The following is a 72,089-nucleotide window of genomic DNA, read 5'->3' as shown; positions in this document are numbered from 1 at the left end:
GGAGAGAGACAAGACGATTCTTAGCTGAGCAAGATACCGGACTCAATCCCAGGACCCTGAGATCCAATTATATTCTTCTGTGCTTTTTTTTTTCTTTTTCTTTTTTTTAAAGATCTTATATATTTGAGAGAGAGAGAGAGGGAGAGAGAGCATGAGCAGGGGGAGAGGGAGAGGAAGAGGGACAAGCAGATTCTTAGCTGATTGATGGAGGACTTGATCCCAGGACCCTGAGATCATGACCTGGGCCAAAGGCAGATGCTTAAATGACTGAGCCATGCAAGTGCCTCTCTTCTGTGCTTTTCTATATTTGCCAGCTTGGGAATTTCAGTTGAAGACACAATTTCTGATGTACAGTTCTGCCAGCTGGGCACATGTGAGGCTTGGACTGAGGAGCAAGTTGAGCAGGAAGAGTCAGCACAGATGCGGGGTCTGTATGGCCAGTGTCACAACCACCCTGGCATCTAGAGAGGTCAACATTCTGATGGTGGCTTCCTGACCCCCAAGATACTCGTTAGGGGAATTATTCCTGGATCCAGCAGCTGTGACACTGGCTCCTGGGTCTTGGGTTGTGCAACGAGATATGATCCCAGAAGCAGTAGTTATAACCCTGGCTTCCTGAGCCCCAAAGAGCCTTATTGTTAGAGAGGTACCCTTGATGAGCTGGTTCTGAGGGATTCTTCTAGAATCATTCCTTATCATTCCATGCCTAGAACTTACTTCTCCAGACCTTCTAATGATTTAATAAGCATTTGATTCCCTGCTTCAAATACCTTTTTATTTTTAAATAAAAAGAAAACTAGAACAGCATTAGCTTTTGTTACTTACAGCTGAGCCCTGACTGGCACACTGCAGTGGCTTCATCTCTGAAGACACCAAAGGCTCCATTTGCACAATCCTTCCTGACCTTTTCAGGCTCTAACTTCCAACAGCCTCCCCAACACCTCTCTTTGGACCATCTGCCATTACCAAATGGTGTCCCTGCCTGTTGGTTTCCTATTCCCAATCCAACCTATATACTGTGGTCAGATTTATCTTCTTAAAAGCAAAGTGTTGGGGTGCCTGGGGGAGCTCAGTTGGTTAAGAGTCTGACTCTTGATTTCGGCTCAAATCATGGTCTCAGGGTCATGGGATAGAGACCTGCATTGGGCTTTGTGCTCAGCAAAGAGTCTGCTTGAGATTCTCTCTCTCTCTATCTCTCTCTCACTGCCCTTTCCCCTTTGTGCTCCCTCTTTCCCTCCTGCTCTCTTTCTCAAAAATAAACAAATAAATCTTAAAAAAAAAAAAAGACAAAAAGTTAATTGCATACCTTGTGATTTCTAGTTTTAAATTGGTGGACAGAGCACTGGGTATTATATAAGACTCATGAATCACTGGCCTTTACCTCTGAAACCAATAATACATTATATGTTAATTAGCTGACTTTAAATTTAAAAAAGAAAAAAGAAAAAATGAAGGCCTATAGCTACAAAAAGAATAAATTGGTGGACAGAGATATTGTTTCTCCTTTCTCCACTTGGGGATTACTCTCAAAGCAAGAAGGATTATGTGGAAAGACATGAAAGCTCCAGTTCTGATGAAACCAGGGGATATCTGTAACCCTGAGCCATAATAGAGAACAGCCGAATGCTGTGAAGATCAGATAAGGTGAAGGAAAGTACAAAGGATGCTCACAGCTACAGATCTCAAGAGAATATGGTCAAACATGTTTCTCCCAAGTCCTTGGCACATCCAGAGGGCAAATGCAGTGAGCCCCCTTATTTGGAGCAATGGGTATAGCTCTGTGGATTGATGACAGGAGTTTCCCTGGACCCAGTTTCGCCCGGAAAAGAAGCAGAGAAGACAGGACCAAATGAGAAATTCACACAGACAAATTATAAATCCAGGAAGCAGCCTACAGGGGAAGCATGGTAGGCAAAACAGAGCCCAGTGCTTTTTGCCTGAGCAAGTTGAAGGATAGAATGACATTTCCCAGGATATGGAAGGGTAGAGATGAAAATTCACTGGGTAAGGTCAAAGGACAATAGGAGGTGAGGAAGTACAACATGGGTTTTCTATAAAGGGGGGCAGAGCAATGGGGTAGCAGCTGCAGAAAGAGGGGGTTGAGGAGTGTGAGGATTAATTTTATGTGCCAACTTGGCTGGGTCATGATGTGCCCAGATGTTTGGTTAAACAGTACTACTGGGTGTGTTTGTGTATTTCTGAATGGGATTAGCACTTGCATTCATAGGCAGAGTAAATGCAATTGCCCTCAGTGTGGGTGGGCATCATCTAACCTGTTGAGGGCCCAGATAGAACAAAAAGGTGGAAGAAGGGGGACTTTGTTTTCTCAGCCTGACTGAGTTGAGACGTTGGTCTTCTTCTTCCTCGAACTGGGACATCATCAGTGTTGCCAGTTCTCAGGCCTCCAAACTCAGACTAGAACTCAGAACATTTGGTTCTCCAGGTTCATGGGTTTTGGGACTTGGTTTGGAACCAAGCTTGCAGATGGCAGACTGTGGGACCTCTCAGCTTCCATAGTTGAATGAGCCAACTCCTCATAATAAATCTCTTAACATATTTTTTGAAATATACAAGAACTTTATTTTTAAAACTTTTACACTGGTAATCAGTAAAGAGGAATCTTCTTTAATATGATCTTCTCTTCCACATTTGAAAAGTATCTCATCTTTGTTAAAATTTCCTTGGATTTTTCAAAATCATCACATTCAAAAGCTCTGCTCACATTGTCAGTCATTTCTTTCTGTTTATGAATATGATACATTGATTGAATCTGTTTCTCTTGAGTACCCTGACTAATACAAGGAGCACAAGCATGCTAATGTGCTGATGGTAATTACTAGAAGAGAGATACTGATAAGGTGGGAGAAAGGGGAGACAAATGTGAGAGCAGTATTCTTGTGGAGGTGAGACAGGAGGGGTCCACTGGACAGGAGAAGGACTAGACTTATTTTATTTTTATTTTTCTAAAGATTTTATTTATTTATTTGACAGAGATCACAAGTAGGCAGGGTCGGGGGGGAAGCAGGCTCTCCACCAAGCAGAGAGCCCAATGCAGGGCTGGATCCCAGGACCCCGAGATCATGACCTGAGCCGAAGGCAGAGGCTTTAACCCACTGAGCCACCCAGGCACCCCAGGATTAGACTTTTAATAAGCATATGTGTTTTTGGTAACAGAAAAGAACACACTACACAGGAGTAAATCTGGCAGGTTCACATATGTGGTAGAGGAGCATGTTGGAGTTCTCTTCTCATTGCTTCTACTTTTTCCAAGTAACAGAAGGTGTTATTATCAGCTGAGAGGAAAAGTGGGGAAGGACATGTGGGAGGTTTGAGGGGAATGGAGAAAATGCACAACTATTGTCTAGGACAGAGGGAGCAGGAAGGAGCAAAGGAAAAATTATTAGTATGCTGTTGGGTATTCCTAAAGGGCCCATTTGAATTTAATGGTCACAAGGCCAAAGCAAACCCAGGCAAAGTGTGTGTGTGCATGTGAGCATATCTTATGAACACACATGTGTATCTTATGAATGTGTTCACTTGCTTGGATAGGAAGAATTACACCAAGATTCTTTTTTCCCCAGGCTAATAATATCTTGAAGTTAGAGGAAAAAAAAGCAAAGTATTTGAAGATGTGTGTAAGGGAACATAAAACCTGAGTTGGATAAGCAGAGTGATAAGGTTATGAAATGGGGTGTAGTAACGTGGTGGCAGAACCAGGCTATTCAAGGTCCTTGTTGGATCAAATAATCCTTGCTATTGGGAAACTAGAAAGAATGAGCTAGACACATCAAAAGAGGTAGGGCTTAGGATGCCCGAAACAGCTGAGGACAGAGTGCAATCAGGAGGAATGGTACGAGCGCATGTGGTAGTAAGAGTGAGAGCCTAAGTTAGGTGGAGAATGAGATCATTGAAATAGAAGAAACAAAGAAACTTAGAGAATGTGGTATTGGGAGGATCTTACATAAAGATACTGAAATAAATTGGAATAGTAGTGGAGGGAGTTGCCGTGATGCAGTTGCTAAAATCTTTGAGAGATCAGGGGGATTGATCCACGTTCCTGGAGACAAATGCGGGAAGGGCTGTGGTAGTGAGGGATATAACCGATGGGAGAAGCATCAAAGCCAAGGTTTTTCAGGCAGAAAGGAGTGAAAATTGTCCAAAAATAAAACAAAAAAACAGAAAAGCAGTGATGAGTAGGGGCAAATACCACACCTCCAGGTTCAGTGGTGCAGTGGAATTTGGGGGAAATTGACCAGCTCTGGAAAGCTCTGTAGGAGATGACTTGTCCTTCATTAGGGCCAGGCTTCACTTAGAGAAGGAATGTGAAGGAATAATTCAGAGAAGATGTGAGAATATAAGGGATTTTGCTGATAATGGACTATGAATTCCAGAGGGCAGAGAAGAGAGTTTTCCAGAAGTGAGGCAAGGTAGGTGAGTGGTTGAATTAAAGAGTTTACATTGTCATATGGGATTGAGAATCCAAATGAGAAGTGCCATCCCGAGAGTCTTACAGTTCTGGTGGTTCTGACAAAGAAATAATACAGGTGTGATAAGGTTGGTCTTGAGTATTTCCTGGGCAATTTGTGTTGGTGGCATTGTGGGTGTCTTCCTTGTATGTGATGTGGGTTGGTTGAAGGTTTGTGTGCCTGTAAAGATCAAGCCCATCTCTGGGACTTCATCACTTTCTAGAAAGTATTAATATAAAGCACATTCTAAAGAAGCTGTTTTATCACTATGTTAAAAAAAAAACCCTTGTAAAATTGGTCTAAAGTGGACATAAAAGAGGTCAGGGGAAATATGGTAAAACAACAAAAAAGTTTAAATGTGAGCTGGCAAAAAAAAAAAAGTGAGCTGACAGCACTCAGGAAAAGAAAAAGAAAAATGAAATCATCCCAAGAATGAAGGTTTTGTACAAGAAAAGGCACATAAATAAAGAGTACACATTGCTGAAAATATAATGAGGGACGTGGAAGAGAGATTGAGAAAAGCAAGTTAAATGAAATGTCCCCAGACAGAGGACAACAATAGATTAGAAAGAAAACAACAGCGCTGGAAGGTGGATAGAGATACAACATACACATAACGGATGGTCTGCTTTTTTTTAGTTTCCTTTTAACACAGTGAGAAACTACATCTTTTTAAATAGTTGGATGGAAAAATAATCAAAATGTAATTCATGAAAAGTTTCTGGAAATTACATGTCCGCGTGCATGTGCGTGCACACACACACACACACACACACACACACATGCTCACACACACCCTGGAGATATTGGCCTAGAATAATCAACCCTGAAATAATTTGGCCACCAAATTTTAGAGGTCAAGAATCAATACTTGGGGCAACCAGGAAAAGTGTCACGTCATTTGAGAGACCTTGGTCTTCCCCATGGCAGTTTTCAGAGCAAGAAAGCAAGGGAGCAATAGTTATAAAACCCATTAGGAAAAGATGTGATAAAATAATTTTTTTCTACAGAGCTGGATTGTTGTTTGTGGGTCAAGGCAGAAAACTGACAGTGTGGAGCTTGCTCTCGCTTAGGAGGCATTTCCCCGAAGTCCCACCACTGGAAGAAGCTACTGGACGATGGCCTTCAGGATAGCATGAGGCATCACAGAAATAGGGCACGCGATGCATGGGGAATTCATCTAACTGCAGAACTAGAGGCTAAAGTGAACTTGAGCGTTGTGGTTGTAGCACAGAACCTTGTAAGCTTTCACAAGGTAGAAATTGTTTCATTAGCAAAAGTTGGGGGAAGAGGGCAGAATGGTGGAAGGTGATGTTTCGTAGGCTGCCTTTGGAAGTTTTCATAGCCAGAGGTCAAAAGGTATTATTCAAAGCTGATAAATCAGGTAACAGAAATCTACTCAAAGATACGACAATTAACTAAAACTGGTGAGAAAAAGCATGTGCAGGAGGAAGAGAAGATACACTCTGTCCTAGTTCCTACTAAGGAGTTGATAGATGCTGGTCCAAGAAAGAGAACTCCATATCATACATAGTTACAAAGACACCTGTTAGAACCATAACAAAAATGAAACTTCAAAAGAGCCGTGGAAAAATACGCCTGCACATTTCAAAAAAAAAAAAAAAAAATGAAAAAAAGAAATCCGACTCTTTGGTGAAGGATTTAAAAATCTTCAGTGAGGAATACAAAGAATAATATTAAATAGGATTATTTGGCGATCGGGGCAGTGCTGGTCCTGTTCTTACTGTTTCTTTCCCGGTGGAAAGTTTGCTCCACGCCTCCTGACCTCTCTCTCCGCTCCTTTAGACACCCTGCCCCAAGGGAGGTGACGGGATTTATCTATTTGGTAAATTTAGAAGCAAATGGATCATGCTCCTCTCAGCTCTGACTGGCTTCTCCTTGGGAGTGAGCTGCCCTTAGGGTAAATGAGTTCTAAGCTGCGCCTTGAAGCAGTGTGTCTTATCTTGGTATAGGGCCCCAGGCCTCTCTGGGCAGGTTTTTCTGGGTATGAGAAGCTGTCTTTTCAATTCTGGAGTTCAGTCTTAGCCAACAAATAGAACTCACATAACCCAACCTAGTCTTAATTGACAATAAAAGCAATATTTTGGCTTGATATTCTTATCTCTCGAAGCACTCTTTTCTATAGAGTATGGGAGGGGACGCCATTTACTGGACCCTCACAGGGAGGGTCCAAAAAGACCTCAACAATGATGATTTGGGGATTTTGAGGGGCCCAACTCGATGAACCAATATTTGTAGCGCACTGAGAACGATGTCGGACGCTGTTGTGGGTACTTTATAATTGCAGGGAAACGAGTAAGTGGCGGATTTTAGCACCTCAGAGGGAAACGACAGCTAGTCAGTCTCTGGTGTGGCAGAAAGCAAGAACACGGAAGTGCAAGGACTGTAGACGAGTCATTCTTCCATCTGTGCACGGAGCAAAGAGACAGGGGTTCTGCAGAGGAAAAGAATGATCCAGATACTGCAGAGGTCGGTGGAGATGAGAGCCCTGGAGCCAGAGAGCTGTGGACTGGCCGCCATCTTGCTTCCTGTTGGCTTCCCAGTTACTGGCTCCAGACCCTTGTGGTGCCCAGAGGTGCTCTGTTCCCTTGGCTTCTGTAACTCACCCACGCATCCTCCTAATAAACAACTCTCCCCACCCCCCCCGGCCCCCCCCCCCACATACTTCTATTTTTGCTGTACAGGCTCCTTTGAAGTGGGATGTTTTTACCTTCAGCCCCGAGACTCTTGACTAACACATGAGCTGCCAAGGTCCGGAACAGCTGGAGGAAGCTTTCTAAGTTCACGGAATTTTGGAGAATTTTGAGTCTGGGCACACAGCCAGAATACTCCACGGGAAGAGCAAGGGCACTTTCCTGGCAGGGAAACGACCACTGGGTCTTCCTCAGCTGACTGTGGTGGGTGGGTCTGGCATCCCGCGGCCACCCCTGTGGTGGCAGACTCTCCATCAGGCTTGGAGAGAAGCCACAGGCAGCCAGGATATTAAGCAAAAATGCAAGGGCTAATCCAAAGCAGTTAAAATCCCCAACTTCCCAGCTTGTGAATCACCACCAAAGTGCAGAGCTCCTGAATGCTAACGAGTTGGCTACTACATTGGTTCGGCGGTGTAGTTCTCTGAATTCTACTAGCCTCGCAGATGGAGTCCGAAAGATAAAATAACAGCCCGTTCCATTCTGATTCTAGTTCTCGTTTGCCGGCGGCCTGCTTTCCCAGAAGCACGGGGTGACTGATTGGTCACCGTGGACGTCTGTGGGTTTCAACTACGAGGTGTGGCAGGTATATATTATGGGATGGAGGTAACTAGGAAGCCAGCACTGGGATGGGAGGCACATTCACCATCACACAGGAGGGGATGGTCAATGACTCCAGTGAATAAACAGATCCAAACCCTTGATGGATAAAGTTTGGGTGGAGCTTTCCACCCGCAGTGGGGTCTGGACCACGGCAGAGGATACCGCCAATAATTGGGTGAATACAGAACGAAGTCTGTGGAACCTCTCCTATTACTCTTATGTTACACATTTCTCTCTTTGGTAGCATTTAGCACGATGCTGTTTCCACTTACGGAAGTATTTATTTGGTCAATGCCTGTATTCCCAACCAGACAAGCGGGAGGATGAAGGGGGAGTGTTTACATTGGTTCATGATTTTTTCCCAAGTGCCCAGCACAGGGTCTGCGTATTGTTTGATCTTAATAAACATTGGCTGGATGAATAAACAACGTCTTGATTTGCAAAGTGTAAGCTTGGCAAATACTGGGCTCAGAAGGCCTAGTGTTTAATTTGGATGGAGGTCGATGTCCCTGCCCATGGCCATTTGAGTGATTTCTTGGCAAAACCCTGAGTTTTCTCTGTTCTCCCCTGCCCAGATGCTAAGGGACTGGCACCTTAGCCCTGGGCCTGTTGTCACTCTCTGGCTTGGAATGAAAGAGTTGATCTTTATCAAATCAGGATCTGCCAAAGCTAGATGTATCCATCCCAGCTGTCTGTCACTGCACAAGAGACTTGCTATGTAGACCCATAGCAATGCAATTTATAGCAGGGATAGTGCCCACATCACCTGCGGGTACTCACCTCTGTGGACCTTACCCTTTGCTGTCACACTTGTATGGTCAACCAGGTCTTTTCCTTGAACTTCTGCGGTGAAGCTGGAGAGGGTCTGGGAAGGCTGGGCTCCGGCCGCTCCCTGCATTGCCCGAGCATAGCGGCGGGACCTGTCTCCTTAGAGCCTGGGCTGAGATTTCTGCTGTAGCAGGATGGGCTTCTCTGCCTTCCTCACTGCCATTGTCGTCTCATTCTTCCCTCCTGATCCAGAATGGTCTTCTTTGCGTGGTGTGACATACTCAGTTCACGCTTGGAAATGACCCACATCAGCACGGAAGAGGCCGTCTGTCTTGCTGACTTCTGGGTGCTCCTGGAGAGAAGAATCAGCGCTGACTGCTCAGCGACTTGCTTTCCCTGGAACTCCATTGGCAAGTGGCAAAAGCTTAATTTAACACAGTGTAGGAAAGAAAAAAAGGGTTTTATTAACCTGGGTGACTGGGGTGTCCCAGTGGTGAAGGAAGCACTTGGGCCTGCCTGGATCCAGGCACTTGGAAAAATTTCACGAGGAATCAGTCTTTCTCTCTTGGCTCTGCTTTCTTCTAGAAAGGCTTCGTCCTCAGGCAGGCTTTCTACATGGGGCGGACAACATGGCTGCTGGTAGTCTGAGGCTGACATGACTAAGTGGCTGGATTTATCAGATAAGAATATAGGAGGCTCAGTGAGATGTGAATTTCCGATAAAGAACTAATACATTTAAAAATATTGTCTGTTACATGCATAAGTATAGACATGGAATGTTTGGGATATACTTATACTTAAAAATGTATTAAGCATTCTGTATGTTATCTGGCAACCTTAAGGTATTGTCCTCATAGCCGGTAGCTTCAGAGGAAAAAGCAGGACTCCCTCTCATACAGTCTATTCTTTTTGTTTTTTTTTAAGATTTTACTTATTTATTTGACAGACAGAGATCACAAGTAGGCAGAGAGGCAGGCAGAGAGAGAGGAGGAAGCAGGCTCCCCACTGAGCAGAGAGCCCGATGCGGGGCTTGATCCCAGGACCCTGAGATCATGACGAACTGAAGGCAGAGGCTTAACCCACAGAGCCACCCAGGTACCCTACAAGTCTATTCTTAAAATGGTTCTGACTGGCCAGCCTAGGGCGTATACTCACCCCTGTGGTTGATAAGTTGGGTCTTTGTAATGAAAGATCCCATGGGGAGAGGCCATTGTCCACCAGGTAGTATTTGTTAAAGACTATTTTGTGCCAGGCCTCATTCTAGGTGCCAAAGATCCAGCTGTGAACAAGACAGAGGCACCCTGGCTGTAAGGAGCTTGGTTTCCCCAATATGGGCAGGAAGGCAATGAATACGTACACTTCTGAGTAAACAGGATAACTTCACGTGGTGATGAGCGTTATGGAGAAGATAAAACAGAGTACCGTGGTGGGAAGTGTCTGGCACTGTTGTGGGTTGGAGTATGCACCAAAGACTGTTGAAATCCTAACCCCCATTACCTATGAATGTGCCCTTCTTTGGAAATAGAGTCATTGCAGACGTCATCAAGTTTAGATGAGGGCCTACTGTGCTAAGGTGGGCCCTCATCCAATGACCAGTGTCCTTACGATCAAAATGTGGACACAGACCCAGAGAAGGCAAGGCCATGTGGGATGGAGACAGACACTGGAGTGATGTATCTATAAGCTGAGGAACACCAAGGATTTCTGGCAACTACTCAAAGCCAGGAGAGAGAGGCATGGCACAGATTCTGCCCTAGAGCTTTCAGGGAGACATGGTGCCTGGCATCACCTCGATTCAGACGTTTAGTTTTTAGATCTGTGAGAGAATGCATTTCTGTTGTTTTAAGTCACCCTCTGTGGGCGTGGATTTTGGCATCCCCAGAAACTAATGTAGGGCAGAGGTTCGGCTGAGCCTCTTCTCAGGGATGACTTCTGCGAGGAAGTGGCATTGGGGTTGAGGCCTGAGGGGTGAAGAGAGACAGCTGGGAGGACCTCTAGAGCAGGGCAGGTACAGGAGAGGAGTCAGAAGGTGCATGTCAGGGTCCTGGGGCAGGAGCGAAAGGGAAGGGGAATGGAGGGTGGGGGTAGGGCACCTCAGAAGGCCTGGAAGCTCCCTCAGGGCTGGTGGGCTGGGAACGGCGCAAGCTGGGTTTGCCGCCTAGCTCTGCCACTTCCTTACTGGGTGATCCTGGTTCTTAACCTCTTAGAATGCAGATTGGAGTTTCTTCAAACACAAAATATCCATGCAAATGCTTTTGAATCTGAGAGCTAGCTCCCAGGCCTTCTTGGTTTGTTATTTCTGTGACCTTGGGTTTTCTGTGAAATTTTATTCCTCTTCTAAAGCCACATAGACTTTCATTGCCTGTGATTATCATTTGCAACCTATCTTGACCATACCTCCTAAATGGTTTTTGCCTTATAGACTGGTGTTCTGCCCAAGTTCCCTTGGCCTCCAACCATATCCTTGTCCATTCCTGTTTTTGCTTTTACTGCCTCCTCCTCTTTTTTTTTTTTTTAAGGATTTTATTTATTTATTTGAGAGAGAGAGAAAAAGAGAGAGCATGAGAGTGGGGAGGGTCAGAAGGAGAAGCAGACACCCCACTGAGCAGGGAGCCTATGGTGGGACTTGATCCCAGGACTCCAGGATCATGGCCTGAGCCAAAGGCAGCAGCCAAACCAACTGAGCCACCCAGGCACCCTTTCTGCCTCCTTCTGGATATGGATAGCTCACGGCCCCAAGCCGAGCTCCATGAATGAGCAAGGACAGTGCCCGAGTCATTTTGAGCTGGGTGGAAGTTAGTCTTGAGCAAACAGATTCACACTGAGACATCCATTCTCTCTCTTAGGACTAGGTAGCCAGCAAGCGCACGGAGGCTAGGGTTGGATCTTCCGTATAGGGGTGAGAAATATCACTGACCTTGATTCATGAGGTTGATCTCATGACCTTGTCCCGTAAGCATCACATTGCAATCAACTGGCCCAGAATCATGGAGACATCTCTTCTCTGATACTGAATAAAAATGACTTTTCCTTAATCTAGTCATTCTCAAACTTACGTGAGCATCAGAGTCATTGCGAGGGCTTGTTATGGCCCGAAGAGGGGTTGTTCCACCCCCTCAGAATTTCTGATTTATTTGGTCTTGGGTGGGGCCCGAGAATTTGCATCTCTAAGTTCCCAGGTGGTGTTGAGCTGCTGGTCTGGAGACCAGAGTTCCCACTGCCTGGAACTAACATGTAGAGCTGAGTGCCAGAAAGCCACCAGGCACACAGGGAGTTAGGGAGAGAGCCTCTGGGAAGATGAGGCTCAGTCAGTCAGAAAGCGAGTCCCAGTGGGGAAATCAATGCACCCAGGTCCTCTAGAAGCTTCCATTATGGAAGACAGAATGGAAGAACTAAGAAAGGGTGTGTGGAGGAGATAACATTTGGACTGAAGAGGTGTGGGGGTGGGGGAAAGAAGGGGAAAGACATTTTGAGGGCTAAGATCAGAGTGGGTGAAGATGGCTTGGAGGCAGGGAAGCGTGAGGGACCAGTGGCCAGGCCTGTGGTTTGGTTAGAACACATTCTGACCACAAGCCACAGCAAGACACATTTTACACTGTAGGATACTCAGTAGGATGAACCCTTCCTATGATGCTTATGCCTGTATACATTTATATTTATCTGCACCAGACCTTCTCGAAAGTTGTCCTTATGTATTAAGTGCGCCCTGGAATTTCTTTCCTATTCCACACAGTTGTACAGTATATGGAGGCAGTATTGCATAGTGGTTAAGGACATGGCCTCTGACACCACAGCTGCCTGGGTTCAAGCCTGCCTTAATCCCCTAGGGCAACTTATTTGACCTCATTGTTTCCAGCGTCCTCATCTGTAAAACAAGGATGGCGCCGGTGCCTCCGCCATAGGGTCATTGGAAGAAGTCTGTGAGTCTCTGCAGAGTATTTAGAACAGAGCCTGCTATAGAGGAAAAGTCATGGAAGTGTTTGCTCTTTTGCTATAAAGCACATTAAAAATGCTGGTCACAATACACTCAATTGATTTCAGGACCTCCTTAATGAGCCGCCGCGGGTGGCTTGAAGAACTATACACTAGAGGTACAGAAGCGTGGGTAAAGCAGAAGGGTAGGTACGGGGCCCTGGATCCTTAGCAGGGAGGCTCTCTAACACCAGAGCAAGGACTCTAGACTTCGGTCATTGGGCAACTGGGAACTCTTCTAATCATTTTATTGGGACAGTGCTGTGATCACGGCTGCATGGAGAAGCGTGAATCTGGCTAGAATGTGGAAGCCATCTTGGGGGGAATGGAGTGGAGATAGTCCGCAACCCCTGGAGACCCCCACGAGGCAGAGCAGTGGGAATGAGGAGGGGGAGGAGCATGAGTCCTAGAGCCACACCGTAAGCCTTTATCACCAAGGCTGAATTGCTGCTTTGGGTTGGCTAGTGGACTAGAGCTCTGCCCACTTGAAGCCAGCATTTGAAGATCCATATCTCCCTTGTCACCCCAACTGAGAGAAGCTGGAATGGGGGTAGTTAGCTTCCTCTGAAGATGTAAATGAAATGGGAAGGAATTCTGATGCAAAAAAAAAGAGAGTTCTTCATAGCCCAGTGAGGGTTAATCTTGGGTCCACTCCTCAGCAGGTCCTTGGGTCTGGCAGCATTATTCAACTGAGATAAAATTCCTCAAAGGCCCAGGAAAGCAACTGATTTCTCTCTGGAAGTTGAAGAATAATCCTCAAAGATTAAAGCAGCATCTGTGACCAAACCTCCACAAAACATCTTAAGCCTGAATTCAAGTTGCTAATTAGATCCTTGTTTATAATGTTAGATTCTTTCAGAGGCTTAGTGGGGGGTAGGGAACATTTGTGGGGAGGGGGGTTGCTACATAAGAAAGCTGGTAATTAATCTTCTCCAAGGCTTAATCATATCCTGACAATTTAAATGTTGGTATGAGTCTCAAGTTGGTCTTCTTGGGGAGCCTGTGATTGGGACAGGAGGGAGCAAAGCCTGAATTCAGGCAGAGGACATGTAATGCATTGACACCTGCTCATTCTTCACTCTGGATAACCATAAGTAGCAAAGACTGAATGCTTACTATGGGCCTGATTCTGTTCTACTTTCTTGTATTACGTGACTTATGGCTCACAAAAGCCTGTGAAATATATTCTATCATCCCATTCCATATGAAGCATGAGGAAACAGGTGTTCATGGTGGATGGGGTTTTCCCCAGGTCACAGAGCACTCACCTGGTGACCTGGGATTCAGATCTAGGTACTAAGGCCACATAAACTGATTCTACTCTGACTCTTGTGCAGGTGGGCTTTGACTTTGAGTGGCTCCCCTCCAGATCCTTGATTTCTGAGGTCCCCTACTACTTGCTCACTTTAGCTTGTAGGTGGAAGAGTGATGGTTCTGTATCTGGAGGTGACAAAACCACTCCAAGACAGAGCTCCAGGTCAGCCCCCTGGAGCCTCATCAGCTTTTTTGAGAATAAGGACACAGGGAATGTCTTCCAACATGGTTGCATCCAGTAGGTTGGAGGCATATCCTTTCAGGATGAGTCCCAGAAAATGGAAGTTGGCAAGATTGAATGTGGATTTAGAAGATGGATAATTCCATATTCCAAGTCTCCATGGACAATTTTTGGAAATTGAGTGGATGGTTGGAAGTTTAATGAATGCAAACTAGACAAAGTCATAGGCTCATAGAAGCCCCTCCAGACCTAGAAAATCTCATTCATTCATTCATTCGCCATTCATATATCCAACACATATTTATTTATCCTTTACCATGTGCTGGGCACTACCAGACACTATGGAAATATCGATGAGTAAGACTTAATTCTTGCTCTCTGGTGATTAATCTAGAGGGGAGAGAGACACTGTAAAAATAAAAAGTGAATAAATACAAAAATTACAAATTGTGCCAAAAGCAACAGAGTGTCACATTTCTTTTTTTTTTTTTTTAAGATTTTATTTATTTATTTGTCAGAGAGAGAGTGAGCACAGGCAGACAGAGTGGCAGAGGGAGAAGCAGGCTCCCTGCAGAGCAAGGAGCCCGATGCAGGACTCGATCCCAGGACGCCGGGATCATGACCTGAGCCGAAGGCAGCCGCCCAACCAACTGAGCCACCCAGGCATCCCAGAGTGTCACATTTCATTTTTAATAATGGTGTCCTGTTTTTGTGGCTTTGTAAAGAATAAGGTGGTTCATATTATATTTTCCATTAAGTTTTCTAATGTTTTTAGTCACGTGTTTTTGAATAAAAATGTTTTCAAAATGTTGACTTGGTGTGTATGAGGATAAGTTTCCAGAAGGAGCCCCAGTGGCTTATGATCCCAATCTTATGTCAGGCCTGGTCACTCAGTGGATAATGATGATATGAGGACCTTCTAGGGGGAAGCACCTGCAGCCCGGCCTAGCTCTCCAGTCCCACTGGGATACTGCATGTGGCAGCCAGGTTCTGAGAACATAAATATGGACAAAATCAGAATGAGAAGTATTTTGTGTCTCTGCCTGCCAAGGTTTCTTCTCTTTGACATTTCTCATGTATCTCACATTTTCTCATGAAAGCCCTGTGACACTGGCATAGTTTCCCATCAAGGGCCTTGGGTTTTAGCGAGGTGAAGGACTTTGCAGAAGTTGCCCAGCTAGCAAGTGGTGGTGCCAGGCTATTAAAAAATCCAGATCTTCCTGACTGGAAAAATCAAATGCTTACAGATTTATGTCTTCAGCAGAGAAGAAAATATAGAAGAGCATGGAATGAAATCACCCTGAATTTTGAGTTTGGAGAGCACTATCCAGATGCTAGGTGATTTTGTGCCGTGAATGCCAGGAATATCATCTACATTGTGTTTTCTGCTTGATAGTGTCTTTCTCATTTTATAATCTTTTTACATCTCATTGAAGTGTATTGCGTTGTACCCCAGATCTCTATATCATTCCTTCCCCTACCATTCTATCACTTCCCATTCCTTGCACTCCGTCCGACCACCCATCCATCCACCCATCCATCCACCCATCCATCCATCCATTCATCCGTGCATCCATCCATCATGCATCCATGCATCTACCCATCCTTCCATCCATCCAAACCCAACTCATTTTATCCCATCCCTTTCTGTTCTTTTCCATTCCATTCTTTCCCATCCCATCCTGTTCCTCTTCCCACCCTTTTCCATTCTGTTCCGCACCACTGGACCCCATCTCAATGCATTCCAAACAATATGACTGAATTAGGAAGAACCATGACAAATGGAAAGACTGCAAGGCAGAGAGCCAGAAAAGGAACATTCTAGTCCCTGTCCCTGTAGTACCATTGAATTATGGTAGACCTTAAGAAACTGACTTCTCCTCTCCACATTCCTCAGTTCTGTATCTGAAATGTGAGAGATTTTGGTTAGATCTCTGTTTGCAGTCCTGAGTGTGTTAGAGCCACTTGGGGGGAACTTTAAAGACATGCAGAACTTGTCCCTTCTCACCTCCTCACACAACCCCTAGCTATTTGGATTTAATCAGTATGAGGTGGGTCCCGGACTTTGGGTTTGTTTGTTTATTTATTTATTTATTAAAGATTTTATTTACTTATTTAGAGTGCAAGCAGAGGCAGAGGGAGAGAGAATCCTCAAGCAGACTCCATGCTGAGCACAGGGCTCCATCCCATAACCCTGAGCCAAAATCAAGGGTCAATCATGTAATCAACTGAGCCACTCAGGCGCCCCTGGTTTTGGGGCTTTTTAAAAACCATCCAAAATGAATCTAATCTACAGCCAAGGTTGAGAATCACAGGGCTGGAAGTTCACAAAGGTTTCATTACTATCTATTCAATGTACATTTATTGTGCACTAACTGTATAACTGGTATTATACTAGGAATGAGTTGTATTTAGAATTGAATCTACAAAGATCTGGTCCACAAAATGTTTTTGTCTAGTGGCCAAAGGTAAAAAAAAAAAAAAAAAGGAAATGTGGTGTGGAATTACAAGTTCTGGATGTGACGCAGGTAACATGTAATTAAGAGGATATAAAATGTGTAATTTTCAAGTCTCTAGTTTTGTTCTGTGTGTCTTTGGGTAAGCCATTTACTATCTCTGGGCTTTTTCATCTTCAAAGGAGAAATGATATTATTCCTCCAAATAAACCTTGGGTTAGCTAGAATATAATGTAGCCGGCCTTACCTCGACTTGGGAGACTTGAAATTTAACAGATGTCTGGGTGGTACTGACAGCTCTCTGAGAAACTGTGAACAAGTCACATTATTTAAGAAGTCTTTGTGTTCCAGTTTCCTCAGATGTTGTCCTCATCTGGGCACCGAGTCTTTTGCAACACACTGGCATCTTGTAGGAGACAGGTTTCCATGGTCCCTCTGTTCTGCTGGGTGTGCTGAAGACGGGATCCTTTGGTTCTGTGAGGCCATCTTACTATAGCTGGAATGATGGACATGGTGTTTAGATCATGGGTAAGCTCCATTGTTTCAACTGTAAGGAGAGTTTACGGCAGTCCTCAACAGTCGATCCATAGGGACCAATTCAAGTAAGTGTTTTTAAAGTTTATGTTTTTAAGACTGAAGTCTATTTATTAGAGAAGTCATAAGTAGCTGGTTCCCTTTCATCTCCAATCCTCGGTTCCACGGCATGGTATTCACATGGGTTAGGATGTCTGTCTAGATAAGAGCATGGCTAGAGGTTCTTGTGATCATAATGAGTATTCTAGGACAGTGGCTTACACAGGGGGAGAACAGAGTCAAGTCATGTCCAGCTCACCTTGTGAACAAGTAATGTATGAGTCTCACCTGTGAGCATATCCAACCCCTGTTTTCTTTTTGCATCTTTTGTCAGATGTGATGGGGAATTGCTTCTGACCCACCCTTCTGTCCTGAATTTGCCCTATCAGAAATGAGGACTGACTTACTTTAGTCCTTTTTAATCTGTTTATTTTGCAATAGTTTCAAAAAAAGTTGCAAGAATGGTACAAAGAAAACTTTTATACCCTTCATTTGGGTTTCCAAATTATCAATAGGCTTTGTCATTTTATAACTATACTTATGTCTCTCTCTATCTGTGTACTTATGGGCTTTATCATTCTGTATCATTATGTATATAAGTAGGTGTCTATTTCTGAATAATTTGAGAGCAAGTTGCAAGCTTTATGCTCTTGCTCCTTTACCCTAAATATGTCAAAGTGTATTTCCCAAAAACAGACATTCTCTTATATAATCAGAGTATAATGATCAAAATCAGGAAATTAATATTGATTTAGTAATATCATCTAATCTATAGAACTTACTCAAATTTCATCAGTAGTCCTCATAATGACTTTTATAGTTAAAAAAAGAAGTTTGCTGTTCTAGAATCCCATCTAGAATCCCATGGTGTATTCAGTTATTGCTATCTTTGTGGTGTCTTTTAATTTGGAAAAGTTACTCACTCTCTGCAGCTCATGACTTTGTTATTATGGAAGAGAACAGGCCAGTTGTTAGTCGAATATCCCTCAATTTGAGTTTGTCTGATGTTTTCTCATGGTCAGGTTATGAATTTTTGGCAGGAATATCACAGAACTGGTGCTGTGTCCTTCCCTGTGTGTTGTGTTGGGAGGTAGATGAGGTAGATTTATCCCATTGCGGGAGGGAGATTTCATTCTTAATGATTCAAACCCATTCTCCTGCCCCGCCCCAGCACAACATATAGCAACAGCAGAACTGTATGCAACTTTGCAATTAGCCATCGCTAATATTTCCAAACTCACTTTGGCTTTCTTAAGAGATGTTGTCCATCCCCCAGCATAGCTTGATGCTTACTGTGTTCTCTACCTTCCGATGAGAGTTCATCACAGCCAGACTTGTAAGAGATCTGGTTCTCCGGCTCTGACTGCCTGATAAGGAGATGGCGAGGCTCACACGAGACCATAAAGGGGAAAATGGTTTGTAAACTCCACAGAGTGACAGACACCTGAGGGGCCCTGCTCGTGATGTGGATTATTTTATCAGATTTCACCAGGAACAAGGGTTTCAGGTGGGAGCTTGGTGGGAGGGCCCGCTGAGAACTGTCCAGGGTCCTGAGCTCCAGGGAAGAATCACTTTTATTTCCTTTCTCAGATTCATTGCTCCTGTTTCCTTCTGCCTCTGATGCTAGAACCTCCTGGTCTTCAAGAGTCCTGGGAGTTTGTCCTCGCTTCACCCCCACCCACCCCGGAGGCGTGGCTGAGTCAGCAAGTTTTCCAACCTTGCCGTTTGCACCGGTGTCCAGGTTGTTAAGATACATGCCTGCACTCTGTGTTGCTGTCCTCCTACAAGTGCCAGAGGGCACGAAATATTAACTTCTGCTGGAGAATTTGCTAGTAATTCCAACACTTCGTTAAAAAAATTCATTCACAGAAACCTGACAAGACTTTTGCAGCTTTTTCCAGCTTATCAACTTGGTTCAAATATCTTAGAGGTTATTTTACCTTTGCTCACCCTGTATTTCCAGGATGGTTTAAAAATAGATCTTCCCCTGATTAAAAAGAAATCCATCCTCATGGCAGAAAATTTGGAAAGACCAGAAAAGTATAAAGAAGAAAATAATTTCTTACATTTTAGTTCCCTGAAGCATCTACTCCTAGCTTTTTTGGATATGATTCAAGTCTTTCTTTTCTTTCTTTCTTTCTTTTTTTTTTTTTTTCCCTTGCTGGATTTTTACAGAATTCGACTCTAGTATTTACAATTCTGAATGTGCCTTTTCTTCACAATGAACGAACTCTGCGCCCACTTCAGGGTCCCATTCCATTCTCTGCTCATCTGTGAAATTACCTGCTGGCCCTAAGCACGTGGGAGAAGCAGCAACCTTGCCCCCCTTCTTCCTCACACCGCCTCAGACTAAGCAGGTTTATAAATCATACAGTGGAAGCCTTACTCACTTTGGGGTGAGATATCTCCATCTTAGAGCTCCTGACGCCTTCTTACTAGATGTGTGATGCCCGGCAGAGTCTCCTCGTAGTTCCGGGGCTCAGTGTCTTTTATAGTGAAATAAGGGTAATGGTATCTACCTGGTTGCATAGATCAAAAGATAAGATGCATGTAGCTTACTCCACATGTAGTATACACTCATTTAATTGTAGTTCAAGAACCTTCCTTAGCCATCCTGGTCCACTCAGTTTGTGTGGCCAAGGCAGAGCTGACTTCACCCCTGGTCTCAGGGCTGGGTATAAAACCTTGTAAGCATGGCCCTTCAGCATGTAGGATCCCGTTTCCCACAGTGGTGAGTTGAGGATGGGTACTACAGACTGAATGTTGGGGTCCCCATCAAGTTATAGGCTGAGACCCTAACTCCCAGTGTGATGGGCCTTTGGGAGGTAATTAAGTTTAAAGATTTTATTTACTTGTTTTTGAGAGAGGGAGTGCATGCGCACATGTGAACTGGCAGGTGGTGGAGGGGGGGAGAGGGAAAAACAGACTCCCTGCTGAGCAGGGAGCCTGATGTGGGACTCAATCCCAGGACCCTGGGATCATGACCAGAGCCCAAGGCAGACACTTAATCGACTGAGCCACCAGGTGCCCCAGGAGGTAATTAAGTTTAGATGAGGACATGAAGATGGGGACCCCATACTGAGATTAGTGTCCTTATAAGAAGAGGAAGAGAGACTAGAGTTCTCTTTCTCTCCCTGTCTCGTGAGGACACAGAGAAAGGCAGCAGTCTGAAAGCCAGAGGGCTCTAACCAGATGCCACCATGCTGGCACCTAGATCTTGAACTTCCAGCCTCCCAAACTGTGAGAAAGGGATGTCTCTGGTTTGAGAGCCCCCAGTCTGTGGTATTCTGTTACAGCAGCCCAAGCAGATGAAGATGATGGGCATGTGACCTAATCTGGGCATCAGTGAGATGCAATTATAGAACTTCAGTCATGATTTCTGGAAAGAAGCTCTCTTTTCACTTCATTTGAAGCTGGGACCATACAAACACCAGCCCATAGGAACTTCTGCCCTCTATCTCTACCCTCCCACCCGAGAAGGCTGAAAATTATGCCTATAAGATGGGAAACACAGTTGAGGTACAGAGAGATGGGTTTCTGTCCACTTTGACCAACTGGATCCAACCTTGCTTAAAGCTGGAATGCCCTACTTTTTTTTTTTTTTTTTTGCATGAGCCATAAATGGTTTACCACATCCTCCCATGCCCCCTTTTGAAAGGTAGTTTGAGTTGAGTTCTCTCACTTGCAATCAAAAGACACTTGACCAAGATATGTTTCTGGCCTCTGCTTTTCCAAAATTGAAGATCCTGTTAGTCCCTTCTTCAGAGCAGACTTACCTGTGTTAAGAGTTGTCCATTCAGAAGCCCATAAGGGCCAAGTCGTTCCTATTCACTGAGGGCACCTTGCAGCCTGGACCTGAAGGTACATCATCGCAAATGGGGGAGAAGCATACAGGTGCTTGGTGAATCATAATACAAGTTAACTCGAGCTGCCCTGGGTGGCTTGGTCTGCTGGCTGGCGTGAGCAAAAGTTAATGTTCAATACGCAGCTTGACTACTTCTTCTTTTTTTAATTTACTCCTACTTACTATGGAAGCAGTCTTTGAACTCATCAACTCTCCCCTCTCCCCATTTTTTTCCTCTTTCCTAGGTAACCCAGCTACCGGTGCACACCTTTTCTGCTTCACTTTTAAATCTTATTCTCTTATAATTACAATAGACATGCTCAGAAAAATAATGAGACTGTCACTTCGCTTGTTCTGATAAAACCCTATGATGATATATTTTTTTCCAATCAGAGCCTTGTTTTTAAGCTACCCAGTCCCTTCCTATTTGAGGCTGACTAATTATACTGAAGTTACTTTTCATAGAGTACTACTGTATGTATATAGTCTTCTTCTTAAGAATTCATTTCATATCTTACAAAGAGGACTTGTTTTTGTTTCTTAATGTGCAATTGATACAGTTGTATCACTTCATTTTTCGTTATGGACATAATGTACTTAAACATGTAACTGAACAAAATAGAAGGGATTTAAGATCTAGACCTGTAGCTGTTTAAGTATAAGGCTTTTGGAGGGTGGATGTTATTAGTTGCCTTAAAGGAGATTGTTGTTATTAGTTCAGCTGCCGAAGGATGCCATCACCCCAGAGGGGGTGTGAGGTGACCCGATATTCCCAGCTCCCTTCAGGATGTGGGATACTGGATGTTGCTTGGCCATTTGCTTTGAGTCTGAGTAGCTCATTCTGGGTCAACAGTAAAAGTTCCATTTGCTCTTCTGCTACTCTTATTACCTTAACCTAATTAAAAATTATATAAGTTGATAAAATGTGCATGTAGAAGGAAATAGAGCAGTGTTTCCATAAAAACTAAATTAAATTAGTTGAAAAAGGCCTTGAAAAGCCAAGTCATTTAAAAATGCTGTTCAGATGTGTGCAAGAACAGAGCTAGTGGCTGGAGAACTGTAGTCAAAATAGAGACGGGTCCTCCACTCGGACTGCTTCATGGGGTCTCGACATTCTCCTCCTGTTTGAAAGGATTGGAAACTGGACATTGATACAGAAAGGAGGTTCGTACAAGAGGATTGGCATTTCCAATTTGCAAGCTTCTACGGAAAGAAAGATGTGCGTCTTATGGCAAAAGGCAAACAAAGGGGCGTTGATATGTTTTAGGTTGAAACAAAATCTTTCAGGTGTGCCTCTTGCATTTTTAAAAGTTTCTCTTCTTTCAACTCACTGGTTTGAATTATTCTGGATAACAAGTCTTCTGTAGCAGCCCATGGCACCAGCTGCCAGCCTCCAGATGCCCTTGCAGACAATCTCCCAGCCGGTGAAGAATGTCAAGCAGATTCCTGCCTTTCTCCCAGGACCCCTCCCCTCGTCTTCTCTTCTCCCCGCTGTTTCCACACTGTCGTTCTTCCCCAGCAATTGTCAAGCTCCCAGGCTCCTTTTGCATCCAGGGATCCTCGCATCTGTTTCTGCTACTGAGTAGAGGGATGTGGAAAGCCATGATGGTGAAGTGGGGTTGGGAAAAGATGGGCGAGTCATCTGCCCTTTGTCTCCCTTGATGTTTTACCTCCCATTTTTGTTCAGTAGCCTGAAGTAGTAAAGAAGGAAGGAAGGAAGGAAGGAAGGAGGAGATGAATGGAGGGAGGGAGGGAAGGAAAGGTGAAGGGAGGGAGGGAGGAAGGAAAAAGGAAAGAGGGAGGGAGGGAAGGAAGAAGGGAAAGAAATAATCAGATACCTTGTCCTGTATGGGTCAATATTGTATCAATAACCCTCAGCCAGGCTGCATATAAGATCCCATTTCTTACACCACCATAATTTTTAATCTATTAAGGGTGCCTGGGTCTATTTCTTGCTCTACATAGACATTTTCTATTAAATTTGAAAGCACTTTGCCCAATTATGGCTTTGGAGTCATTAGGTTTTATTTTCCTATAGAGGGAACAAGGAGACAGAGAGTCCTACTATCCAGTCCTACTTACCGAGTCCTCTAATCACATTTGTGCATGTATGGATGTGTATGGGTGTACGTAGATATGTGTCTGTCTGTATACCAATCTTCTATGAAATGGAGTGTCTGACACACACTGAATGCCCCATAAATGCTTGTTTTTATTATCAATGATCTCTGCTGATGCAGTCAGTTGATACCGATCATATCGTTGCTAAAATCGCTGTTGTCAACTATACTTACAACAGTGTTGTCAATCGATTGATAACTGGTAACGTTCTATTGCTGATAGTTTGGTCCAATTTGTTACTAGGGTTGTGTGGTTTTGTCTTTTGGCCAACTTCAACTTCTGGTGCCTTCCTTCCCTTTAATCTGTGTTTTTCCTACCCTGGTCCCTAAGTCCAGGCCAGCTCTGATCTCTGATCTCCATGAATTCCTGTTTCTCCTAGCCTTGGATCCCCGAGAAAGTTCTACTCCTCTGCTTTGGCCTGCATCTGGACAAAAAATAACACAAGCATGCCTGTTCTCTCTGCCCCTTCCTCCACTCTTCTACCCTCTAGACTGACAAGAATCTTTTTTTTTTTTTGAAGATTTTATTTTTTTTTATGACAGAGATACCGAGAGAGGGAACACAAGCAGGGGGAACAGCAGAGGGAGAGGGAGAGGGAGAAGCAGGCTCTCTGCTGAACAGGGAGCCCAATATGGGGCTCGATCCCAGGACCCTGGGATCACAACCTGAGCCAAAGGCAGATGCTTAACGACTGAGTGACCCAGGCGCCTCCTGACAAGAATCTTTTGAGACAGTCTAAAATGTCACAACTTCAAAAAATAAAAAAGGCAACCCATCTATCTGTGACAAGTATCAACCCTTGGGTCCACCTGGGGTGGCCGTTGGGCCATGGCTGGGAGTTGCAAGGATATTTCTGACAATAGAAAGTTGTCAGCGCTTCTTGCCCACCACGCTGGCTTCTTCTGCAGCCCAGAACACCCATGTCTTGGCTCACTGAGGCGTTTTCCATCTGCTTCTCTACTGGACCGTCTTGGTCTTTCTAAGGCTGCCCTCCTTTGTCAGAAGGTTTGCAGACTTTACTGAGCAGAGATGGTGGTGCATGTGTCCAGATTTGGAGGCACCTGCTGGCAGGACCAGCCCTCACTAGGACATGCTTAGTCAGAGGCTCTCTCCATTCCTGGGAGCATGATGTGTTGGATCCTGAAACCCTCACTCTCAATGACGGAAAGGAGAAGGTTCCACACCTATGGGTGCAGTGTCAGTGATTTAAAGTGGCTCCCTGGTTCTCGTGTGCTCTGGGCCCTGCCTACTGCTCAGTCTTCAGGTCTTAAGACCCTACATGCATATACCCTGCCTCGGGTCCCTGCCCCTGCATTACATTCCAGCAGCAGTGAGTTACTTGGAGTCCCAGTATAAGCCTCACTGTCTCTTAATGTCCTCCCTTCACCTGGAAAATGCTCCTCTTCTCTACCTTGCCTTTGCACCCTTTCCCCAGCCTCCTTGGCCAGAAACGCCTAATTACCCTTCTGGCCTCAGTTGAGACGTTGATTTTCACAGAAACCCTTCCCTGTTCCCCAGACACGGGTGTCCCGCTTCGCTGAAAACACCTTTCTCAGTATGACAGAGTATTTGTCTTTTCACTTACTGGTCTCTCTCATTAGAGGATCATTTCCAACAAATTAAGAAGCACGTTTATCATTGTGTCCCCGTTGCACCGGGTAGGAGCCCGATACAGATTCACAGAAGTCACGTGGATGGACGAGAGGTTACAACTAAGCCTAGTGCAGAATAAGCCAGAATAAGCCAACTAGGCTTATTCTGGTCACCCCAAGTGAGAGCCAACCCAGAGGGGCCAGCCCCGCTCTGCTGAGTGGAGGAGGACTTTCCAGATCGGGCCAGAGGCCCCTTTCAGCTCCAACAAACCTGTTCGTCGGGGAAAGACTCCATCCGCACGGCCAGCTCACCCATTCCAGAAAGTCATCTGCAGGAAGTCAGAGACCAAGCGCCTTAGCAGCGAGTGACCGGCGCCTGGATTTAGCACAATGAGGGGAGAGGGAGAGAAACAGACCTCATCACTACAAGGGTATTAGGCTTTGAGACAGCAAATTTTAGGGAATTAAGAAATCTAATCAGCCTGGTGCACTAAGAGGGAATCTGCAAACTCCCGCGTGAGGAAAGAAGCCCAAGTATCCTGAGGGAGATCCTAATTAAAGCACAGCCTATTACAATTCCTCTGAAAAAGGAAAATGAAAGGACTAAGAAACATCTGCTGTGGATTCATGAAGGACTGCTCAAGGATGCAGAGTGGGAGCGAAAGAAATTCTTGATGGCGCTGAAGAGGCACAGCGTACGTCTGTTCTCCATTGGGCAGAGCTGGTGAGGGATGGGGCCAGGGACACAGAGGCGGTGGTCTAGGATGGTTTGGGCCAATGGGGCAAAACGGGAAAGACCACGGTTTGGTGGGCATGAAAGGGGAAGGCCCTGCTCTCTGTGCAGGCAAGAAGGGCGGAATGACCTGCTCCAGCTCTCCAAGTTGCTGGGCAACCAGTGAGCTGGAGCTAAGCCCCGCCCTCTAGCGGGAGGGGATGTGCCTGACACCCACTTCCCAAGGTCTCCCCCTGCTGGGCATCTGGTCATCCCAGGGCTCCTCTAAACATGGCTGCTAGGCTCAGTCGGCTCGGTATCTGAGTCTAAAATGTTTATTTGCTTCTGTGAGGCCACTCTCAAACTCACCACCCCATAAAAAGGCAGAGCAACAGATGGGGATCCCTTCCCTAGAGCCCAGACCCACAGGATGTCCAGCTGTGCCCAGGTCTCAGCACCTCTGGCTGCAGGATGCTAAGATTACAGGAGAGCCATGCATCAGGGGATACCCTGGGGTTTGCCCCAGGCCCTGTCCCTAATGTATCTCCAAAGAGAAGAAGTTCAGACCTCACTCGAGTAAGTGTTCAGATAGCCTCAGTGTAACCTTGGGATGGCTGAACTGGAGGAGAATGCATCAGAGGGAGAGAAATACGCAAAAACCCAGGGGGGGCGCCTAGGTGGCTCAGTGGGTTAAGCCTCTACCTTCGGCTCAGGTCATGGTCCCAGGGTTCTGGGATCAAGCCCCACGTCGCTCAGCGGCAAGCCTGCTTCCCCCTCTCTCTCTGCCTACTTGTGATCTCTTTCTCTCTGTCAAATAAATAAATAAATCTTAAAAAAAAAAAAAGTAAAAACCCAAGATTTAAACCACAATTTCAGGCAAATAGGGATTTGGAGAGAATTTTCAAAGGGTGGGACAGGACACCTATACGACTGAAATGCAGAGAAGGTTGTAGACCATGGTCTGATCTGCATCAGGGCAGAATTTTTGAAGGTCAGCCAGAGCTAGGAAAGCTCTCTGGGAGTGAAGGACAGGACAGGAAAATTCTAAAACCCTTGGAGAGAGACAACTTCTCAGAGAGCGGCATCAAGGGAGATGGACAGAGCTTACCACAGTGGTATAGTTACATCTCCAGCTGTCCCGGTAATCTGGTGTATAACAAACTACCCCAAAACATGGTGGCCTGGAACAACCGACATTTCCTGGTGGTATCCAGTGATGTCACTGCTCAGGAATTCAGACAGGGCTCGGTTGGATGATTCTTCTGCTGCACATGGCATCTGCCAGAGTCACTCGTGGTGTTCAGCTGGTGGTGGCCATGCTGTAGGATCGGATATGGCTTGTTCACACCTCTGGTGCCTTGATGATGAAGGTGGGAAGGATGGCCTTAAGTCAGGTCACTCTCTTTCTCTATGTAGTCTAGTGGCTGCCTCTCCAAATTTCTCTCTTGCAGAGCTATCAGACTTTGTAGCTAGCTCTCAGGGCTACCAGACACTGTTCCAGGAGGCCCACACAGAAGCTGTAGTGTCTTAGGTCATAGCCTCGGGTGTCCCCCATGCCACTTCTATCACACCCCATTAATCAAGGGAGTCCTTAAGACTGGTATGGATTCAAGGGGAGGGGACTTGCTTGAGGATTCACTTCCAGAGCAAATATTTACAGACTGCCCAGACTGTGCCAGGCCTTTGCTAGCTACTACAGGTGGTGGCAGAAGTGAATCACTCATATTCCAAACCTGGGGAAGTTCATGTCCACATGGTGAGATAAAAGCTGGCAAAGGCAGGAACTCAGTGACAGAAGGCCATAGAAAAAAGGTAGCCTCGCTCAGAGAGTGGAAAACTGTGGCCTGTGGGCCAAGTCCAAACTGTTACTTGTTTTTATAAATAAAGTCATAGTTGAGCACAGTCATACTCATTTACTTTCATGCTGTCTGTGGCTGTGGTGAGTAATGACAAGAGAAATCACGTGATCTGCAAAGCCTAAAATATTTACTCTCTGGTCTTTAAAAAAATTTTTTTAAAAGATTTTTTGTATATTTGAGAGCGAGAGAGCATGAGCAGTAGGGAGGGGCAGGGAGAGGGAAAAGCCAACTCTGCAATGAGCACGGAGGTCAAACCAGGACTCGATCCCAGGACCCTGAGATCATGACCTGAGCCGAAGGCAGCTGCTAAATTGAGCCACCCAGGCACCCCTACACTCTTGTCTCAACAGAAAATGTTTGCTGATTCCTGAGCTAACTTAAGAAGTATGGCTGAATGCTAGGAATCAGAAATTCAAATTTGGGGCAGTTGTTCAGAATCCTTAATTATGTTTGAATACTGAGCCTTGATTTTCCTCTTAGCTTCATTTTCAAATATATTTTTTACTTATTGAGGTTTTGATTTGTATTTCCCTGATGGCTAGTGATGTTGAACATTTTTTCATGTGTCTGTTATCAATTTACCTGTCTTTGGAGAATTGTCTGTTCATGTCTTCTGCTCATTTCTTCACTGGATTATTTGTTTTCTGGGTGTTGAGTTTGATAAGTTCTTTATAGATCTTGGATATCAGCCCTTTATCCAATATGTCATTTGCAAATATCTTCTCCCATTCTGTGGATTGCCTCTGAGTTTTGTTGACTGCTTCCTTTGCTGTGCAAAAGCTTTTTATCTTGATGAAGTCCCAAAAGTTCATTTTTGGTTGTTATCAGGGAAATACAAATCAAAACCACAACAAGATAGCACCTTAAACCATTTAGAATGGCCAAAATTTAAAAGACAGGACACAACAAGTGTTAGCAAGGATGTGGAAAAGGGGGAAGCCTCTTACCCTGTTGGTGGGAATGCAAGCTGGTGCAGCCACATTGGAAACTAGTATGGAGGTTCCTCAAAGTGTTAGAAATAGAGTTACCCTACAACCCAGAAATTGCACTATTAGTTATTTACCCCAAAGATACAGATGTAGTAAAAAGAAGGGCCAAATGAACTCCAACATTCATAGCAGTAATGTCCATAATAGCCAAACTATGGAAGGAACTGAGATGCCCTTCAACAGATGAATGGATAAAGAAGATGTGGTACATATGTACAATGGAACATTACTCAGTCATTGGAAAGGACGACTACCCTCCATTTGCATCAACATGGATGGGACTGGAGGGAATTATGCTAAGTGAAATAAGTCAAGCAGAGAAAGACAATTATCATATGGTTTCATTCATATGTGGAATGTAAGGAATAGAGCAGAAGACCACAGAGGAAGGGAGGGAAAACTGAATGGGAAGAGATCAGAGAGGGAGACAAACCATGAAAGACTCTGGATTCTGTGAAACAAACTGAGGGTTACAGAAGGGAGGGGGTGGGGAATAGGGTAACCAGGTGATGAGTGTTTAGGAGGGCATGTGTTGTGATGAGCACTGGTTGTTGCATACAACTAGTGAATTGTTGAAGACTACAACAAAAACTTAGGATGTATTATAAGCTGACTAACTGAACATAATAAAAAAAATATATTTTATTTTTCTTATTTTTCATATGATGTATATTCTGTAAAATTTCATTTATCTAGAAACTTCTATATGCAAACTCTGTATTAGGTCTTCGTGGAGAAATCAAATATAGATATAACTATAATACAAAGCAGAAGACAAGGCAGGAATGTGGGAAAGGAACAAGGTTGAGAACAACCATATGCCAGGCTTCAGGTGTACTATTTTGTTTAAATGCCACAATAACCTTATGAAATAGCTATTAACAGACCATTTTATAAATGTGGAATTTAAGGCTCAGAGAAATAAAAGCACCTCCTTAACCAAGGTTAGTTGGTAGGTGGTAGAATTGAAATTCAATTACAGATTCATCATGCCAGCCATCCACTGAGGTTTTATTTACTTATTTTCTGTTACTATATTTTCCATTTCCACAGTTTGTATTTGGTTCTTTTTCAGATCTGTGCATAATAGATTTCATAGTTACTGTGAATTAAAAATTTTATAGTAAATTATTTTAGTAAATTACTAAAAATTTCAGTTACTGTATTATTGATGCTCTTCCTTCCTTCTTCTCTTTGAATATTTTAAACGTACTTAAGTTGAAATCCACATCCCCAATCTGTCCTGGGCTCCAAAATTGTCAGAAATCTGAGCAAAGTGTGATAAATACACTGAGAGCTAGAAAGACAACTGGACTTCCCGCAACCTGAGTTCTATGTCTGCGGAATAGTGGCTTTTTTTTTTTGTTTATTATTATTATCCTTGGTTCTTCTGTAGAGTGTGACTCAGACATTTGCTCAATTGGCTGGATCTCATTAACATTTATTCTTCTTGTAGTTTGCAATTTTTTTTTACTACAAGCTTGTCTTCCGTGGCATCTGTTTTACTTCATGAATCTTATGTGTCCTGATTTACACAAACATCCCATTAAGTATTTTACCATTTACCTATTTTACCATTGGTCTACCAGAGGACCGACAGAATTGACCTGTTCTGGACCAACCTTTTTGTACACTTCCCAGTTTGGGGTTCCGACAGCACATGGACAGTGTGAATTTGGGTGCTGTGCCCATGGCAAGGATTGGAGCTTCCATTACTCAGTGCCAACTTTCTCATCCTCTAGCTCAGGTAATCAGCAGGTTTTATTGGTCTTCTCCAAGCAGTGGAAAGGAGTAAAGGTCATGTGTTTTATTTTTGTTCGTTTTTGATTTCCACATACCAATCGATTTTATCTCCTTCTGTGCCATCTTTTGAATTGAGATATTTTAAATTGTATTTTTATGACTATACATGTTAGTGTTAGCTATTTTGATTCTTTTTATGCTTATCCTAGACGTTCAACATGTACACTTGACTTAAAATAGCCCCAAATTTATCTTTATCGTCTTCCTGAAAAGGATCATAGGATCTTTTTGTGCTATTTACCCTCCAATAATAAAATGATGTTCACTTTTTAGTCCTTCTTAAACCTCACAAATAGGCCATTTGATTGATTTATATATTCCTAGGTTGTATCGATTCACACTTGTTGATTTTTTTCCCCTCACTCTCCCTCCTTCAATCTCAGACTTCTTTTCAAGCTCATTTTTCTTCTGTTAAAAATACATACTTTATGAAGTTCTCTTGGTAGTAAATAATTTTTTTTTGTTTCTGTCTACAAATGTCTTTATTTCACTATTGTTCTGGAAAAAATGGTTTCTTTGAATACATATATTCGAGACTGACAAGGATTTTCTTCCATTACTTTATAATATTGCTCTATTGACTTCTGGCTTCCATTTTTGTGGATGAGAAGTCAGCTTACAGTCACTAGCCCCTTTGATAGTAATGTGCATTTTTTTTTTCTGGGGTTAGTTAGTTTGAGTGCACCTATGAAACTGTGCCTTTCAGTGATTCTGAAAATTTCTCACAGTAATCTTCATAAGCCTTCAATCTCCCTAGTCTTTCTGTCAGCACCTTGTGGACACCAGTTGGTTTTTTGTTATGTAAGGGCCTGGTTGGCCAGAGGGAGCCATTTAGTTGTGGGCTTGGGTTGACCCTGCCCCTCCCGAGGAACTTGCTTGCAGGTCCCGGATATGGGGGCAGGCCAGGCCTGATGGAGACATCCAATCAGTGGAGCGCGCATATATTTGCTATGGTGAGTTGGAATTCAATTGGCCACTCATATTGCTGACCGAGCATGACTGTGCAGTTTTCCCTGTGTGTTGCAATCTCATTGGCCACCTGTGTATGGGCCGGGCTCAATGACCTCTATAAAGGTTAGTCTGTGAGGCAGGGTAGTGAGTAGTGATAGTCGTCAGGAGCATCGGGGGTCGTCAGGAGCAGCATAGTCGGGAGCGTCGTGGTCCTCGGGAGCGTCATGAGCTTTGCTGGGGAGAGGCCTCGCAGGGGAGGGGCCTCACCGAGAGGGGGAATCGTCGGGTAAGGGGGAATCATTGGGGTCGGTGTCCTGGTTGTTGTCACCTCTTTGTAAGAGGCGGCCCCGACTGGTCGGTTTGATTTTCGATGCTTGGCAAGAAATAAAGCTTTGCTTGACTTTCGCTTTGTGTGGGTCTTGTTCCTTTGATCACGGACCCTAACAGTTAGACCTTGTTGCTCTATCCTTTGTGAGTCCTTTTTTATATTTCTTGTCTCCTGCCTTTCTTGACTACAATCTTGGAAATTAATTAAACCTATTTTCCAGTTCAGCAAGACTTTCCTCATCTCTATATAATCTGCCACTTAATCTATTCATAGAGTTTCTAATATTCATGTTTTCATTTATTATTCTCAAAAGTTCTTGATTATTTTTCAATATTTCCTGCTCAGCTTTGGTAATTATTTTAGGTGGAGGGGTGGAACTTGGTCTTTTGTACTTTCAATACCCTATTTTATTTCTTTAAATATATTATTCAAACTTATTTTTATTTTATGTCGATTTCAACACTGAGAGTCTTTATGAGTCTAGTTCTTCAGTTTGTTGTTTTATTGGTGTTCATGATTTGAATCTTAATCATAGTGACTTGAGTCTACGTATTATGTAATTTGTTACTGTCAGTGCATATTCCCTGGAAAATCATTCCTCGGGGCCTCTCAGAAGAGGATTCGACTTATATTCTGCTAGGAACCAGGGGCACCACAACTTTGGACTACTTTCAGCTATGTTTTTAGTTTGGGTTATTTTTTTGGACGATGTATCAGACATGAATTCTAGACCCAAACTCCTGTGCTGATAGGCTTATATGTCAAGATGCTTGAGGAGGCTTTAATCTGCTTTACCCAAAGATAAACAAATATTCTAACCTTGCTTTCTGGAGAACACATTTTTTTTTTTCAAATTATTTTTCCAAAATCCCTTTTGAAAGTGTTGTCTTTAGAAAGGGTTCCAGGTAAAACTCCCATCACCCCTCCCCCAACTGCAAGTCCTATGTTTTGTCTACTGTCCCCTAGGTGCATGGATTGTTATAAACCCAAGTTTTTGCTTGCCAAGAATTGACAGATAGTCCTAGGGAAAGCAATACTTTCTTTTCTGGACCCTCTTTCTTTATTTTCTTATCATTTCTAACTCCTGGAGAGTTAGATCATTTTTTTATACTTTAGTCAGGGTTTTTATGAATTCTGTGCCAGGAAGGTTTCTCTGGTCACCCAGGAACAGAGATGTCAGTCCCTGTTCCTGGGTAGATATCAAAACCCAAGGCCCTGATCCTAAGTCTCATGTTTTGTTGCAATACCAATTTGGATATTGACCTCAGTCCCTGCTCACTTCTTGGCTTTACATTCACTCTTTTTGGCAGCTGGGAACCATCCCTATTGCTTTCAAATGCCGCTGTATTTTTGGCTTTCTTCTTCTTATTTTTATCCAGGAATTCTGTATGAGAGGCCAGGAAGCATAGTAGTTAAGAGCAGAGCATCTCACACTGGACTACCAGGCCATCCTGGCTTTACTGCCCTCCAGCTGTGAAAACTTGGACAAGTAGCTTAACCACTCTGTGCACCAGATCTCCTCAGTGATAAGAGTAGACAGCACTGTGCTTACTGCATAGAGTTTCTGTGGGGGTTCAGTGAGTCAGTCTACATAAAGCACTTGGAACAGTCCCTGGCATGTTATTTGTGCTGCATAATTGTTGATGAGTGTCAGTAGGATGTGTTTGGACCAGGAGCCTGTCTTCCTGCTTCGTTCAGGTTTTCCCAAACCAACCTAACTTCTTCCAAAGCCTCTGTTCTTTCCCTCCCATGGTGATGTCTACCCAGGGCTGGGAGAAGAGCTGTGTGAGTTTGGTGGGACAGAACTGAGACCTGCTTGCTAAATGGGGGATATAAAGTGGAGAGACGCTTGGTTGTTAATTAATAAAACAAAATACCCCTTCATATAATTAGGAGAATAAAATTGAAAACAAGGGCCTGGGTAGGTTTGGAAGTATTTTTGTGATGCACCCTTTACTTGGGTAATAAAAGTTGGTCTTTTCTTTTCTTTTTTTTTTTTTAAGTTCTTATTTATTTATTTGACAGGCAGAGATCACAAGTAGGCAGAGAGGCAGGCAGAGAGAGGAGGAAGCAGGCTCCCTGCCAGGCAGAGTCCCTGACACAGGGCTCGATCCCAGGACCCTGGGATCATGACCTGAGCCAAAGGCAGAGGCTTTAACCTACTGAGCCACCCAGGTGCCCCAAAAGTTGGTCTTCTTGTTTGTGGAAGGGTGGATCTATAGGGAAGATTTAATTGCCCACAAAATTTAAGTTAATTTAAGCTGGAGGAAGAACAAAATCTGAGGAGCTCAGCACGGTGCACAGTGCCTCATATATCACATCAGCGAAAACTTGCTAATCAGAAATTAAACACCATTGGAACCTATTACTCTTTTCTAGGGACCAGATAGATTTTTTTCTAGACTCAGATTCTTGCAGTTAACTAGAAGAACATAGGCGAAGTTAGATGAACTGTCTTGTAAAATTTGCCGGAGTATAGAAAGGAACTCCGCTACTTAGTTTGCCAGTGTTTACCATACAGGAAATGTAAACTAAGTAGCAGACAACAAAGGTGTCCAGTGGGGACACAGCTCTTATGGAGGGCCACCAGGGAAGCATTCGGTAACGCTCTATTTTAGACTTTTATTTAATTATCTGGAAGAGAGATTCAGTAGTGCTATTGGGACTTGCACGTGTGTTTCACCAGGAAGGATGGCACAGTGGCACAGAAGAGGAATGGAACCAAAGGGACGAAAGCCATTGGTGTGAGTGACAGTAAACCAGGGCGAGGAAGTGGGCAGCTCCCTTCTACCAGCTGTGGTCGGTATGCAACCCTTAATGGATGAACACACAGTGAGGTAGTCTTGCTTCTTCAAGATGTCTGATCTACCATTTGGTCCCAGCTCTTTGACCAGACTTCCATCCTGTTTCCATGGTAGCTGCATCACTCATGCTTAAAAGAGAATTGCCTAGTGTTTAAGAGTGAGTCAGACAGACTGGGTTTAATGTCAATTTTCAGGAGTGTCATTTTGGATAAATTGTAACCTCTGTGATTGTCTCATCTCTACAGTCATGACGATCATGGCTGGGGTGAGGTGGAGGTGAGTGAGAAGCTAATGGGTGAAGTTTAAAGAGGCACTCGTGCTCTGGGTTACTTTGGTGCAAGGATGCCACTGGCTTATCCCTGAGAATGAGTGCCTCCTTCAGGTTTTAGCCCTAGGCACCCTACTTTCTCATCTCAGTTCCCCAGCTCTGGTGATGATTGTATCTATGTCACAGGACTGCAGTGAGAATAAAAAAAAAAAAATCGCATGTACAAAGTAATTAACAGAGTGCTTGATACATGGGAAGTATGAACATTTAGGTCCCTTCCTTTCCTAGCTCCATTGTGCCAGTCTCACCAGACTCTGGGAAAGTGACCCTCGGAATTTGTTAGAAATTAGCAAGACAGGAAACAACGTGTGTTGGAGAGGATGTGGAGAAAGGGGAACCCTCTTACACTGTTGGTGGGAATGCAAACTGGTGCAGCCACTTTGGAGAACAGTGTGGAGATTCTTCAGGAAATTAAAAATAGAGATTCCCTATGACCCTGCAATTGCACTATTGGGTATTTACCCCAAAGATACAGATGTAGAGAAAAGAAGGGCCATCTGTACCCCAATGTTTATAGCAGCAATGGCCACGGTCGCCAAACTGTGGAAAGAACCAAGATGCCCTTCAACAGATGAATGGATAAGGAAGATGTGGTCCATATACACTATGGAGTATTAGTCCATCAGAAAGGACGAATACCCAACTTTTGTAGCAACATGGACAGGACTGGAAGAGATTATGCTGAGTGAAATAAGTCAAGCAGAGAGAGTCAAGTATCATATGGTTTCACTTATTTGTGGAGCATAACAAATAATATAGAGGACAAGGGGAGATGGAGAGGAGAAGGGAGTTGAGGGAAATTGGAGGGGGAGGTGAACCATGAGAGACTACAGACTCTGAAAAACAACCTGGGGGTTTTGAAGGGTCGGGGTGGGAGGGTGGGGGAACCAGGTGGTGGGTATTAGGGAGGGCACAGATTGCATGGAGCACTGGGTGTGGTGAAAAAACAACGAATACTGTTATGCTGAAAATAAATAAAAAAATAAAAAAATAAAAATATGGAAAAAAAAATTTCAAGTCTTATGAAGGGAAAAAAAGAAAAACATCCTAGAGAAAAGAGATGCCTGTCCTTCTGAAAGCAAAGAGGGAAACAGGCTCATAACATGAGCCTCTGAGTAACTGACATTTGTAAACAAGAATATTCACTGTTGGACATAGAAATGGGATATTTTATTGTATGTTTTTAACTAGTCATAACTACTTACGGCAAACACCGACTGCTCCTGCCTGGTAGCCATTCCCCTCCTTCTTCCTTCTGAAAGAGACCACATCTCAAACACGCTGAAGATTATAGGTGTTCACTTCCTCCAACTCCCTTGCAGCTATAGTAGGAGCATATGAACCTATTTTAGGGTGTTTCTGGGGAGAAGTTCCTTCCCAAATAAGAAAGATGCCTCCTGGTCCCACAGCCACCAGCAGGGAAGGAGGGGAAATGAAGATGAGAAGGTTTGGCCCAGTTGTGGGCCCACCTGAGTCTTCCCTCTTATTTCCCTTGGAATGCAGGGTTGGTGATTACACTGTCAAAAAGCATCAGAGGACACCCCTCGGCAATGACACTGAACAAGCACTGGGGAGGTAGTCTGTCAGAGAAACGCATGCTGGAAGCAGTCGTGGACACCTGCATATGGATGGTGAGAGATGGTGAAAATTAACCACACCATGCCTTCATTTGAAGGTGTGAGGTGGACAACGAGAAGAAGTAACCAACAAAGCCTGAGCTTTGTAACTGAAGTCAATTACAGAAGGCAGCACGGAAGGGGTGGGTTTAGAGCTGGGAATCCAGAAAATCAGGGAGTGTGTTTGAGCCAAGAAAGGATATGAGAAATCTTCACATTGTGTGTTTTCTAATTTAAATTGTACATGGGAGACAAGCAGCTTTTTTTCTGAAAAAGGCCCAACAGCAAACAATTCTGGCTTCGTGGGCCATCAGTCTCTGTTGTGACTACTCAGTTCTGCCATTGTAGCATGAAAGCAGTCACAGACAATGAGTAAATGAGCAGGCATGGCTGTGTTCCAATAAAACTTTATTAACAAAAAAGATGGTGGGCCGGGTTGGCCTGCGGGCTCAAGTTTGGCAACTCCTGCTTTAGAGTTCCAGAAAGAGAGGGATGTAGTCACTACTTTCTGTCAGGCACTGACTGGGCCCTGGGAATATATAGAAGAAAAAAAATCACTGACTTTTTCTAGGATTTTATAGTCTCCCCTCTCCTGCTTTTTCAAATCCTTCTCTTTTATCTCAACCACTACCATCAACAGCCTCCTTCATTAAGCATCCTCTTTTTTTAAAAAAAGATTTTGTTTATCCAAGGAGGGGAGAGAGAGAGAGAGAGATCATGAGTAGGGGGTAGGGAGGCAGAGGGAGAGGGAAAATCGGACTCTCCACTGAGCAGGGAGCCTGATGCAGGACTCGATCCCAGGACCCCAGAATCATGACCTGAGCCAAAGGCAGATGCTTAACCGACTGAGCCACCCAGGCACCCCCATTAAACATTTACTATGGGTCAGACCCAATTTTAGGAGCTTTATGTATGTATTATTTTTAAGCTTCAAACAGTCCCTCAATATCAGTATTATTATTCTCATTTTGCTAACCAAGGAAACTGGGGAGCCACTTTGCCTAAAGCTCGGGAGCTCACAGGAGCCAGACCTGGAATCTAAGCTTAGATCTTTCCTATTTCAATACCTGCTGATTCTAAGACGTGCTGTGGATTCAGAAGAGGGAATCTGGAGACATGCTGCCTGGAAGTGAATTCCAACCGTGTGATTTTGGACAAGTTATTCTGTTTCTATGTGTCTCATTTTCCTCATCTATAAAATGAGGACAGCGAAAGCAGGTAGTTCATGGGCTAGGTGATGAAAACTAGCGTACATAAGTAAATCTCGTCAGGACAATGCCAGGCGTGTAATGGTGCTACGTAAGTATTAGCTAGGATTGTTCTTATTAACAGGGGATCTAGACTGGTGGAGTAGGAAGTTAGAGAACCTTGGGTAGACAACACAAAGACTCTTGCAATGTAAGGAAATGCTCTTTCACTGCAGGCAGTTTTGCTCCCCAGGGGGCATTTGAAGAGATCTAGATACATTTTTGATTGTCATCACTGGGTGGGGAGGAGACAGCTATGGGCATCTAGTGGGTCAGGCCCTGGATGCTCCTTGTATTCTGCAATGTACAGGACACCCCCCCACCCCAGCAACAAAGAATTGTCTTGCCCCTCGATGTCAATGGTGTCAAGGTTCAGGAACATTGTCGTAATGTTTTGACCAACTAAAAAGAGCAGGTGGAATATGGACTGATGTCTTTGGGCTTAGCCCAAGAATTATTTAGGGCAAAAATGGGGTAAGAACACCTATCGCTACAGTCTAGGTCCTGAGTTCTCTCTCCACCACATTGCCCCAGGGACAGCTGTGGAATGAGCAGTGCCAAGCCAGGTTATAGGAACCCTATGTGCAGAAGATTAGAAGCAGGGAAAACGGATCACAAACCTTTGGTCTGGGACAGACATCTTAATTCATTTGATGTAGACAGTCTCCATGTGTGGGAGTCATGAGGGACAAGGGAGGGAGGTGGGAAGGGTACCCTGGTGAAGACTCAAGAGTTGGTAGAAGAGGCAATATGGAGCCCTACTGGGCATTTGAGCAGAGGAGTGATGCCCAGCTAGTAGGACCAGGGAGGTTCTGTGCAGGAAGCTACTGGAATCTGGTGAATCAGCTGGTAGGTGACTACAGTACTCTTTCTGGAAGGTCCAAGGCCCCAGACAAGGTGGACAAGAGGGAAGAGGTGACTCAGAGATCTGGTGGAGGGGACTCTGTGGAGCTGGGACATGGGATGTGTGCTCTGCCTTCAGTCAGAGACAAATGGGAGCTAAAGGCCTTTGGCCATGCATACAAACCTCCTTCTCACAACCCTGAGTGGTTCGGTGCCTGCTAATGAGGTTTTCTGGAGGGCTGTTAAAGATCATTAAAAAGCAGTTTTTGCAAACTCAATATTAGTTTTTAAGTAGTTAGCAGGGGTGAGCCCTTACTGCTCCATGTTAACCAAAGCAAGGGATGAGTTGCCACTCAGGACACAGAGGGAGGCAGGAGTAATCCCTCCAGTCCTGTGGGAGGTGGAGGGGGGGTGCCTCCAAATCAGTGCTACACCATTTATTTCCATTTGAGTCACAAAATGTTTTTTTTTTTTTTCTTTTTTTTTTTTAATTTTTTATTTATTTTCAGCGTATCAGTATTCATTGTTTTTTCACCACACCCAGTGCTCCATGCAATCTGTGCCCTCCCTAATACCCATCACCTGGTTCCCCCACACTCCCACCCCGCCCCTTCAAAACCCTCAGGTTGTTTTTTTTTTTTTTTTAATTTTTTATTTATTTTCAGCGTAACGGTATTCATTGTTTTTTCACCACACCCAGTGCTCCATGCAATCTGTGCCCTCCCTAATACCCACCACCTGGTTCCCACAACCTCCCACCCCGCCCCTTCAAAACCCTCAGGTTGTTTTTCAGAGTCCATAGTCTCTCATGGTTCACCTCCCCTTCCAATTTCCCTCAACTCCCTTCTCCTCTCCATCTACCCTTGTCCTCTATATTATTTGTTATGCTCCACCAATAAGTGAAACCATATGATACTTGACTTTCTCTGCTTGACTTATTTCACTCAACATAATCTCTTTCAGTCCTGTCCATGTTGCTACAAAAGTTGGGTATTCGTCCTTTCTGATGGAGGCATAATACTCCATAGTGTATATGGACCACATCTTCCTTATCCATTCATCCGTTGAAGGGCATCTTGGTTCTTTCCACAGTTTGGCGACCGTGGCCATTGCTGCTATAAACATTGGGGTACAGATGGCCCTTCTTTTCACTCCATCTGTATCTTTGGGGTAAATACCCAGCAGTGCAATTGCAGGGTCATAGGGAAGATCTATTTTTAATTTCCTGAGGAATCTCCACACTGTTCTCCAAAGTGGCTGCACCAGTTTGCATTCCCACCAACAGTGTAAGAGGGTTCCCCTTTCTCCACATCCTCTCCAACACACGTTGTTTCCTGTCTTGCTAATTTTGGCCATTCTAACTGGTGTAAGGTGGTATCTCAATGTGGTTTTGATTTGAATCTCCCTGATGGCTAGTGATGATGAACATTTTTTCATGTGTCTGGTAGCCATTTGTATGTCTTCATTGGAGAAGTGTCTGTTCATATCTTCTGCCCATTTTTTAATATGATTATCTGTTTTGTGTGTGTTGAGTTTGAGGAGTTCTTTATAGATCCTGGATATCAACCTTTTATCTGTACTGTCATTTGCAAATATCTTCTCCCATTCCGTGGGTTGCCTCTTTGTTTTGATGACTGTTTCTTTTGCTGTGCAGAAGCTTTTTATCTTGATGAAGTCCCAGAAGTTCATCTTTGCCTTTGTTTCCTTCGCCTTTGGAGACATATCTTGAAAGAAGTTGCTGTGGCTGATATCAAAGAGGTTACTCCCTATGTTCTCCTCGAGGATTCTGATGGATTCCTGTCTCACGTTGAGGTCTTTTATCCATTTCGAGTTTATCTTTGTGTACGGTGTAAGAGAATGGTCAAGTTTCATTCTTCTACATATAGCTGTCCAGTTTTCCCAGCACCATTTATTGAAGAGACTGTCTTTTTTCCACAAAATGTTTTTTGAAACACTTTCTCTCTCCCTAGAACTGTGCTAATCATTACAGAGTAATACTAACAGTGATAATAGTGATAACCATAATTTTAATACTGGAAACTTCTTGAGCATCTACCGTAGATTAGGAACTGTGTGAAATCTTTCATAGAAACATAAAACATTCTTCCTAATCTTGCAACTGTGCTGCAAAGGGAGTATTATTAACCCCATTTTACACATGGGGATTTTGAGGTGATAAAAACAAAATTGAGGTCTTTAGACTCTCATGATCTAATAGGACAAAATACTTAAACAAATCGATGTTATATAAGACTAGAAATTATCATCACTGCTGAGATTTATGAATTATTGTCAGTGGGCTGGGTGCTGTTCGACTCATTTCAGATAAAAGCTCATTTATTTCTCACAAAACACTAGGAGGTAGCTACTATAATCCTTGTTTTCCAGCTCGGGAAACTGAGGCAGAGCACTTCTAAGGAAACTTGCCTCATGTTAGAAGATGAGTCAGAGGAGGTGTCGAGTGAGTTCTTCTAACCAACACTTGTTTTATTCATCTATATAATGACTTAACACAATTACTAATCTCAGAGACTCAGTGCAAGGAACCAACCGTCCCATTGCCATAAAATATTTAGTGACGCACCTGGCATATATTGTTTGCTTCATAACAGCCTCATCCGTGTGTTTTGTTAACACCTTTATCCTCAGTGCCTAACACCTGCCCGACACAAGGGAGGCTGTCCATAAACATTTGTTGAATGCATGTTGAAATGTCATCTCTCAAACTTCCCGTTACTGTTGCTGTGGAGAGATGAAACGTGGTCTTACATCACAGCGTGTGGAAGAGTTTTTGATGTGGCTGTGAGGACTAACGTGTTTGAGAGTAGGCAAAGACAAGGTGGGGAAACTTCTCTGACACAGAATCATTGGATGGCTGAGACGCTGCAGGGACAAGCCGCATCCCAAGCCTGGGAACGCTCTCTTGAGGTGTCTGGGGAGGAGAGGTGTGTGGAGAGGAGTTGGTTGCAGTAGAAGCCAACACATCCCCCACCAAGGAGGTGGACACACCTGGGGAAGAAGACACCTCCGTGCTAAGAACAAAGGCCAGGTTTCCTCTGCAGTGGTTGTTGTTCTCTTTGTCTTTAGGAGAAAGACAGCCCACGAGCGGGACGAGTAGGTTTTTTTTGTTTTCAGAAAATGGGGAGGTCCTCTCAGAAGTCCAAGGTGAAGAGTTTTTGGAAGGAGGTCATCTACCCTGTCAGACACTGTGAAATTCTGTTTCGGGACTTGGCTGGACAAAATCTAACTCACAATGCCTGGTCCAGAATAGGCATATGTATGCGTTGAATGAAGTTGCTGAAGAAAAGAGAGTAATTGAGCATCTGGGACTTGGACTGCAATGTCTGACCGCAAGCTTGAGCCTCCATGCTCTCCGTAAGTCACTCTTAACACTTCTGTGTGAACACCCCACGCTCCGCCCCACATATCTCCTGAGCATATCTGTGTTTGTGTCCCTATGTCCTTATTCTTCCTGGCATACCCATCTTCTACCACGTTGTCCAACATCTCTGCATTTTGTTTGGAAGGACCCAGTATTCTTTCATTGTGAGTCCTATCTAATTCTTCCCAGCTATAAGTGATCATAGATTTTTCTCCTTAATTGTCTTGTAACTCTGAGCTTATTTCACTTTTTATGTCACAAATAATTGTCTGTTGTTTTTTGACCCGCTTGGGTCCCTTTAGGGCAGGATGGTTCTTTTGATCATGGTGTCCCCCTTGATACTTAGCACTCTGCTTTTGACACAACATAGGATCAATAACCCTTGTTAAATTGAAATAAGACATAAACAGGGTGTATTTCTCTCTATGTATTACCCCCAAACAAGTCTTTTGAGATTCCTCTTGTCTATAAAGCCAAAGTTTTCATAAAATTTACAGGAGGATCTGAAAATCCCCTTAGGCAAAAGGAGAGAGACCCAAAAGAGTGGAAAATTTACAGGAAGATCTAAAAATGCACTCGCCCCAAAGGAAAAGTCCCCAAAAGAGTAGAAAGTGTCCAATGTACATCAGCAGGGCACTAGTTGCATAAACCTTGAGGTATCCACGCAGCTTTAACTGGGAATATATTTAGAGACATGAATGGAGTGGCCTCTGAAATGTGTTCTGGGCACAGCGTGCAAAATAAGCAAAGTGGAGAAAAGCATCTGCAATTTAAGAAAATGGGGGTAAGGATATAAACTCCATGTGCATATATACATACTTAGAATAGTGATAGGAAGATAAACCAAAAACAGACCAAGAAAAAGGTTATGCATATCTCTAAGCACAGTGAAGAAATGAGATGAAGGAAACTGGGGAACCCAGGAACTAGGAAGACATCCTACATAATTATGAAGCAAAATCAAATCTAGAAAACAGCAGTCTCTGAAGATGGAAAGCAAAGTGAAAGAAATGAATTTGCGTGTTAAACAATCAAATAGAGAATTGTTTCAAGTGACTTCAAAGCACCATAGTTTGACTGCATCTCTAGTGGCATATACTCTACAGATAAAAACACTGGTAAAATAAATGTAAACATCTGTAGCAATCCTAATGTCGGTGTTGTGTGGATGTGGTTTTTCTGGGAGTTGTGAGTGGGCACCATGAGAGAAATTAAAAGACAGCCTCTTCAATAAATGGTGTTGGGAAAATTGGACGGCCACATGCAGAAAAATGAAATTGGACCATTTCCTTATACCACACACGAAAATAGACTCAAAATGGATGAAGGACCTCAATGTGAGAAAGGAATCCATCAAAATCCTTGAGGAGAACACAGGCAGCAACCTCTTCAACCTCAGGCGCAGCAACTTCTTCCTAGGAACATCGCCAAAGGCAACGGAAGCAAGGGCAAAAATGAACTATTGGGATTTCATTAAGATCAAAAGCTTTTGCACAGCAAAGGAAACAGTTAACAAAACCAAAAGACACCTGACAGAATGGGAGAAGATATTTGCAAACAACATATCAGATAGAGGGCTAGTGTTCAAAATCTATAAAGAACTTATCAAACTCAACACCCAAAGAACAAATATTCCAATCAAGAAATGGGCAGAAGACATGAACAGACATTTCTGCAAAGAAGACATCCAGATAGCCAACAGACACATGAAAAAATGCTCCACATCACTTGGCATCAGGGAAATACAAATCAAAACCACAATGAGATATCACCTCACACCAATCAGAATGGCTAAAATTAACAAGTCAGGAAATGACAGATGCTGGTGAGGATGCGGAGAAAGGGGAACCCTCCTACACTGTTGGTGGGAATGCAAGCTGGTGCAACAGCTTTTCTAGAAAACAGCATGGAGGTTCCTCAAAAAGTTGAAAATAGAGCTACCCTATGACCCAGCAATCACACTACTGGGTATTTACCCTAAAGATACAAATGTAGTAATCCGAAGGGGCACGTGCACCCGAATGTTTATAGCAGCAATGTCTACAATAGCAAAACTATGGAAAGAACCTAGATGTCCATCAACAGATGAATGGATAAAGAAGATGTGGTATATATACACAATGGAATACGATGCAGCCATCAAAAGAAATGAAATCTTGCCATTTATGATGACATGGATGGAACTAGAGGGTATTATGCTTAGCGAAATAAGTCAATTGGAGAAAGACAACTATCATATGATCTCCCTGATATGAGGAAGTGGAGATGCAACGTGGGGGGGGAGGAGGGTTGGGGGTTAGGAAAAGAATAAATGAAACAAGATGGGATTGGGAGGGAGACAAACCATAAGAGACTCTTAATCTCACAAAACAAACTGAGGGTTGTTGGGGGAAGGGGGTTCGGGAGAGTGTGGTGGGGTTATGGACATTGGGGAGGGTATGTGCTATGGTGAGTGCTGTGAAGTGTGTAAACCTGGCAATTCACAGACCTGTACCCCTGGGGATAAAAATACATTATATGTTTATTAAATAAATAAATAAATAAGAATAAATGCTCATGTTGGTAGCCTTGAGGACAAGAATCATTAGTGTGGAAGAAAGGGTAGGAAGGTATCAGCTTGAAGAGATTAAGTCAAAGCCCCTTAGTCCTGAATTTGATCTGGATGTTGGAATGTGACTCCTAATGAATTTCCTCCTAAGAAAAAAAGAACACAAAAACCTTGTTTTTTTGGCTTGGCCCACTGGAAGCTTCTAGATGCAATGACCAATCCTACATCAGTGAGCACCCAAGTGCCCATAGTTTGGTCTCCAGATACCACTTCTCAGTAGAAGAGAGCAGGGCTCTCTATCACCATCTAACATATTTTATATTTTGTTCATTAAAAAAGAAAAAGTCTGACTTCTTAAACCGGTGCATGAGGTCCATGGAGGCAGGCCCTAGTTCTACGAGGCACTCAATAAATATATGTTGAATGAAGAAAAGGATGGTGTGGAATGCCAAGTGGTCTGGCCATGGATGCTTGATTTCTCTGCATTCTTTGCAGATTTGTATTAACCTAAGCACAGTTCCTCCTACATGAGAGAAACCTAAGAGTCCCCACAAGTAGCAAAATTATCTTCTTCTATTCTCTTCTCTCAGGTCAGTGGGTTTGGTTCCTGCCTAGCCACCATTCTTGTTCTCAGTTCATTTTCCCCACTGGCACTTCATACAAAGAACAGGAAGATCGTCACCAAGGCTGGAGGGAGAATGGGTTCTCATCATAGTCTCTTTTCGGATCAATAACGGTCACTAGCTCTCACCGTAAAGAGAAAAAACCTGAGTTTTTTTGATTCTTGTCTATCTTAATTTCCACTACCACCACTTCCCCCAATTCCTGACACCGGTGCTTTTTGCCATCCATTAGTGGATAGAAGCACCAAGATGCTCAAATGTGATCAGGATTCACTATATATACACATACACATACACACACACACACACACACACACTTTTATATACACTTTTATATATACACTTTTATATTATATATATATATATATAAAATAAAAAGGATAGAGGATGTTCAAATGACGTCAGGAAGTTTCAGTAAGTATTGTTTCCTGAGACTTTTGTTTTGGTTAAGTATGTGTCATTCATGGGTTTATGTGTCAGGTCTTGATGTCAAAAGCATTCTGTACAAATATTCTCTCTTTCTCCTTCCCTTCCCCTCCTCCTCCTCCTCTTCCTCCTCCTTTCCCTTTGTGTCTGTCTCTTTTTCTTCTGAATCACTGGACGACCCTGTTAAGAAAGCATATCTGATTCTTCACTTCTCAGATGTCTTAACGGTGCCTCCTGTCATTATAGTTCAAGCCAGCACCTGATCTAAATGTCAGTGTGAGCAAGGTTCATCTGGGGAGATGTGAGAGGTGCTTCTGGGCCCCACGCACCCTTGGGACACTGACCTCATAGGTCAGAGTGGAGGCTCAGCATCAGAGTTTTAACCGGCTTCCTGCAGATACTGATGCAGAGTCAGGCCCACGCTTTACAAATACCCAGCATGCAAGAGGGTGCAGGTGTTTATTGATGCCAATGAACTGTGCCAGCTTTGTTCAGTGGTACCCATTCTTACAGGGACCGTGAGTGGCTCGAGGCTGACATACCTCATGTCCGAAGAGATGAAGAAGACTCCTTGCCTTGAGACAGCTTCTTCTTTTCTTGGAATTACCCATTCATCACTTCCTCCTCATTTAGGGAAATTCTACTCTCACTGGCTCACGGAGGACTCATTCCCAGACTTTGTCTCATGTGACAATGTTGTGGCTCTGCCTTCAAAGAAATGGTGCTGCTTGATTGTCCACTAATTGTCCAGCAACTTGGTAAAGCTCTTGTGAAAAGCAGAGCCCACAGACCATATGGCAGATTCTGTCAAGAAGGTGGGATGCCAGCACGTGGGGGTTGTTCTCGGCCTTGGCCAGCCTTTGAGGTGGCACAACAGATGTGTTCTTGTTTTCTCTGTACACAAAGGTACATTCTGATAATAAAACAAAGCAGCAATGTGGAAAAATCTTCTACCTATGTTTAGGCTTGCAACTTAGCAGTGTGTGTGGCAGGGCTGGTTGGGATAATGGCTGGGAACACTCACAGGGTTCTCAAAGGAAAAGCGTTACCCAAATACCTTGTACTCGTGTTGTTATGAATATATTACATCTGTTTCACTGGCTTATAGTCTAATTAGTGCCCTGAAATTCCCACCTCTTTGATGAATGATTGTTTTCTTACAGGTATATATTACCATTCAAAACAGCAGGAAGTGGGTGGGGGGGCATTTGGCATTTACTAAGGCTCATCTTGGACCTCAGACAATGGGAACATATATCATTCACCACTACTATATGTCAGGAACCATCGTAAGCAGATAGCAATGTGTTGATTCTTGTCATTCCCCCATAGCCCTAGAGTAAGTACCATTATTTTCAATATTTTCGAGCTAAGGAAATTGAACACAGATGAGGTCACATGATTTACTCAAGTCACGGGACTTAGAGTCATGGAGTTAGGAGTTGAACGCAGGCAATCTAGCTGCAAAGTCTGTGCCACTAAGTACTACGCCACATTTCCCCTTAAAGGAATTTAAGAAGTTTACTTCTCCAATGAAGACATACAAATGGCTACCAGACACATGAAAAAATGTTCATCATCACTAGCCATCAGGGAGATTCAAATCAAAACCACATTGAGATACCACCTTACACCAGTTAGAATGGCCAAAATTAGCAAGACAGGAAACAACGTGTGTTGGAGAGGATGTGGAGAAAGGGGAACCCTCTTACACGGTTGGTGGGAATGCAAGCTGGTGCAGCCACTTTGGAGAACAGTGTGGAGATTCCTCAGGAAATTAAAAATAGAGCTTCCCTATGACCCTGCAATTGCACTACTGGGTATTTACCCCAAAGATACAGATGTAGTGAAAAGAAGGGCCATCTGTACCCCAATGTTTATAGCAGCAATGGCCACGGTCACCAAACTGTGGAAAGAACCAAGATGCCCTTCAACGGATGAATGGATAAGGAAGATGTGGTCCATATACACTATGGAGTATTATGCCTCCATCAGAAAGGACGAATACCCAACTTTTGTAGAAACATGGACAGGACTGGAAGAGATTATGCTGAGTGAAATAAGTCAAGCAGAGAGAGTCAAGTATCATATGGTTTCACTTATTGGTGGAGCATAACAAATAATATAGAGGACAAGGGTAGAGGGAGAGGAGAAGGGAGTTGAGGGAAAGTGGAAGGGGAGGTGAACCATGAGAGACTATGGACTCTGAAAAACAACCTGGGGGTTTTGAAGGGTCGGGGTGGGAGGGTGGGGGAACCAGGTGGTGGGTATTAGGGAGGGCACAGATTGCATGGAGCACTGGGTGTGGTGAAAAAACAATGAATACTGTTACGCTGAAAATAAATAAAAAATTTAATTAAAAAAAATAAAGGAATTTAAGAAGTTTAATGAAGTTTAAGAGAGGAGACTTTTGTCTGGAGTAAATAAGGTAGCAAATGTTGTTGTGAATGGAGAAGTTGATAATGGAGAATGGAGAATGGAGAAAGTGGTAAAAACATAGTACGGACGGAGCTTGTATTTAAACAGTCTTAAGGCTTCCAAATTAGAATATGTGTAATTTATTCCAGTGCTCTTATGGTACTCTTCTGACAAAGTGGTTAGTAGTAGATCATAGAAATGTAGAAGCGTGTCAGCTTTTGGTCACATTTCTGATGGGTGGATTTTCTGGATTGGCTGGATTCAGTGAATCTCGCAGAATTTGCTCATATATTTGTGTTCCTTTAGAAGGTTGTTCAGTCCTGGAGGCCAGCTGGTATTGGACGATGCTAGTTGGTACTCAGATGTCTGGTGCTTTGCTGGTGGGGAGCACCAGGGGTAACTGTGCAACTTGTCTATACTCATCCAAAGGGCTAGCTCTGGTTTTTTCACAGGGCAGCCTAGCCCTGGCTTATTCAAATAATGGCTTATTCAAGAAGAGTGAGAGAGGGAAAGCCCAGTGTGTAAGGCTTTTGGAGAAGAATCTTGGCTACATTTTATAATATACTTCTGCAAGATTGCTTACATTCCAGTCACATGTAAAATAAGTTAGGGTCATCTCTGGATCCTCTAGAACATCATTCAGTTGTAACATCAGGATTACAGTCTAGGATCTCCTGATCTATGTCAGGTCCTGATGTGGATGAGTATTCTTGGATGTGGTCCTTTGAATGTGGGCACCCTTCATCTTGAGACCTTGATCTAGTAAAGCATAACCTGACCTCAACCCCTTTACCCCTCAGATACCATAGTAATACAAGGAAGGACAATTGTAGAAGGGAAAATAGTGGGACACACATAGCAATCTGGATCCAGAGTGATTCTGGAATCCCTCCAGGTGGGTGTTGCATTGTTTCCCTATTGTGGACATGGGAAATGTTCCTTGATCAGGACTCAGTTTAGCTCCTTTCTTTTTTATTAGAGAGAAAGAGGGAGAGGCAGCGATGGAGAGAGAGCATCTTTTTTAAAATTAAAATTTTTAAAAGGCTTTATTTATTTGAGAAAGAGAATGAGAGAGAGCACAAGGAGGAGGAGCAGAGGGAGAGGGAGAAGCAGACTCCCCGCTGAGCAGGGAGCCTGATTTGATGTGGGAGTTGATCCCAGGACTCTGAGATCATGACCTGAGCTGAAGGCAAACGCTTAACTGACTGAGCCACACAGGCTCCTGATAGGGAGAGAGAGACAGTCTTTTTTTTTTTTTTTTTAAAGATTTATTTATTTATTTATTTGACAGAGAGAGATCACAGTAGACGGAGGGAGGCAGAGGGAGAGAGAGAGGGAAGCAGGCTCCCCGCTGAGCAGAGAGCCCGATGCGGGACTCGATCCCAGGACCCTGAGATCATGACCTGAGCCAAAGGCAGCGGCTTAACCCACTGAGCCACCCAGGCGCCCCTAGAGAGAGACAGTCTTAAGCAGGCTCCATACCCAGCACAGAGTCTAACATGGGGCTTGATCTCAGGATGGTGAGATCATGACTTGAGCTACAATCAAGAGTCAGTGCTTCACCAACTGAACCACCCAGGTGCCCCAAGAATCAGTTTAGCACCTTGATAGGGACTCTGAATCTATTGTTTTTCAAGGATCCATTATCTTGGTTCTCAAACCTACCCTTGGAGATATACTTCCTTTTCCATTAGAAATGGCCTGGTTGGCAGCTGAATAGCTTTTCTTCTTGATTTATGCTCACACAGTCAGGACCCTAGAGGTCTTTCCGCAATTTGAGCAATATCAGTTTTACTCAGTTAAAGCTGATGGCCCTTTTACTGATTCAGGACCCACAACACTTTGTGAATTTCCTATGTATCAAATTGTAAGTCCATTCCAGTTGACAAAAGCTTGTCTCTAATCCAGAGCAGTTGCTGTAAGACTCTGATAAGCCCCTTTCTCTAGCTAAGAATGTCTGACATGCAGCACATCAAGTCTTTGCAAAAGGTTTACAGTTTCTTGGAGTCACATCTTAATTTATCTTTACCTTGAGACTGTTACTTACTTTGAGAATCTTTTACCAGCCAGAGACCGGGATTGGGAAAAAAATTTTATCATCCAAAAAATTCTGACCCTTCCATGCCTTCAAAATTCTGCTTGCAAACTGGACAATTCTTCCTTTAAATACTCTCTCTTTTTTGGTGTCTTAACATAGGCATCTAAATAAGCCAACTGATTCTTTCCACATTATGCTTGGAAATAATTTTGCCAAGGTCCAAAAGTTTAAGTGTAATTGCTAGCATATATTACCACTGATGACAGCGTTGCTAATTGTTCCAAAGCTATATATCACAGGTCAACACTTTTTCCTCGTTCTTTTACAGTTTCCTTGCTGATTTTCCAGTTTCCACTAACAATTTACTCAGCATTTTTATCCCTTCTGTTAACTAACATTTTCCTTGCCTCTTCTTCAGGCTCCATCCATTGGTCCTAAAGCCAATGCCACAGGTATAAGATTTTATTTATGGCAGCACCCAACCATTAGGTATCAATTCCTGTACCAGTTAGCTTGTTTTCTGGGTAGTAATATGGCCCAAAACTTACTGGCTTAAAATAACAACCATGTATTCAGCTTCTGATACTGTGGGTCGGCTAGTTCTTTGCGTTTGGGCAGCTTGTCTGAATTCTCCTGAGCTTGGTCTTGAGCCATTGTCAGCTGGCAGATTGGTGACTGATTTGTAGTCTATCCTTGCTTACATACCTGGAAGTTGGCAGACTATGAGTTGGGGCAACAGAGTTAACTTGGCCACGTGCCTGTTATTACCCAGCTAGCTAGCCCAGGCTTCCTCTAATGGTAGCAGAATTGTAAGCATGGATAGAGCAAGTTCCAGTAATTGGCACTTTTCAAGTCTCTGCTTGCATCCCATTTTAGGTTGTCCTGTTGGTCAATCAACTTACTAAGCCAAGCTCAAGTCAGCATTGGAGGAGATCCCCAAGGCTGTGGTTACAGGGAGGGTAAATATGGCAACCAGTTTTGCAAGCTATCTACCACAAATATAAATATGGAGAGGTGGAAAGATGGAAAGATTAACTTAAAATCGTATCTGAAGGACACTGTCACTGTCAGATTTTATCTCAGTGCCTAGATGGGGGCAACTAGTTGAAGAGAGTGAACTCTTTGAAATATTGGTCAGTGGCTCAGCAGATGGTGCCACTCACTGTCACTTATTCTTGGAAGGAAAGACATGCAAAGTGATGGGACTCTAATAACCTGAGATTTAACATTACTTCTGGATGCAGGATACTTGAGTCGATGTTCCATTCAGGAGACCCTTGGGAGTGACTGGCCTAGAGAGTTACTTTCTCTCATGCGAATACACAGAATTGGTTTCAGTTTACATGGAAGGGTTGAGGTTTACAGCGACCTGGCTGGAGTATCTAACCTGTCTACCTGTGAAGGAAGGCAATTGACAGGGACAGTGGAGGAGAAATCACACGTGTGCAGTGAAGGCAGGTCATGCAACCCCTTGGCACCTAAAGCTGGATTTGGAAATGCATTTCCTTACTGATGTGGTGTCAGAAGTGGTGGTATGATATAAATGAAATCAAAGCCAGCATACTTCAAGATAATGGAAAGATAATAGGGGCTGATGGGCATGAAGGTACTACTCTAGAAGCCTACAGATCTACAAACCATTACAAACATTGTGTCTCTGGGTAAATGTATTCTCAGTTCCAAACAAATAAATGACTTGGAAGCTAACTTTTAGGTAGAACAGAGTCCTAAATTGGTGAAGTCTGTCCTTAAATGTTCTTCTCCCAAGGAATGAGATATTAAATTGTTCCTCTCCAAAACAATGGGATGCCTAATTATTTCTCTTCCAAATAGTTTCGTGCTCAATTGTTCCTCTCAAGCAATGAAACATTCAATCAGTCCTCTCCCAAACAATGGAGTGCACTCAATTGTTCCTCTCCCAACAGTTGAATACTCAATTGTTCCTCTCCCAAGCAGTGAACCATTCAATTATTCAGGTGAATGCAGCTGAGAAGTTTCCATTTCTAGCAGTACAAAGCGAAGCTGTGACCAGGGCAATGTTTTGGGCCCAACTTGCTTTGTCGGAGTCAGGCAAGTTCATGATTATTATCATGATCCTTTGGATGATTTCAAAACTTTCTGAATGAGAGATTTTGTTGTCTCTCTTTTACCACGCCCACCAGAATAACCTATTAGATCTTCATGTTCTCCTGCCAGCCATGCAGAGTAGATAAGAAGGGTCCCTCCATTTACCATATGAGCTTGTGGATGCCATTAGTAATATGTCACAGCCAAGGTAGAACTGAACAAAACATATCTGATCTGTATTTACAGAGCTGAGTTAGTACCACCCATACCTGCAGGAGACTCATGTTCTAGTTGTCTGGGGAGATGCATCACAAGAGAATCAGTTGGGTAGTTGCCAGTTGCCCTCCAAGGATGGGGAACCCCATTCTGCCTGGAGAATTGGAAAGGCTGCACAAGGAGGACAATCCACTTGGCCCTGGAAAAACTGGGAAATATTTTGACAAACTGGAAGACTAAGAAGGTCTAGGCAGAGATAAAAATCACAAACGTGATCTGAATGTGCAGAGCCTAGGATGGAGGCAAGCCATAGACTTGTATGGTCAGATATTGGACATCTGGAGCAGTGTGGGGATACTTGAGTCTGAATTTGAAGGACCTGGAGTGACATTCTCTTTTGCATTTCTTCTGAAACCCTCCAATCCCACAGGAGCCAAGAGAAGGGGTGTGATTAACACAGAGATCCCAGAGATTAGTACTGTCTTGGAGATGTTGAACTGAGCCTTGATTACACAGAATGTGGGGTTAGTTCCCTGATGTCGCTTGAACTGATTGTTCACACTCAGAAGTGCCAGGTTTGACCATAAATGACAAGAGCCAGCTCTCTTGCCTGACTCCTATTTCCTTGAAGTCTCCAGATCACTGTTGCTTCTCAAGATTCTTCCGAATTCAGGGTGTGAAACAAAATCTGCAAGCATTCCCATACTATAGGGACTCTTGATTTGTCTTGGACATGCAGATGAAGCGTCTGGGGGATATAAACAGTGCACCGAGAGGGTGAGCTGCCTACTGGAAGAAAAATGCACCTCTAGTTAATGAGGAAGTGTAAACAGGTTATTGGTTGTAGACATACTCCCATTAAACACCTAAAATCATCAATTAAAAAAATAACACATATCCATACTGATTCAAAGGGACATAGGCACCCCAATGTTTATAGCAACAAATGTCCACAATAACCAAATTATGGAAAGAGCCCAGATCTCCATAAACAGATGAATGGACAAAAAAGATTTGGTGTACACACACACACACACACACACACAAACACACACACAAATATTACTCAGCCATAAAAAAAAATTGAAATCTCATCATTTGCAATGGTGTGGATGGAATTAGAGGATATTATACTAAGTGAAATAAGTCAGTCAGAGAAAACAAATACAACAGGATTTCACTGTTATGTGGAATTTAAGAAACATAATGAATGAACATAGGGGAAGGAAGGGAAAAATAAAAAAGACAAAAATAGAGGGAGGTAAATCATAAGAGACTCTAACTCTAGGAAGCAAACTGAGGGTCACTGGAGGGGAGGTGGGTAGGGGGATGGGGAAACTGGGTGATAGGGCATTAAGGAGGACACTTGATGGAATAAGTACTGGGTGTTGTATTCAACTGATGAATCACAAAATTCCACCCCTGAAACTAATAATACACTATATGTTAATTTAATTGAATTTAAATAAAAAATTTAAAAAAAGAAACACACAAAAACAACACATCTTTTTTCAGAACGGGAAAAGCAGAAACATGTTAAGACAAATGAACATACCATATCATATAATATCATTACCTGGAACTCACTGAGTTAACATTTTGTTGCTCTTGATTACATGATTTCTTTTCTATGCATAGGTAGATACATGTAGATCTTAAAACATATTTCAAGCAAAATTGGAATTATACTGGTAATGCCCGGTTTTGTATTCTGCATTTTCATTTCACTTTCTCTCATGAGTGTTTTCACATGTAAATACACTTTGAAAATAGGTGGGATCTTTATCTGTGAAACAACTATTACTTATGTCAGGCTTATCATGTGCCATTATACATGCATGAACTCATTCATCTCTCACAGAGATTTCCCCCCCATTACTTTGTGGTAAAATATACATAACATTTATCATTTTAACCATTTTTAAGGGTACAATTCTGTAGCACAGAGGACATTCACATTGCTGTGTGACCATCACCACCATCCATCCATCTCTAGACTTTTCTGTCTTCCAGACTCAAACTGCACCCATTAAATACTAATCCCTCATCTCCCTCACTGTGCAGCCCCTGGTAACCCCCATTCTACCTTCTGAGAATTTTAGTTGCCTCATAAAAGTGGAATCATACAGTATCTGTCCTTTTGGACTGGCTTGTCTCACTTAGCATAGTGTCTTCAAGAGTCCATCCACATTGTTACATGTGTAACAATTCCCTTTTTAAGAAAGCCTAAATAGTATTCCATTGCATGAATAGACCACATTTTGTTGATCAGTTCATAGATAAGTGGACACTTGAGTTGCTTCCACCTTTTGGTTATTGTGAATAATGCTTGCTGTGAACATGGGCACACAAATACCTATTTGAGTCTCTGCTTTCCATGTTCTTGGTATATACCCAGAAGTGGGATTGCTGGGCCCCATGATAATTATATTTTTAATTTTTAAAATAAATTTAAAATATATTTTTAACATTTGCTTCTAAGTTATTGGACATATTGCTGTTTTGTATTTGTCAGAGTTCTCCAGAGAAATACAACAAATATGCAAGTGATTGATTGATTGGTCAATTGATAGATGAGACAGACTAGAGAGAGGGAAAAAGATTTATTATAAGGAATTGGCTCACTCAATTATGTATGTAGGCTGAGAAGCCCCAAGATACACAGGCAGCAAGCTGGAGACCCAGGAGACCAATTTTTTGGTTGAGTCAAAAGGTAAGAAAAACTCAATGTCTCAGCTTGAAGGCCATCTGGTAAGAGGAATTCTCTCTTATCTGGGGAAGTGTCAGCCTTTTTTGTTGTTGTTGTTCTAGTCATGCCTTCAGTTGATTGGATGAGGTATGCATTAGAAGGACAATTTACCCAATTTAAACTCACCCCAAAACACCCTCACAGAAACACCTAGGATAATATGTGACCAAGTATCTGTGCATTTGTGACCCAATCAAGTTGACATATAAAAGTAATCATCATGGGGGCACCTGGGTGGCTCAGTGGGTTAAAGCCTCTGCTTTCGGCTCAGGTCATGATCCCAGGGTCCAGGGATCGAGCCCCACATCGGGCTCTCTGCTCCGCAGAGAGCCTGCTTCCTCCTCTCTCTCCCTGCCTGCCTCTCTTGCCTACTTGAAACCTCTGTCTGTCAAATAAATAAATAAAATCTTTAAAAAAAAAAAAAAAGTAATCATCACGTATTTTGAGGTAGGTAATATTATTATAGCCATTTTACAGATGAGGAAGCTGAGGCTGAGAGATATTAAGTGATCTGCCCATAGTCGTGCAGCCGGCAAGTGACACAACTGGGACTGAACTCATCTGGGTTCGACCGGTCACTGCTCTTGGTCTCTGACCATCTTGAATGCATTAAAACATGCATAGCCCCAGCTCCTCTATCTACCATGTTGAACATTTCAGTGTGAAAAAAATACACTGCCTCAAACAACATTGTGTACAGATAACGTGTTTCTATTATGTTAGGACTAATTTGAAAAGCTAGAATTAAGAAGAGAAAGGGGTGGGAACATTTCAAAGATCTTGAGATGGACACGTTGCCATTACTCCCCAACATGGTTTTCCTAATTACTCTTCCATCAGCTATTATTTCACTATGCCTTTATCTACATTGATCACTTGATATTTAAATATATCTTTGACAATGTCATAGGTTTATATGATATCAGTTTTTATCCTGTGAATTGTTAGTGTAGTCAAACATTTTTTCCCTATTGATGGACAAATGTAATGCTCCCATGTGTTGATTTCTCTTTATTTTTCTAAATGGCTTCTGGGCTTTTGTCAGGGATCTGTGTGCAGTGACACCTTCATCAGTAAATGACGAGGTAAAAGTAAAAGGCAGCTTCTGATGGTAAACCTTCTCAGGATGAACCCATATGCCCAGGGCACTTTCATGATAAGATTTTGTCACTTGGCAGAGAATAGTATTTGGCAGAATGGTGTGTTAGTGTAGGTGGGCGTGATTCGGCATTTTCTGGACTGGTGCTCCTCAAGTGTGCTCTGTGGACCAGTAACAGCTGCACTACCTGGGAGCAGGTGAAAAATGCAAATTCCGCTGAATGAGAATCTCCAGGACAGAGCCCAGGACAAAGGCTGTTTTTTGTTTTGTTTTGTTTAAGACTTATTTATTTTAGAGAAAGAGAGAGAGCATGCACAAGGGGAAGGGGGCAGAGGACAGAGGGAGAGGGAGAGACTCTCAAGCAGACTCCCTGCTGAGCATGGAGCCTAACGTAGGGCTCCATCTCATAAACCATGAGATCATGACCTGAGCCAAAATCACAAGTCAGACGCTCAACCAACTGAGCCACCCAGGTGCCTGCAAAGTCTGGGATTCGACAAACTCTCCAAATACCATTTAGTAAAAAAGGAACAAACTCCTGGCAAGTGCTATGTCATAGATGAACTTTAAAAACATGCTCAGTGAAAGAAGCCAGACACAAGGGACCAGTATTGCGTGCTTCCATTTCTATGTAGAACTTCTAGAAAAGGCAATTACAGAGATAGAAAGTAGATTAGTGGTTGCCTGGGGTAGGGGATGGGAATGGGAATTAATTGTCAATGGGTGTGATGGATTTTACAGGGTGGAGAGGGATGAAAAGGTTCTAAAAGTGCCTTATGATGTCACTCAGTAAAGTTGTTAAAAATCATTGAATTGTACACTGAAAATGGGTGAATTTTATGATATGTAAAATATACCTCAATAAAGCTGTTAAAAAAACACAAGCTTTCCAAGTGATTCTGATGCTTACTCTGGTTTAGATGTGCTGACCTAGACACACTGATCTACACAGTGTTTTCCAAACCTGGCTAAGGATAAGTATCACCTGGAGTGCTTGGTAAAAACAAAAACCAACCCCAAAACAAAACAGATTCCTGGGCCCCAACCTAACCCTACTGAATTATGATTTCCTTTGGATGGGCCTGGATGGGCAGAGAGACTCTTGACATTCATTGGGCATTGCTAGAGAAATACTGAAAAGTAATTAGAACAGCCATTCTCAACCTTAGCCATCAAGGTAACCCTCACTATTAAAAATACAAATGCCCACAGAGGTTCTAATCTTGGGGGACATTGGGAATTTTAAATTCTTCCCAGGTGATTCTAACCTACAGCCAAGTTGGGGACCACTGCTAATAGTCATTACTTCTGGATCTTTCCAGCTCTGGGCCTGCCACTTCTGGGACAGACTCAATCTTCACAGCTGATCCTCATGATCTAGGGTGGTCCAGCCATCACATCCATATTTCAGGAAATATGGTGGGAGAAAAGGAAACAAAGAACAGGCATATCCTTTTCCTTTTCAAGGGTGGTTACCAACCACCCTAATATCTTCTTTGGACAGAACTTAGTCACTCGGCCACACCTTTCTAGGGTAGAAGATATAGTCATTTAGCAGGGTAGTATATGCATTTTCTTGCTTTTCTCACTCAGTGATACCTTTTAGGAAGCTTTCCAAGTTCTCAAGTAGCCTTAATTCATTTTCTGCAGTGAACAACCTAATATTCCATGGTGTGAATACTCCACAATTTACTCAGCCATTTCTCTATTGATGGACACTCTCTTTTATTTCCAGTACACTGCCACTTAAAACACTACTGACATAAACACCCTAGAATTCATGTCCTCATGTACCTATGTTTTTATTTCTATAGGCATATACCCTGAATCAAAATGGCTGGAGGGAAGGAAATATGTATTATGAAATTCAATAGATGTTAAACACACTGTTTCCTACAAATGCTACGACCTTCACATTTCCACCAACAATATGTAGAAATACACTTCTCAGTTTATACTGGCAACTCCCGCATTAATCAGGAGCCATAAGATAGTTTGGTATGTGGTGTTCTTCTTCCTTTTTATGGCTGTTCCCAGGCATTTATTCTTTCATATGACATTGAAATTTGTATGGAGATGGCAAACTTATCAATGGAATAGAATAGAGAATCCATACATCAATCCCAAAATATTTGATAAGTTCAATCAGTAGAATAAAGAAAGGTAATTTAAAAGGGACCCATTATTTACCTGGGAGAAGAGAGTATGCATCTCCCTGTATTAGGGTCTCAAGCTGCCATAATGATACACCATAGATTGGGTGGTTTACACAACAGAGATTTATTTCTTCCTGGTTCTGGAAGCCAAAAACCCCAAGATGAAGGTTCTGGAAGAGTTTGGTTTCTGGTGGGGATTCTCTTCCTGGCTTGTAGACAACTACCTTCTCACTGTGTCCTCTGATGGAAACACAGATCATGTCTGTCATGTCTTTTCTTACAAGGGCACTGATCCTGTAATGTCAGGGCCCCATTCTTATGACCACATTTAACTTAGTGACCTCTATATAGGCCCAATTTTCAAATATATTACCTTGGGGGTTAGAGCTTCAACATAAAAATGGGGGGGGGGGACACAATTTGGTCTTCAGAAAACACCAAAACGTACAATAATAAATTCCACATCGATTAAAGTTTTAAATATATCTGAATATATTTAAATACACATGTATTAATGAATAAAGATCTTATAAAATATCTGATCTTGAGAACTTCTAACCATAGTTAGAGGACCAGAAACTTTAAAAGATAGGAATGTTTGTCTACATAAAAATTTAAAACCTATGTCTGTAAGCCATCTGTAGGTCTTCTTTGGAAAAGTATCTATTCATGTCTTCTGCCCATGTCTTTACTGGATTATTTTGTTTTGGGGTGTTACGTTTGATAAGTTCTTTAAGATTTTGGATACCAACCCTTTATCAGATATATAATTTGCAAATATCTTCTCCCATCCTGTAGGCTGCCTTTTAGTTTTATTGCTTGTTTCCTTCACTGTGCAGAAAGTTTTTATCTTGATGGAGTCCCAGTAGTTCATTTTTTATTTTGTTTCCCTTGTCTCTGGTGACATGTCTAATAAGAAATTGCTATGGCTGAGATCAAAGAGGTTTCTGCCTGTGTTCTCCTCTAGGATTTTGATGGTTTCCTGCTCCACATTTAGGTCTTTCATCCATTTTGAATTTGTTTGTGTATATGGTGTAAGATGGTCAACATCACTCATCACCAGGAAAGTAGAAATCAAAACCATGAGGAGATACTGCCCAACACCTGTCAGAGTGGCTAAAATTAACAACACAAGAAACAACAGGTGTTGGTGAGGATGTGGAGAAAGGGGAACCCTCCTTCACTGTTGGTGGGAATGCAGCAGCCACTCTGGAGAACAGTTTTGAGGTTCCTCAGAAAGTTAAAAATAGAACTATCCTCTGATCCAGCAATTGCACTACTGGGTATTTACCAAAGGATACAAAAATACAGGTCTGAAGGGGGTACATGCACTCCGATGTTTAGAGTAGCATTATCAACAATAACCACACTATGGATAGAGCCCAAATGTCCATCAAATGATAAATGGTTAGAGATGTGGTATATATATGCAATGGAATATTACTCAGCCAACAAAAAGAACGAAATCTTGCCATTTGCAACAACATGGATGGAATTAGAGTGTATTATGCTAAGTGAAATAAGTCAGTCAGAGAAAGACAAATACACCGTATGATATCACTCATATGTGGAATTTAAGAAAGGAAAAAGAACATATGGGAAAGAGGAAGAGAAAAAAAGGAGAGAGGGAAAAAAGCCATAAGAGATTTTAAAGATAGAGAACAAACTGAGGGTTGTTGGTGGGAGGTGGGTGAGGGATGGGCTAGATAGGTGATGGGTACTACAGAGGGCACTTGTGATGAGGACTGGGTGTTGTATGTAAGTGATGAGTCACCAAATTTTACTCCAGAAACCAGTATTGCACTATATGTTAACTAAATAAAATTTAAATTAAAATAATTTAAAGCAGTATCATGAAAATACCATAACAAAATCAATGGACAGGATCAATAAATAATAGATCTGAAAAAATTTAATATTGCTAATCAATCAAGATGATAATGATAAAATAAAAATGTGCTTACAATTCAACAAGGAAAAGATAATACAACAGGAAAATGGATTTGAAAAGGCAGTTCAGTACTTCCCTTTTGTATTGAAATCTAACATACCATCAGGAACTCAATGAATATTTACACACACACAACTAGGTACCTATGATATTGATCAAAACAGAGAATACAGTCAGCACTCCAGAAGGTTCCTTCCTACCTTTTTCTGGTCAATACCACCACCCCAGAGTAACTTCTCTTCTGATTTCTGTCACCATAAATTGATTTGGCCTGTTCTTGAATGTCTATGAATGGGGTCATATACCCTGTACTTGTATCTATCATGGTATCCAACCAGAAGATGGAAACTAATACCTGTGAGATTCTTTCCTTCAACCTAATACCTGTGAGGTTCTTTCCTTGTTGTTGTGCATTTGGGTGGTTTGTTCTTTTTTTATTGCTGTTCAGTATTCCATACCAAATATACCAAATTTTATCACTTTCTTTGTTGTTGGACATTTTGATCATTTCTAGGATCTGGCTATTATGAATAAACTGCCATAAAATTTATGTACATATCTTTTGGTGTACATATGCACTTGTTTCTTTTGTGTACATACATAGCAGTGGAATTTCTTGGTTCCTTATGATCCTTGCCAAAATCTGGAATTGTCTTTTAGGTTTTAGCTGTTCTCTAGGGGTAAGCCCCTGTCCCGCTGCGATTTTAATTTGCATTTGCTCAGTGTTGAATAACTTTGCATGGGTTTATTGGCCAGTTGGATATTCTCATTTGTGAACTGCTATTCAAGTTTTTGGCCCATTTTAAAATTGGGTTGTTAGAAGTTTTTTAGAAATATATTTTCTGGATATGAGTCCTTGTCAGATACATATATTGAGAATTTCTTTAAGTCTGTGGCTTGCCTATTTGCTTTCTTTTTTTTTTTATTATGTTATGTTAGTCACCATACATCATTAGTTTTGATGTTGTGTTCCATGATTCATTGTATAAAACACCCAGTGCTCCATGCAATCTGTGCCTTCTTTAATACCCATCACTGGGCTAGCCCCCCTCCCCTCTAAAACCTTGTTTGTTTCTTGGAGTCCATAGTCTCTCATGGCTCGTCTCCCCCTCTGATTTTACCCTTTCATTTTTCCCTTCCTTCTCCTAGTGTCCTCCATGCTATTCCTTATGTTCCACAAGTAAGTGAAACCATATGATAATTGACTTTTTGCTTTCTTGATTATTTCTTTTGATGAAAAAGTGGTTGTTAATATTTAGGAAGTAAAGATTATCTATTTTTTCATTTATGATTAGGTTTTTCTGTGTCTTGTTTAAGGAAATTTCACATTTCCCAAGTTCATAAAAGGATTCTACATTTTCATCAGAAACTTTATATTTTTGCCTTTTATGCTTAGGAATTTGATCACCTCAAATGAACTTTTGATGTGGGATAGAAGTCAAGTTCCTTTTTTTTTTTTTAATATGAATGTGTAGTTGCTTCAGAATCATGTATTTAAAAAAACCCGTTATTCCCCCATTGAGTTGCATTGGAGATCACACCATAAATTAAGTACAATGTATATGAGGATTTATTTCTGAATTTCTGTTGCCTTCCACTGTTCTATTTATCCATCACTGGACCAATACCACAGAGTCATAGTTACAGTAACTTAATAGTAAATATAGAAATGTGATAGTTGAAGTCCTCCAAATTTGATCTTCCAAGATTTTCTTGACTAATATGTATTCTTTCCACTTTCATATAACTTTTAGAATTAGGTGGTCAATTTATACACACACACACACACACACACACACACAAACACACACTCATTCACGTATCCCTTCTGGTAGTTTAATGGGGATTATTTCACATTAATCTCTAGATCAGTTCTGGGGAAATTGACATCTTTACTATAGTAAGTCTTCTAAATTATAAATATGGACTACCTATTTATTTAAGTACACTAATTTCTCTCGGGAATGTTTTGTTTTATTTTGTTTTTCAGTATAGAAGTGTTGTACTTCCAGGATTTGATATTTTTGATGTTGTTGTAAATGTATTCATTTTTTAAAATTTTATATTTTGTTTGCTGTGGATTATAGAAATACACCCAATTTTCACATATTTATATTGTATTCATTGATTTTTATCAAATTCACTTATTAATTCTAATAATTTCTTGTTGGATCCTTTGGATTTTCTACTTACACAATTTTTTGAATCATTTTCTGTGAATAAAGATAGTTTTAGTCCTTTTTTTTCCAATTTTTATACCATTTATTCTATTTTTTGTCCTATTGGTCAAAGACTTCCAATAAAATTGAATAAAAGTCATCATGGTAGAAATCTTTGTCTTGTTCCCAATGTCACATTTAAACATTAAAAATGTTAGTGGTAGTCACTTGTTTAAGACACCCTTTATCAGATTAAAAAATGTTTTCAATGTTTAGTTACTGAGTTTTTTTTTATTTTAAGATCATGAATGGGCATTGAATTTTATCAAATGCTTTTTCTTCATCTTTTGGGATAATCATATAATTTTTATCTTTCTTCTGTTTATGATGAATTATAGGACTGGTGTTTTAATATAAAATCAACTTTCCTTCCTGGAATAAATTGTACTACATGATTTTCTCCTCCCTCTCCATTTCCTCCTCCTCCTTCTTCCTATTTATGATTTTCATTTCTATCTTCACAAGAGAGACTGACATGCAATTTTAAAAATAATGTTTCTTATAATCTTTATTTCTTCAATACATTCCTGGAATAAGTCAAAATAGCCACTGAATTAGATTTGATAATACTTTATTTTGGATTGTTTCTTCTGTGTTCATGGAGGATATTGACCTTAATTTTTCTTTCTTACAATGTTATTGTCAGGTTTTAGGACAAGAGTTCACTGAATTCATAATGGAAGGTAGAGAGTGTCCTCTTTTTTCTATTATCTGAAAGAACTTTTAAAAAACTTGTATTTATTCCCTAAATGTCTGATAGCATCTACCAGTGAAGCCATTTAGCTATAGGATTGCTCACATTTTCTATTTCTTCTAGTAAAAGTTTTTGTAGACTGTGGTTTTCAAGGGATTTGTCCATTTCATGTTTAAAAAATTTATTGGCCTAAAGTTGTCCATAGTATACTCCTACCTTTAAATTCTATAATATTCTACCTTCTAAATTCTATAATAATGTACATTTTTATTCCTGATATGTGTAATTCATGTTTGCTTTTTGTCTTATTTCTTTTTCTTGCTACATTTTCATTTTATTGATATTTTCAGGAGTGAACTTTTGGCTTTGTTACTTTCTCTATTTTATGTCTTATATTTTATACTCTCTCATAGCTTTTTTTGCTGCTTCATTTTTGTTCCCTTTAACTTTCTTTGGGCTTAATTTGGTGGTTTTGTTTTTTTTTTCAAGTTACTGAGTGGGAAGCTTAGATAATTGATTTTCAACTTTTCTTCTTTTCCTAATATATGCACATAAATACACACTTTCCCTCCAGGTCCTGCTTTAGTTTCATCTCACAAATACATATATTTAGTGTTTGAGATATTTTGTATTCAGATGAAACTATCTCCTAAATTCCATTCTGATTTCCATTTTGTGCATGGGCTTTTTGAGATGTGTTATCTAATTTTCAATCATTGGGAGATTTTCTTTATCTTTCTGTCATTGAGTTTTAATTTAATTCCACAGTCACTGGAGTATGCACATTAAGTTATTGCCTTCCTTGGAAATTTTTTGAGATCTGATTCATAGCCCAGGGTGTAGTCTGTTTCGGTGAATGGTGCATGTGCACTCGCAATAGATAGGTATTTGGGGTGGTTGGACATTTTCAGTTTGGTCAGACTGGTCAAATTTGGCCATATTGTGCCAATCTCCTATAGCGCCTCTAATGTTTTCTGGTTGTTCCGTGATTTACTGGATATGTGTGTTACAGTTTCCAACCCTTATTGTGATTTTGTCTCTCTCTCTCTTATCGGTTCTGCCTAAAGTTTATATATGTTAAAGGTATATTATTAGGAATTTGTTTGGGTGGGGGGAGGGACAGAGGGAGAAGGAAAGAGAATCTTAAGGGGGCTCCACACCCAGCACAGAGCCAGATTTGGAACTTGATCTCAAAATCCTGAGACCAAACCCTGAGCCAGAATCAAGAATCAGATACTTAACCAACTGAGCCATTCGTGTGCCCCTTATTAAGTACTTTCAACTTGAGGATAGCTATATATTCCAATTACATTTACTCTTTTGTTATTATATGTTCCTCTTTTCCACTCATTGTAATTCTTTTCTTAAAGTTGGCATTCTCTCATATTAATATGGCCACACCTGCTTTCCCTTGATTAGTGTTTGCTTAGTGTTTGCATATTATGTGGCATTTATTTTCTATCCTTTTACTTGTGACCTGTCCTTTATGTTTAAAATGTGTTTCTTTGGTAGCCTGGCTGGCTCAGTCAGTAGATCATGCAACTCTTAATCTCAGAGTTGTGAGTTCAAGCCCCACACTGGGCATGGAACCTACTTAAAAAAATAAGAAAATAAAATAAAATAAAATAAAATAAAATAAATGTATTTCTTGTAATCAGCACATAAACAATCCTTATTTTTTTCCTCCAGTCTGACAACCTTTTAATTGGAGTATTTATTCATTTTAATTTAATACCGCTACTGATATAATTGAGGTTAAGTTTATCAAATTTATCATCTTGCTGTTTTTTATGTGTCCTTTCTGCTTTTTGCTTTAGTGCTCCCTGTTGACTACTTTTGCTATTTATCATGTACATATTTTCCTTAGTCTGTTTCATTTCCTCTCATTTTTTTTTGTTTTTTCAATATCCTTTTTTGTGGTTATCCCAGAAATTACAAAATGCATTCTAAACTTATTACAGCCTTGCTGAGATTAATATTTTTATCACATCTAGAACACTGCTATACCTTTACCGTAGTTGGACCCCACTTAGGTCCTTTCCTGTCTTTTTGCTGTTACGTTTCCCTCAATATATATGGTGCTTTTTACAAGGCATTGTTATTGTTGCTTTAGACCATGGGTATATTTCCTTTTTTAAAAAAATTTTTATTTATTTTTTAAATTTCTTTTCAGTATTCCAGAATTCATTGTTTATGCACCACAATGAGTATATTTCTTAAAGTGTCCCTTATATTTATGCTCTCTGATGCTGTTTGTTCCTTCTTGAACTTGCATGCATCCATCTGGAAAATTTTCATTCTGGGAAGTCCCATTTCTGGTGGTGTAAGCCTGCTGGTCACACATTTTCTCAGTATGTGCTTGTCTGGCAATGTCTTTATTTTACCTTTATTTTTGAAGGACAGTTTTTCTGAGTAGAATTCTAGCCTGGCTTTTTTTTTTCTCCAGAGCTTTAAAGAGGCCATTCTTTTGTTTTCTGGCATGCCTCGTGTCTGTTGATAAGTGAGTTCTCTCTCTCATTTTCATTTCTCTGAAGGCAGTTTCTCTTTTTTGTTGGGAATTTTTGGATATTTCCCTTCAGCAGTGGTGTTCAGTGTGACATCGCTGAGGGGGGGTTTGAGGTGGGTGAGGAGAGCCCCGGAGTAACAATGTGGTTGTCCTTGTCTGTGTCGTGACCGCCTCTCTTTGGGAGGAATGGCGTGAACTAGTTGATCTCTCTCTCTCAGTCTCTGCAGCTCTAAGGGCTGGGAGTCTCTGGGTCAGCAGGATGGTGGAAGGAGCACTGCACTGAGAGCCCAACGACGTGGGTTGAAGTCTGAGCTCTTTCCCTAATTCCACCTCTGGCGCGGGGCGAGTCAGTTCCCTGTGAGTGCCCCAGTTCTCTTGTCTGTAATAAAAGAAAAGAAGAGTGTGGTCGCCCGGACCCTGGGCTCTAACCACCTGTGGTCTGAGGGCAGGGTCGTTAGCGCCTTCCGGTTGATGGGGGACTTCTGCAGCCCTGGGCCTGCAATCCGGGTTCTGGATTCTTCTTCTGAAGTGTAGTAACTGGAAGTTGACGATGCTGATGCCAACTCTTCGTGCCATTCATGCACGTTTGTGGTGCTCTAGCCTGGGTGCCGTGATTTGCCTGCACTAACTTAATCCTCAAAATAAATTTCAAAGTAGCTTTTATTACTTTCCATTTTAAAGATGCAATCACTGATCCACAAGGAAGCCAAGCGACTTACCCCAGGCCACTGAGCGAGGAGGAGGAGGAGGAGCAGAGACGGGAACCCGGGGAGCCTGGCCCCAGGGTGCCCACTGCCCTCCCTGCCTTTGCTGACACTTTATCACTTCTGCTCGAGCCCCCGTTTCGTGATAGAATCCCTATCACGGATCGATGTGGATGGTATTTTAAAATTTATAAAGCATTTTAAAATTAAGTTCATTGGATCGAGGCCGCTTAACATTGGTTTTATGGCTTCGATTTTGGAGCTGAGAAAACTGAGGGTTGAAACAGCTGGGGGACTTTGCACAGAGTCACAAATTGGTTTGTAGCCGAGACATCACTTGAACGGGTGCTCCCGACTGTGAGTTGAGGAGTTTCTCTGCAGCACGGCAACGGACTCCGGGAACAGAGAAATAATCACCTCCCGTGGCCTGCTTCCCATGTGAGAAGTGTTTTGGGAGGTGTAAAATGTCTTACAAACATGTGTCCTGCGGCCCTAGGTTCAAAAGCAGGTCCCCATCCTCCTTGTTCCCTGCATCTTCAGGCATGTTCCTTAACGCGCTGTTTGTGGGGCCCCAGAAGGGAAGTGATGCAGGTGGCCCATTTTCTTTCCCTCTGGTGTTTCAGCTGCTCGAGGCTCTGACACCTGGTGCGTCCCCATGGCGGGGTGGACAAGACAAGTCAATTCCGCGGCCGGCCGGGCTGGAGCAGGCCTGGCAGCCATATCCTGAGAGGGGCTCTTCTCACTGCCGCTAGGAAGGGGGCAAGTCACATATGACAAACAGATGATCAGAGACAAATTGTATCATGTGGGAAGGAAGTGCTAGTCCTTGGTTTCCCTGGAGAGCCATTCTGTCCCCCTGACATGATTTGGTAGCAGAAGGAGGGGACTGATCAGGGAGGAACCAGGCAGGCTGGTGACTGTTTTCAGAAGATTTCAGGAAGGTTTGAGGTGCACCATTGCACAAGATAAATATCAGAGATGACTGCTCCCTATTCTGTTTCAGGGTTCACAACATCATATAACCCCTAGGGGCTTTGCAGTAATGGACACTGAATCCTCAGGAACTCTTGTCTCCTTGGACCCCGATTCTTTAATCCAGCCCTTCTGCACCCCATTCCTGTGACCCACACAACTAGTGATCAGTAAGGGGGAGCAGAGAACATGGCATCTCCTTTGGTAACAATGGTATCTAAAGAAAGCAGTCCGGTTCACTGAGGTCGAGCTGGCAACCTCCCTAGAACTTTTGGATCCTCCTGTCCTGCTCCCATTCTGTTCTACGTGAATTGTGACTCAGCTGTTCATCTCTGGACGTGCTGGTTGACTTCAGCTTGCCTGGATTAGCTAACCATGAGCCGTAAGGGCTTTGCTTTGACTTGCTTGTTCAGCTGTTTTCTTTCCCAGTTCCTCTGATAAGAGACATACGTCCGGCCGTCACCCCTTGTCACCCAGATAACACCACACGCTACTGAACCTGATGCTTGGCTAGGTCTCCCTTCCGGACACTTCTTAGATCCTGGGTTGTTCCCCAGACTTAGGGAATATTTGATACCGAGTAAACTAATCCTCCCCCAGGGACCTACCCCAGGCCACAGAATAAGGAAGCAAACTAAGAATTTTCCCAGAACCAGAGTAACAGGGTAACACTACTAATACTAATCCTATTTCTTCCTGTTTATGTGAACAACTACTGACGTATGCTGAGCCCTTGTGTGCTGGCCTGAGCCCATGACAAGCCACCCATCTCTTCTTGTCCCATATTACTGCAAAGAACCAAGATGTAGAGGTTAAGTAATTTATCCAGGGTCAGAGGGTAGTCGACCCTCCAATCATGGGGAGCAAGGAGAGCGGTGACCTGGCCTTCCTTCTCTGGGGCTCTTGTTGATCCAAAGTGGGAGGAGAAGAGTAGGAATCACTAAGTAGTAAATCAGGAAGGCGCACTGACGTTTTCGAGTAATGAAAATCCGACACAAGCTGGCTTTCTGGCGCCGATCCAGAAGTAGAGGGGGTTTCAGGGTCCGTTTCATTTAGGGGCTCACAATGGATGTGAGGCCACAGCTCCAACTCCCCCTCCTCTCCTGGTTCTCCTCTCCTTTGCGGTTTGCCTTTGATCTCCAGCTGACTTCTCATGCTAATGATAGAGATGCTGACAGCTCCTGGGGCTACTTGGTTCCTCCCTCGCATCCAGGAGTGGGGACATGACTTTTCATCTGCCAGCCACTGAATACAAGTCTTGAACCTCATTCTCTTTTGACAGCATAGGTCCCCCAGGAGGATGCTGTATGCTGGTGGCAGAGGCCTCGGGACAATGGAGCACAGGATTGAGGTGAAGACATTTTGAGTTTGCCACCCCCTGGATTTTGTGATTTAATGAGCCCTTTCAGTTCTGGCATTTTAAGTATCTAGAAAAAAAGGGTGAATCCATGCCAGATGTACCTCCTTCCCAGCCCTCTTGTCATCTCTACGGCTGTAATTCCTAGGAAGTGACTGTTATCTGTCTACCTCCTCCCGTGGGAGGTCGGGAGAGGCACGGAGACAATGATAAAGGGGAGGAAACGAGGCTGGAGAGCACAGGCTCTGAAAGGGTTGCTCAGGGTAGGATGCAGCTGACGTCTTATACTGCTCGGTTCCTTGGGGTTTGAGGAAAAGAGTAGTTAGAGAAGGTAGATGGAGCTTATGGGTTGCACCCAGAACCACGGGTGAGCTGTAGGTGCTCAAGGTCAATGGTCAGTAGAGAACTTCAACATCCCAGGAAGAACACCAGAATCCTCACCTATGTTCCAGTTACCTGCTCCCTCTGCCTGCTGGACCAACCTCAGATCACGGGGAAATGGGGGTGACAAGCAGGCTCCCATCCCAGCAGGAATGCAAAGTCTGGGACGTGACTTGGAGAATGCAAAGACTGGGGCATAACTTGGTCTCGAGATGACCTCTTTTGAAAGCTGGAGAATCTTATCTCCTCTCTGTTCTGCGCTTCTGCTTCCTATAGGCTTCCTGATTCGGATCAGTCGTTGGGTTTGAATCCATGGCCTGGCTCCGGGCCCACCCCCAGTGTTGACCCAAGTTCTGGCTTTTAGTTCCCTTCATTCAGCCCCTTGAGTCTCATCCTTGACTTCCGAATTCTGATCCTCTGCTGTTTTCACTATTTGTGGCTGCCGACAGGGCTGATGATGACATCAGTTACTGATAACTGGGTCCTCACTCTACACCTTGACTTTAACAGATGTCATTCCAACAACAAACATGCAGGTTGCATATTATTATTATTATTATTTACCCCAAGAACACAGAGGTTCAAAAGGGTTATGTAATTCCCTCAAAGTGTCTCAGCTCTTTAAGTGGCAACCTCAGGGGTCAAAGCCATTTCTGTCGGACTCCCATGTCCTTTTTCTTTTCACAGAACTTTTCTGTGTTGCACAGAACCAGATTGGAAGACTGTCTGCGTGTTGGAGGGCACAGATGTACAGATCCCCAGGGTTTCACCTCCCATTTTGGTCTCTTTCTGGCAGGGTCCTCCTGGGAGAGTGTGCCAAGCCTCCAAGGGCCACAGCTTCCCTTTCAACAGTTGAGCCCAAGCTTGACAAAACTCTCTTTTCCTCCCTCCCTTTAACACAAACTGAGACAGGCTGATATTTTGAGGAAGATTTTTGACTAAACACGAAGGGAAGCTGGAGGGAAGTGGTTATAGCAAACAGAAGCAGTACCAAAATAGCCAGCTTCCCAAATATGAACTGCTGGCTCGAAGAATCGCTGTGGAAACAAGAAGAGAGCGTTTCTGCTGCCCAAACCTGATGCTAAGGAAGCTGCCTCCCCCCACCCCACCTCCAAAAAAGAGCTGCCACAAAGTCCATTTTAGGGCCACTCAGCCACATACATACTTCCAGCTAAGGGTCCGGCAGGGGACGAAGAATGAGTAGGGCAGGGCAGGACTGCAGGACCCACATCTCCCTGTGTAATCTCATAGGGTCCCACGGCCTTGATTGGGACCCATATGCTCACGCTGTCAGCCCAGACTTCTCCCGGGAGACCTACTGGACATTGCTCTGCTTGGATGTCCCATGGACTCCTTTACACTCCAACCCATCAATGGTCCTCTCTCCAAATGTCTTCCTACTCAATAAATGGCACCACTGTCCACCCGCCTAGCTGGGCAATGTTGATTCCAGGAGGAAAGTCATTCCCCACTATTTGCCCATGTCCAACAGGCCACTCAGTTCTGTTAGATTCCCCCCCCCCAGATCTCTTCACTTTGCATTACTTCTACTATCTCTCACGTTCGAATCGCCCGTATCTCATCTGACCCATTCCCTCCCACCTCCTAACTAGTTTTACTACCTTCCATTTCACCTCCTTTGGTCTAGTTTTTATGCTGAACACAAATCAGATTATGCCATTTTTCCTGCCTAATGTCCTCTAGGTATTCTCCATGGTCTCAGAAACAGAATACCAAATACAGTCTGACCTTGCTAATCCCCCCGGCTTGTATCTCAGATGTTGCTGGATTTTTGTACATGGCATCTTGGACCTGGTCCCACCGCTGTCCTTCTGAACCAGGTCGGATTCCTCTGACATGCTACACTGACACTGGGGCTTGGAGCCCATTCTTCTCTCTGCCTGGAATACCCCTGTCCCAAGCTCTCTTGCCTGCTGTCACCTTTTAGTTTTAAGTTGGATGTAACTAGCTCCAGAAGGTTTCCTATAGCCCATGAAACTGGGGTTAAGTGCTAACTTCTACTTTTTATTTATACTGTCTTCTAGCTTTGAGGATTTCTGCCCAAGAGCAGGAGTGTGTGGGGAAAGCAACCACGTCCTCTGACTCACTGTGAGAATGCCATTTATTATCAGAGTGCCCGGCACAGGTGTTGGACAGTGCTCCATAAATATCTGATGAGCGGATGAGCTGAGGGAAGCATGAATGAAGGTGGGGTGACTGGAACCCTGGAGGGGAATGATGTGGCTGGTGTAGGAAACAAAAGAGGGATCCATTTAACAAACATTTCCAGAACACCTCCCCCCAGTCAGGCTGTGTGATAGGCAGTATGGAGAACCCCAGAGACAAGGGCTGGACTTCTGTCAATCAGTAAGACCTTGACCTCAGACCACTTGGCTCTGGTTACACTTTTATTGCTGTGAATCTCCCCTTTGAGCAGGCCTGACCACTCACTCGGGCTCATCTGGCCCACTTTACAGCCGCACAATCAAGTTTTAAAACAAATAATATCCAGCCCTTCTTTTCCTTTCCTCTTCTTTCCCTTTATTTTTCTTACCTTTTATGTCCTGTCTTCTCTTTTCCTATTTAAATGAAGCCCCATGCCATGCCTGTGTTTCCCTCTGCTTTCATCTTCGTCTTTTAATTCATTTGCAATGCTCCAGATCTCACTTTTATTGTGATTTATTTAAGAATGTGCTGGTGGGACCAGAGCTAATGCATTTCTGAAGGTGGTGTGTTAACATCCTAATTGATTACCCAGCATCCTCTGTGACTAACCCACTCCCGTGGTTGTCCAGGCGAGGAGGGGCTGGTGAGCAAAGCTGCGCAAGATTTGGAAGGGGATTAGTGTTAATTCCTCCCAGACACCTCCCTGTGATGTTTCTCGGTCAATACGAGATTATGTGGGGAGAAGGTTTAAACACACCTGTGCTTCTTCTCATCACCTGCTAATTCCTTCCTCTCCGTTCCCACAGCGGGCACGGGTGTGGGACCTGAGGTGTGGCTCTGCTGGCCCTCAGGGACCTTCCTTCCTGTCCTGGACCTGTCGGGAGAGCCCAGGCCGGGCAGCAGAGGCTGCTCGTGGTGTTTCCAGGCAAATGGGTCCCTGCAGGTGTGAGCAGGATCCGCTTCGTGGTCCGACAGGAGAGTGAGGTGAGCAAGGAGTCGTAGTACAGGTACCAGACAGGGAGAGAGAGTAGGAAGGCAGGAGAGGTTCTCAGCCACATGGCGTCACTGTGGTGTTCAGCAGCCTCAGAGGTTTTGGCTGACAGACTGTAGGGTGTTCCTGGGAGCTTCTCCTCTGGGTGTTCTCACCCTTGTATGATTTCCACCTGCTTCTGTGTGGACAGGCCCTGTCACTTGCTTCTAACCATACGTGGAAGGTGATGAGACATCTCTCCTGGGATCACACTGTGTTGTGGGAGTCTCATGTTGCCAGCCGACTCACCTCAGACCCTCTTTCTCCTTTATCCTGTGTGTGTGTGTGTGTGTGTGTGTGTGTGTG

The 72,089-nt window shown here is 43.0% G+C and overlaps 1 protein-coding gene across 1 annotated transcript; it reads left to right on the top strand.

Moving 5' to 3' along the window:
- The first annotated feature begins 31,182 nt into the window (after window positions 1–31,182).
- On the top strand, window positions 31,183–46,632 carry LOC308348275 (uncharacterized protein). Its single transcript, XM_080812258.1, has 5 exons — window positions 31,183–31,201; window positions 33,930–34,042; window positions 35,879–36,006; window positions 41,348–41,456; window positions 45,574–46,632. The coding sequence occupies exons 3-5, from the start codon at window positions 35,926–35,928 to the stop codon at window positions 45,801–45,803; spliced, it is 420 nt and encodes a 139-aa protein (XP_080668384.1). The 5' UTR covers window positions 31,183–31,201; window positions 33,930–34,042; window positions 35,879–35,925; the 3' UTR covers window positions 45,804–46,632.
- The last annotated feature ends 25,457 nt before the right edge of the window (window positions 46,633–72,089 follow it).

Source organism: Martes martes (genome assembly GCF_963455335.1).
Source record: "Martes martes genome assembly, chromosome: 8".
In the NCBI taxonomy this organism is placed as follows: domain Eukaryota; kingdom Metazoa; phylum Chordata; class Mammalia; order Carnivora; family Mustelidae; genus Martes; species Martes martes.
Note: the sequence above shows the minus strand (reverse complement) of the source record. Positions and strands in the feature narration are given on the sequence as shown.

What these genes read in the sequence shown, in the direction of transcription:
- LOC308348275 (XM_080812258.1), top strand. Translation starts at nt 35,926, where the DNA reads ATGACACTGAACAAGCACTGGGGAGGTAGTCTGTCAGAGAAACGCATG. An exon ending in TGGACACCTGCATATGGATG is followed by an intron (nt 36,007 to 41,347) that starts GTGAGAGATGGT and finishes TGCCTGGTCCAG; the next exon opens with AATAGGCATATGTATGCGTT. An exon ending in CTTGAGCCTCCATGCTCTCC is followed by an intron (nt 41,457 to 45,573) that starts GTAAGTCACTCT and finishes CCATTCTTACAG; the next exon opens with GGACCGTGAGTGGCTCGAGG.